We start from the raw sequence: 72,089 nt of genomic DNA, 5'->3' as shown, positions 1-72,089 counted from the left end.
CTGAGAACTGCCAACATTTCCGAACCCCCCTTTTGCGGGCTTTTCGCGGGCTTTTCGCGGGCTTTTCCTGCCTTGGAGACCCCCCTAAATAAGGAAAAATGCTCAATGTACCCCTCCTAAATTCGGAACAATTTCTCAGAAGTCAAAAGAGATGAGAGAAAAAAAGAAAAACACCCCCTTTTAAAGAAATCTCGGGGTGAAAAGTCAAATACACCCTTTTTTTACAATTCTCGGGCCGGACTTTGTCGCACGTCGGACATTTTGGTAACACGCATGCGGTCATTCCGACCCCGGAGTGGATGGGGGGGGGGGGGGGGGGGGGGGGCTACAACCTTAGGTCTCCATAGAGATGTAGAGTGTCGGTCTTTCTTTTAAAACTAATGAATAGCTATAGATGAATTCGTTTTTTTTCTTATCATTTCTCTCATACCAACCCAGCCTCCCCATCTGATGCTGGTACTACTGTCACTGTAGATTATGCAACCCAAGGAACAAGCATCGTAGTATCATGTACTGCCCTAATCCAACCTAGACCAGCCATGAGAAACTACTACATATTCTCCAATGGCACATTCATACATGAATCTATGGAAGGAGGCAACCAAGCCACTGTTTCAGATCCTGAGGAGGGTACAGAGTACACATGTATGGCTGGCAATTACCTCGGAAATACAGCACTAAGTGACGCAGTACCATATGACGCAAGCAGTAAGTATTTTTCCTTTATTATTTTTTTTATTAAATTAGAAGACGCGTCGCAATCTCGAGCTTGATTTCATCGTGAAAATTCGTGTAAATTCACAACTAGAGTGAAGTTTTGGTATTTCAGAACATCGTATAGTTGACGTAAATAACCATCTTCATACTGCTACGAAACATTTGAATGAAAGTATTATGCCAACTAGAGGAAAAACTCAGCAAAAAACTGATCGTCGGAAAAGAAAGGAACCGACTGAAAATGAACGGAGTAAAGCAATTTCGACGCCGGCAGAGTCGGGGACAGACGAGCTTAACTCCAGTGTTGATGAAGACGAAAGTCTTGCTGGTCAGTCAAGCGCAAATCAAGGAAGGGGCCCGAGTCTAGACAATACACTGAAGAATGCTATTGAAAAGCAGATTGCCCTCTCACTACGATCATCGAACCTGATCAAACGTATAGCGGACGATGTATACAACGTAATATCAGCTAAATTGGAGGAGCAACTTGTGGAGAAAGTGTATCAAGCTGTCAGTTTGGATTTGAAGAAATACACAGATGAAGTAGGAACCATGAAAAAGAAAATAGCTGAAATGAAGAAGGAAACAAAAGTGCTACAGGATGAGAAAGAAGATGCAGAACAATATAGTAGGAGAAATTGTTTGCGAATATATGGCATTCCTGAAGGACCAGAAGTGAAGACAGATGACCTCGTTCTACATCTGTTCAATACGAAGCTCGGCCTTACAGTTCAACCGGACGCGATAGATCGCAGTCACCGCATCTCTCCACGTCCGAGCCACGCTGCTGATGAGGGACGTGAGCCATCGACTTCGCCAACGTACGCGAGTACTACGAGGAGGAACAAACCGAGACCGATCATAGTGAAATTTAGCAGATATAATGTCCGTAATGATGTGTACAGAGCCAGGACGAGACTGAAGAATGCAGATGGACCGAAAATCTGGCTAAAGGAGGATCTCACTACAAAGCGAGCTAGCCTCTTTTGGGAACTTGTAAACAGCAAGAAGTCTAAGTCCTGCTGGACTCAGGATGGAAACATCTTCGCTCTAAGTACAAGGGACTCAAAAAAGACCAGGATAAGGACCACACAAGACATTGAAAACTTGTAAGAACTCCCTTCCCACTCTGTTATATTTCGATAGCTAATTATCAATCATGCCTGGACAAATTAATCTGACTCACGTTAAATTCCCATGTTTAGGTTGCCGGAAAGAAGTGAAAGAATATCATAATGCCTTATTATGTGTACATTGTAACAAATGGGCTCATCTGAGATGTTCTCGTGCATCTACTGATACGTTTAACTCTGATGCCAATTGGATGTGTAATTTTTGTATTCTTAAAGAACTCCCTCGATACGTCGATGAACCTGATATTTGTTCACGAAATTCGGGTGCATGTAACTATGAAAGTGTCGATAAATGTTTTGAAAAGCTAAATTCACTCTCTGGTATCAATATTTGCCATTTAAACGTTAGCTCTCTGATGAAGAATTTTGAAGAGATTCGTAATATTTTAACCACATGTAGCATTCATATTTTTTCTTTATGTGAAACGCGATTAGATGGTTTTATTTCTGACCCTGAAATATCCATATCAGGTTATAAAATTGTGAGATTAGATAGAAATAAAAATGGCGGTGGAATTATAACTTATATTAAAGACACCGTACCATTCAGTATAAAATATGAATTCTTTGTTGACGGTTTGGAACTAATGTGCTTGGAGATCTGCTTACCAAAGCAAAAACCCTTCTTAATAGTTTATTGGTACAGACCACCAAATTCCCATAATGCACACTTCGAGAAATTTGAAACTTTGTTACAACTCTTAGAGTCATCCTCTAAGGAATATATTATCTTTGGGGATCTCAATTGTGATTTATCAAAAAGACCTATGTCAAGTCAAACGAAAACTCTGAAGCGTCTAAGTGAGGAATATGATTTAAAACAATACATAAATAAGCCAACAAGAGTAACCTGTGTGACTGAGACACTAATTGATGTGTTTTATTCTTCTAATCATGAGAAAGTTTCTTTTAGCGATGTCATCCCTCTGAGTTTGAGCGACCATTTTATGACAGTATGTAATCTTGGTAGAGCAAGAACCATGAAAACACATCATAAGTACATGTATAATCGTAATACGAAAAGATTCGATTTAGCTCAATTTAAATTGGATCTCTGTAATGTTCATTGGGATGATGTACTTTCTGACCCTGATCCAATCAGTGCATTTGAAAAATGGAGCTCTAAGTATAATTTAGTTTTAAATAAACATGCTCCATTAAGAAGAAAAAGAATTCGTCATAAAGATTCACCATGGATGAATAATGAAATTTTAAGTAGAATGCGAGAAAGAGATCGAATGAAAAGAAAAGCTAAAGGATCAGGGTCATCGAATGATTGGGTGATGTATAAAATACTAAGAAATACTGTCACATCAATGATTAGGGAATCTAAAAAGAGATACGTTTCGGAAAGCATTTTGAATAATGAAGGTAAATTAAATGCAATGTGGAAATCATTGAGACGTATCATACCTAAAAAAGTCAATGATAGCGGATTTCAAAAGATGATTATTGACAAAAAAGAAATAACAGGATCAAAATATATTGCATCATGTTTGAATGATCATTTTGTAGATTTACCATCTAAACGGAAAGGAACCAAAATATTTGGTGGTAATATGGATCAGTATATGACCCAAGTAAACTCAACATTTAAGTTTAAAGAGATTACAGATAATGAGGTTTTGAAATGTATTCATGATATTGCAAGGAATAAGGCCACTGGCCTCGATCAAATACCAGCCAGTTTCGTAAAAGATTCTATTAAATACATTGTTAAACCGCTAACTCATATCATCAATGCGTCATTAAGAAAGGGGAAAATTCCTTGTGTCTGGAAAAAGGCCCGGGTGACGCCTATTCACAAAGGTGGTGATAGAGCTAATCCCTGCAACTATAGGCCAATATCGGTCTTACCTGTATTATCTAAAGTGCTGGAAAAACTTGTGTTTAATCAAGTGTATGATTACCTTTCGAAGAATGAACTATTATGTCATAACCAACACGGCTTCCGCCCAAAACATTCGACTTTGACTGCACTCTTATCTCTCACAGAAGATGTTTGTAAACAATTAGACAATGGGTATGTAGTAGGTATTGTAACGCTTGACTTAGAAAAAGCATTCGATTTTGTATCATTTGAGATTTTGCTTAAAAAGCTAAGATATTATGGTTTTGATCAAAATTCAATATGCTGGTTTCAGGATTATTTCCATGATAGGGAACAATGCACTTTGGTAGACGGTAGCATGTCACAGAGCAGGAAAGTAACAAGCGGAGTGCCCCAAGGAAGTATCCTTGGGCCATTGATGTTTATTATCACTCTGAATGATTTATATAAATCAATCAACAAATGTTCCCTTTCTCTGTATGCGGATGACACTTGCATGTATTTTGCATCAAAAGACCCAAAGATATTAGAGAAAGTAATCAATGATGATTTGAAATCAGCTACGAAATGGTTTTCAAATAATGAATTGTTGCTTAACGTTGACAAATGTCAGGTCATGTTAACCGGCTCAAAGTCAAATTTGAGTCGTTTCTGTAATATTGATATTCGTCTGAATAACAAAAAATTACTTAGAGTAATGGAATGCAAATATCTTGGGATTTTGCTTGATTGCAATTTCTCATGGAACCCACAAATAGACCATGTAAAGAAAAAGGTTTTAAAGACATATTTTGCTCTAAAGCGAATGAGACAATTCACAGATGAAAAAATAGCATTAATACTGTACAAAACCTTAATTCAGCCTCATTTCGCTTATTGCAGCACGATTTGGATGAACGGTAGAGAAACTCGGTTAAAACAACTTCAAACTCTACAAAATAGGTGTTTGAGATCTGTACTTGGAGTGAATAGTAGATATCACACTGAAATTCTTTATAAAACCCTTGAAATTGACATGCTAAAAGAATACTGGGTCAAACAGGCTTTAGTTACTATATTTAAGTTGTTACATAATCTTGGTCCACCTGTTTTATCGTCATTGATCCAATTTAATACTAATGTAAGCTATAGGTTCCGTTACGCAAATTCACAAATCCCTCTTCCAAGACCTCACACTAATTTTATTCAACATAGTCCATTATATCATGCATCAAAACTTTTTAATACCCTACCCAACGATATCAGAATTATAAATGTTTTTAAATCTTACAACACTGAGATTAGTAAAATTCAAGATATTTGCTCACTTCTTCCATCTCGTAGATAATTTTTTTTTTTTTTTCCTTTTTTTTTTCCCCCTCACTTTATCACTATGATTCTATTTCGTACTTAAATTTCTGTAAATATGTTCACTTTTTATAACTTGCATATTTGTTTGTAAATTGTATTTTCATTGTTTTATTTTTTGTTATATGTAATCACGGCCCTGCTGAAAAACAGCTTTTGCTGAATGCGGGCACAATTGTATTATGTTTTTAACCGTGAATAAATAAAATATACCATACCATACCATGTATGTCTGTGATATGAGAGATGTGCATTTTTTGGGAACATTTTTTTTCCGTTTATAGTTGTGTTTTGTTTAAATGCCAAGCTGTGTTTGGTGTGAACTTGTTGCTTGGAGAGGGTAAAGTACCAACCAAATCTCAATTAGATCAATGCTCATGTTTCGATAAAAAGTGTGATGTTCTGTTTAGCTCTGAATTTAATGCTGAGTTAAGGAGAGGAGGCGAAATGGTGAGGTGCAAGAGGAAGTAAAAGTGCATGTGATAAGGAACGAGATACAACCAAAATGAGATAGGATGGACAGGTTAAGAGGAGAGATGAAGATGAACCGATGAGATGGGAAGCCGAGAGAAAGACGAAACAGAAAGAATGGAAGACCCAGTAAGAGGTGGATAGAATTAAGGACGACTGTAGAGTAATTGAATTGGAAATGGTTATAGACAGGACAAGATGGAGAGCGGTAATGAGGAAGTATCCCCAATCTCCCTTTGAGTATTGAAAGGATGACGATGAAGTGTTCAAGATTTATTTATTTTATTTTATTTATTGAAATATATTTATTTAGGACAACAAGAATCAGATATACATTGTAGATACAAAATCTGTTTTACATCATGGTCCTGAACAGGATAAAAATGTAGTACACGAAAATATAAATAATTAATATCAACAAAGCTCACAGGCAAAGGTAAGAACAGTATAAACTAACATAATTATAAGCATAATACGCATTAAAAGTAGTAAAAAGCACGAAACAAAAACAAAAACAAAAACGACAATGTAATAATTGAAATTAACAGCGGAAAAAACATCAAATCACTTTAATAATAGGCATTCAAATATCGCAACAACAAAAAAAGAGAAAAGATATAAGGAAACTGGTAAAAAGTAAAGGAGGAAAGAGGGAAAGAAAGAACGAGGGGAGAGGGAAAAAGAGAGAGAGAGAGAGAAAGAGAGAGAGAGAGAGAAATAAGCCATGTCAAAGCAGTAAATGAATCGGCATTGTATCACACAGGTTTAAAAAATTTGTTCTTGTACATACGTTTAAAAGCATCGATAGATTAAGCATTTTGAAAAGCAGAAGGTAAACTATTCCAGATTTTACCTCCAGCGTATCTCAAACAATTCTTAAAACATTCAAGATTAGGCTTGGGTAAAACAACATTCAGCGTATTGGCAAGTCTAGTGTTAAAACTATGTCTATCAAAAACCACTTCCACTTCATTGCATAATCGTACTGGGGCTTTTCCATGAATACAGTTGTACATTATACATGATAAAAAATAGTCCCGTCTAGTATCAATGGATTGTCATTTTAATGAATTCATTATATTCAAGCTATTTACATCATAATCGAAATTCCCTACGACAATACGTGCAGCTCTTTTTTGTAGTCTTAAAAGAATATTTCTGTTTTGTAAAGAACAGTTTCCCCATACGGAACAAGAATAATCTAAGATTGGCTGTATGTTACATTTGTATATTTTATTCAAAATGGGAGAGCTTTCTCAAAGTAAAAATCTTATAACTTAACGATTTGGTAAGAGATTTAATTTGGATATCCCAAGATAATCTATCATCAATTTCAATCCCTAAATATCTGATACTTCTTACTTGTTTTATTGTTTGAGTATCAATATGCACCTTCAGACTTAATTCATCGTTACCTCGTGTGTAACTACTCAACAGCATAACATTTCTCTTATTAGTATTAATACGTAATCTATTTTTACAATACCATTCATTTAAAGCATACAAATCTGCTTGGAGCTTAGATGTAATGACATTAATATCCATGTCAGAAACATATAATCAGCGTATATATTACATGCACTTAACCGTAAGCAATCAGTTATATCATTTATAAAAACAAGAAAGAGGGAGGGGCCTAAAATACTCCCCTGAGGAATTCCTATAGTTATGTCCTTTGTTTCCGACAGTTTACCATGACAATAAACTACTTGTTTCCGACCAGATAAAATACTAGAAAACCATTTAAGTTCAGTATTTAAAATACCATACTTATTCCATTTGGACAACAAAAGTTGACATGGTTAATAAAATCAAAACATTTAGAAATATCAAGAAAACATGCACCAAATTTTTCCTTTTCATTAATAGATTCGTACCAATCATCAATGACTCTATGTAAACATGTATTAGTTGAATGATTTGGCAAAAAAGCATATTGGTCAACACTAATAAGATGATTAGTATGCAAGTAAGAAAAAAAATCGAGACTGAACTTCCCTTTCAAGCAGTTTAGCAATATGACATACGACTGAGATGGGTCTATAATTTGAAATATCATTTTTATCACCTTTACCTTTATAAACAGGCGTAGTTCTGGCCAGAGTCCAATCATTAGGTAAAAATCCACCATTTTCTATTTTATTAAAAAGACAATTAAGAGAAATATAAATATAAGGAGCTGAAATTTGAAGTAATTTTCTATCAAATTCTAATGTATCAAGGCTACTCTCTTTCGACAATAGAAAGAGATTGTGTTTAGTTTTCCCGGGACTGATTGATTTCAAGACGAAGGTATGTATACTTTCAAGGTGGTTCCATGATAAATCATGATTACTGAAAGTTTCTGAAATCTCTTTACCAATATTTAAAAAATAATCGTTCAATTTATTACTGTCTAAATCAGATGGTAAAACAGAGTCTTTTTTCCCCCTTCCAGTAATTTTGCTTAACTCCTTCCTTAACTTCTTACTATCATTACTGTATCTCTCAGATACTGAATCAAAATATTCTCTCTTCTCTTTTCGTATGAGCTTGGTGACTGAATTCCTGAGATTACGATGTTCAGTCAATATATATGGAATTTTTAGTATATCATATTTTTTCTTTAAGTAGTCTCTTTTATAAATGAGTTTAATAATATTAGAATTCATCCACGGGCAGTGCCTAGTGTTTTAAATCATTAATAAAAGCATTCTCATTAAAATTCTTATAGTCTCTAAATCGTACTACATTATGAAAATTCTTAGAAGTATTGTTGGCATTTATACATGTGTATACAAAGTAATGATCACTTAAGGATATCTTTGCTACGTCACTTAGTATATGCTTATATGGTACAGAAGTAAGAATATGGTCTCAACATTTAGAAGAGATGCCTGTAACCCTGGTGGGTTTATGGATTAATTGCGTTAATGAGAAGAGATTTTCAATCATATTAACAGGATTATCACTTAAACTTGCAACATCAAAATTATAATCATAATTTAAATCACCCAGTATAACTAGGTCCTTATCTACAGATGCTACTTTCTCAAAAATATCCAGCATATTATCAAAATAAGAAGAGTCAGAATTCGGTGGTCTATATAAACACACAATGATAAGTTTATCAGACTTAAATGATAATTCAATCCAAGTAGCCTCTACGTTAATACTTAACAAGTTATATCTTTCTGAAAAAAACAATGGTATTACGAACATATATACAGACACCACCTCCTCTAGTGTTGTTTTTCCTGTCTCTTCTTATTATTGTGATAACCATCAATTTTAACTACGCTATCATCTATCATGTCATGCAACCATGTCTCAGTAAGACATAATATATCAAGATATTAGAGATCAGAAAACGAATTTCATCTATCTTCCCATGTAGACCTCGAACATTCAGATAACCAATTTTTAATCCTTTTACTGTGGAGAGTTTACTAGCACACTTGTCATGCTCATTAGGAAATGAAAGTAAATCACTTTGCTTCAAAGATACTTCGCTTTCAAAGGCACACTCTTCCTGGCCTGCAACCTAGTAATGGCACATTTTTTCTTTGTGTCCGTATTGTAAGCATCGTCGGCATTGAAGCTGGATACCATGTCATAGTTTGTCAATGCTGTCAGGATTTCAATTCAATTTGCAAGTAATAGTAGGGTTAAAATAGAATATGAAGCCACACAATATGACTTGCTTTAATTTAAACTGTGCATAGATCTCCCCTACAATGAATTATACATATACATGAAACTTACAATTGATTATTGTTCATACTTTTGATATTATCTTGTTGTGGTGTTGCAATACAGTGTTAACACGAACATTTAAATCCCCCATGTACCTACCCTCGAACATACATGTATGGGGGAGATGTAGAAAGAGATAGAGAGATAGAGAGATAGAGCGAGCTAGGGAGAGAGAGAGAGAGAGGGAGAGAGGGGGTATAGAGAGTGGGAGGGCGGGGTTCGTGGTGACAGAGAGGGAGGGAGAATTGGAGAGGTGAAAGCGAGAGGAATTCCGACGAGGGCATACAAAGTAAGGAGCGGAAAATATAATTCATTATAAAGAAACTGATATCTTGACGCTGTGGGTGCATGTGGCAAAGGGTATTAGAAACCACTACAAAGCCAGATGTGGCAATTTTTTTGGTCACTGCTTTCCACTCTCTCATGTCACACAAAATGTACAGTTTGTTAATCAAAACTGAAAATCAAAATATCCCTCAAAAATACAACAATCTGCATTCTACATTTTACCTCATATGAAATATGATACATGTTCATTTGTGTTTGTCTCGAGGTACATGTAGATGCCCCCATCTCTTGTTTGTTATGCTTTTTACCTGCAAAATATATGTACGAGGGAGTGGTTGCAAAGATGTCTACAAATGTATGAGTATAAGTATGCTTAAGTTCTCATGCTGATTCTCATTCTCATATTTCTTAAGTACACAGTTTCGATTAATATTAAGCTGTGATTGATTCAGAGCAAAGGCGACTCTTTATGATACAGGGCTCAGATCATTGGTGGTTAATAACGGTAAACTAGCTTTCGATTTTCAACTGATCTTGACAGAACCTGTTTTGGCAACCATACAGCCGTATGAGCGCTTTTAGAGTAATCCTCAGTCATTCCTGTATTTTGTGCAATTGAGCTTCATTCGTGAATTGTTCTGAAAAGGACCCGTGTGTGAGAATTTCATGTGATGTATATAACTATACTGTCCCATAAAACACATATAATCGGAGAGTGAATTAACTCTCGAAATATACATCAGAGCTGTCAAAAATGTAAGGATTTGTAGCCATGAATATTTATCTTTTTACAAATAAATGTTATTCATCTTTTTATTCTGAGTATGGGTACAAAGGTAGAAAACGTAGTTATTTTCAGACAAACATGTAGAAAACATGAACATAACTTAATATTTTCTTGGGTAAGATATTTCATGTGTCATGCAAACAGCTATTTAATCTAATATCCCCTGTTTTATTTGTTTTATTTTCTTCTTTGTTCTTTTCCCATACCATAAATAGGACCAACAAATCCTCCTCCAACGGCCAGTATGTCCATATTTTTTCTTCCGTTCTATCATCATTCATTTTATAAAAGCTTTTTTAAGTGTCGCATTGAATCTGGCTAACTTATACTACCAAAGTTTGGTATTTTTATTTTTATCTCTCCAAGTTTAAACAATGATGAATAGGTGAACAATTCATTTCATTCAGAGGAGGATTATTGAATGCATGACTTTCATTTGTTGTATATTGCTTTATTTGATGTATGCGCGTGTTATGTCATAACATTGATTTCAAAAAGTAATAAACATGATATTACGGGGTAAATACTTATCATGAATAAACACAAAGAAGTAAAATTTGTATCAAACACCTATCCACTCTCCATATTACCATCTTAAATAGAACGTGAATGAAAGGAGCATACATATAGGAAAGAAACAAGCTTTAATTCACATTAAAATTTAGCAATTCGATTGGAGTGTAATTTAACTTGACATTGTGTAACTTGTTAAGAATCTCTCTCTCTCTAAGTGCCATATCGATTGACTTTGGCGATCATGCTATTCCACAACCCTCGGTTCCTAGCCTTTTGTATTAGTACCACTCCCAGTTCTTTCACTCCTCTCTCTTCCAACAATTTCTGCAGACTGTCCATCCAAAGTATCCTCCTTCTTCCCTACTCCTTCTTCCCACAATTTTCCCTGTCAAAGCAAGATTCTCTAGGCCTTCTTTACGTGTAATGTGACCCATGAACTTCAACTGTCTAATCAACATCTCACGTATCATTTTCCTGTGCACTCCAGCTCGTGTAAGAACTTCCTCATTACTAACTCTGTCAGTCCTGGGGATTTTCATCATTCTTCTTAAGAACCACATTTCGCAACTTTCTGTTAAGAATGATATAAAATATTCTGAAAGTATATAACATGTATGTAGAAAGGGCACCCTTCAGAGGTACATTTAATATGCTTTGAGATATTTGAGATGACTTTCTTCGCTTGTATTACAGCCGCCATTTGCACTTAACAACAGGTGCCCTATTAATAGCCTTTGATTTTAATCATTTTAGACGTTTACCCTTTGAATACTTCTATGTTGGTCTGGAATCTGCAAGCTTAAAAATAGGATTCTCCGTTTTTCCTTTGAAGCTGACAAAAAAAATTATCCTCCTTATACAGTATGATAATTCTAACGTTTAATTGTTCTATATTGCTTTATTTGATGTATGCGCGTGTTATGTCATAACATTGACTTCAGAAAGTAATAGACAGGATCATACGGGGTAGATATTTATCATGAATAAACACAAAGAAGTAAAATTTGATTTTGAATTTGTATCAAACACCTATCCACTCTTCATATTACCATCTTAAATAGAATGAAAGGAGCATACATATAGGGAAGAAACAAGCTTTAATTCACATTAAAATTTAGCAATTCAATTGGAGTGTAAACTGAAAGTTTCTGTACAATCTTAACAATATAAGTAATTTCATCACTTTAAGCACCTGGTGAATAAGCCATTGTATTAAATTATGCCATTGCAAATAATGATATGTTATATACAAATATCAGAGAAATCACTATCTAAGGATGTGTATTCATCCAAGCAATGTATATTGTTCCCCTGTTAGTTCAGAAAATATTAGCCTACGGTATATTTGCGAACACAGACCGGAGTTCAAAGTCCTGTTTATGCTATGATTGAAGTGAGGCATCATATATAGTAGGTGAAAACGCATTAAAAAAACTTGTTCCTCAATTTCATCAGGAGGTTCCTGTTTTGATCGCAATGAATTAAAACGGGAATTCCCTTGATGATTTATTTGATTCAGTATCTGAAAATCTGAAAATTTTAAAATCTTAAATTTCATATTTAGAATGAAACTGATATTATTTATTTTTCGGTATTTTTGTTTTGTATGGCTCAAACACGTTGGTTATTGTATTTTTTAAATTACAGTTATTGGGTATAAATTTGATTCTTAAAGTTGTTATATATCTATAGATACCTGTATGTTATATAATTGGTATTGGAATTTACATTTGCTTCGGCGAAATCTTTTCCTGGTATTTTTTCGTCAAAAGTATGAGTAAGGGTTGTAATTAGGTTTTAGGTAGGATTTAGAGTAAGGGTAAGGGTTAGGGTTGCGATTTGGTTTTAGGTAATAGGTTTAGGATACATGTTAGGATTACGTATAGTATTTAGTGTAGGGTTGAAGTAAATGATTCGGTAAGTGTATGAAATGGATCCGGAGCAATAATTGTCCCGTTAGCATTTGTAATACAACCGCTGAGTATTGTGTAGAAAACTAATCATAGGTTTGATGATTTCATCTAGAAGCTTGTGTCTTTGGTCTTGTATGAAACATTGCTCATCATTTAGAACCCATACCATGCACCTGTGTGCCAACTGGGGCTTCTGCAGGTATAGCTGTCTTAGCCACCCTGTTAGTGGCTTCTGTCATCATCAACATCATTCAATTCATCATGTTGAGGAGACATGAGACCAGACCAGGTGATTATATTCATAAACTCTACTAAAATATAGTTGATATATGGAATCAGAACGAAGAAAAGCTATGTAAATGTTTGTTTCATGATTGTTTTAACTGACTGTTAGAAAGTATGTATAAAATATGACGGCTGTAAGTCCTCTCTGAGGGTCTTTGTAATGAGGATGGAGCCTTACCAAAGCAAATCATCATATTGACTTGGTATTGCTTAAAGAGATTAAGGAAACATAATACTGGAAGTTGATAGCGAAAGTATTTTTTTCTTGCATATCGTAACATCTATCGCCTTCCTAAATGTATTTTCCCATACCATATCAATACCCAAGTATAGAGATCCATTTACTTGAGACTACATTCTACTTCCTTGTTGATAAACGTGCCATATACCTCTACTGTGCGTAGAAAATGTTTCAACATTTCGATATTTGCTTCTTTTTTACCTTCTTTTTTTACAGGTTTCGAAAAGTCGGAGAAAACTGTTTTTGGGTAAGTATTTAGCAGTTCGAAATGTTCAACATAAGAAATATGTATAATAATAATAATAATAATACATATGATTTATAAGGCGCCAAATCCACTTCATAGTCAAATGCTCAAGGCGCAGCTTGTGCAAAAGGTGAAATACATACATGATACATTTATACAAAGTGCGATAGGAAAGGTACAGACATGAAAGGTTATGGTAATCAATTATAAGCTAAATTAAACAGATATTTCTTAAGATTGTTTTTTAACACTTTAATGTTATATGTTGTTTATAAATCATTATTTGGGAAACGGAAATGATTAGCTATGTACTTAAACACAAAATGAGCAACCCTGCTCTAATACAAGTAGTTGGAAATTAGTTACTTGGGATGGCTATCAGATGGCGCTGTACAATTAACAGTTCGCTAGGGAAAAACGTTTATAAGTTTGGTATCACTTGTAAATGCCATATTGAGGAACATCAACGTTTTTGTTTTTTTACAGAGAAGGAAGAAATGTATCCAATGAGGAAAACGACAACATGGCGTATGAGATGATTCAGAGCGGAGATAGAGGTGAGAAAATGTGTAAAATCAGTCAAGAGTTTAAAACGAGGAATTTACCCACAACATAAACAGGTAGATGTATGGCTCTGTACATGGGAATAAACATCTTAATAGAAAGAAACGTCTCATAAATCACGCTATCATACTAAATGATAATCATTTTGCCCCAAACTGCAGAATACACCATAACTACCAAAGGCATTACTGTGTATTAATTTATTAAAGTAGTAGTATATATTCCAAAAGAAACATGATAAGCTTAATAATTTTCTTTCAGATTATTGCTAGGCCTACTAACTTAACAGAGGTTGGAAATTTAACCTCTAATTACGACCGATTTTAAAAATCTCCAACACACACACACACACACACACACACACAATTATAAGTTTATGGTAAATACTCATTCACTTTCGTGTTATATTTGAAAGAAATCTAGAAAAGATTATCCAAAGGTAACCTTATCCCTGTTTGAGAGGATGAAAGGTTGCTTGTATTTGATTTTTCAAGTATAAGAGTCGTTTTTAATAATAATCATATTTGTGTTGTTATAGCATACACATCTCTCAAACTCGGTACATCCCACTCTCCCATCATTGCTCCTGAAAACGTGACGTTCTTCACGAGACTCGGTTCAATCGGACGCGGTGACTTCGGCGGGGTATGGAAGGGAGAACTCCGCTCGAATCAGAGCCAAGTAGACGTTGCTATCAGGCAGATTCCAGGTGAGGTTTTGCAAACCACTCCCTAAACAAAATAATGAGTTGAAAAGACCGACAAGCAAATCGCTTAATCGCCTAAAATGAGACGTTTATTTATCATCATAAATAGAAATGCCTTTACCTTTCTATAAAGTTGAATTTCAGTGTGACCAAAACAAGCGTATAAAGTAACACATCGCTTCAAAAGTAAACCATGTATATATATATATATATATATATATAAATCAAACGATTCAATTGAGATAATCATGGCAATATAAAAATACTAATTAAAACAGTTGAAATACAAATTCTTAAGAGTTCATTTATTCACTTTTAGTTCAATTGTTTTATTTAGTATATTTATATATTGTCATGTTTGGGGATCGGTTTTTAGATGAGAAATATAATAGATGTATTTTTTGGCAGAGTTCAGCAACTCTCAATACAATTAAATTGTTTAGCATGGAGATTAAAGAAGTATGTGTTCGCCGGTTGATGGTTAAAATTCAAGTCTCCTGATTAGAAAAAAATTACTATCAGGAAAGTTTTGGAGAGTGAAACAAAGTTGGATGGGTGACTTAATCATACTTCTGATTGGTCTTTGGTCAACTGTCTATCAGGGTTACTATGGTATTCTGGGGAGTGGTTATGGAGAGTGTAAGTGACTAGGGTAGGGCCTATGAGTCTTGGTTCTTATAATGTGGTTGCTTGAAGTTATATATATATATATTTATTTATATATATGTGTGTTATTTAGTAATTCTATTGACACACTGCCCAAGAATATCATTTTTGACGATACCCCCTTGGAAGTTGTTTCATTCATTACATTTTTAGGCATAACTGTTGATAACAAACTTTCGTGGAAATACCATATAGATAATACATGTAAGATCATTTCACGGAATATTGGCATAATAAATAAACTTAAATTTCATTTTCCGACATCATCCCTACTCATGCTTTATTCATCTTTAATTTTACCATATCTGAATTATGGGATACTTACTTGGGGCAACACGCAGCAAACTCTACTAAATAGACTGTTATTATTACAAAAGAAGTCTCTCCGTATTACATTCTGCTCCACTCTCACACACAGACCCGTTATTTGTTAATGGCAGACCATTAAAAACAAATGACCTGTATCTACTTCACTTAGGACAATTTATGTATAAGTATTCAAGAAAGACCCTTCCACATATATTTGATGCCATGTTCCCCCTAAATAGGTCATTTCATGATTACCCAACTAGACGGTCAAACGAGTTTCACCTACCACTCTTTAGAACATTATTAGCGAAGAAGTCTTTTATGTATGATGGTCCTAGATTTTGGAATTCTCTAAGTGAAGGTATTAAAAATAGTCCATCCCTAAATTCTTTAAGAAAAATCTAAAAACATTTTTGCTCAAATCCTATACTAATATACAAGAATAATCTGATAACGGTTGGTAATCATCTTAATTTTTCATTTAGGTCTTCATCATCTGCTCGATTATTTTAATATTTATTTGGTCTCATGATCTTACCTTCCCAAAATTAACATTTATAACTACCCTTTTTTCGGTCATGATTTGTCCTGCTTCTTCTTCCTTCTACCCCCTTTTCCCTTTTCCTTCTTATCTGTTTTACTTCCCCTTGTTCGTTTCGTGTTTGTACATTGTATGTTGTTTTGTAATATTGTCTTGTGTTTTCTAACTCTTCGTAGGCAAAATTTGAAACATTAAATTATTATTTTTTTCTGGGGGATCCACAAACTACAAGCACTGCTTTTTAGTGGATCCCCCACATTTACTCAGAAATTAAAAATTTATTTCAATAATTTTGTTATGTGCAAATTTTATTTGTATAGTTTCCTGAAAAATGAATTATGTATGAAAAAATATGAATATGAATATGAATATGAATGTAAATATATTCATTTATATTCACTTGTCTACACAGTTTTCCCTTAATCTTATTTATTGACAACTGCATGATTTAGTTTAACGAATCACTCTCTGCGAAACTGAAAGCAAATGTGCTAGTTATATATAGGATGTATCTTCTCTTAGATCAAGTGACCAATTCAACCAACGTTCTTCAAGCTGTCAAGGTCCTTTCTGAGCTTCCGGATCTACCTAATATTGTCAAGTGCCTCGGATATTGTCAAGAACAAGGTAAGAACACTTCCTCCCGCAATTACAAAGCTTTTGATTGTCGCTAAAATCTTTACATATTCATGTATATGAGCATTTAATTCTAATAATTTGCAACGCTACCTAAGCTATCATCCCTAGAGGTGCAAAGCATTTTGAGTAGGCTTCGCGTCTGAATAACCAGAAACGATACAAATAGTAAAACAAGATTGTCTTGGAAGAACAATCAATTTTATTTGATAATTATTCAAGATGTTTTTCGTATACTATAACATGATGTCTGATAAAATACTGTTTTAAATATCAATGTGATTCAGTATTGTTTTCCATTGAATGATAGGTGGTATTCTGTATGAGTTCATCCCTGGGGGTACCCTACTCACCCATCTACAGACCACAGGGGTGCAGTCTCAACCCACATACGGCAATCTCAAACCAAAGATGGTTCGTATCGATGAAGGTAGTCTACTCAACCTGGCTTGGCAAATTGCAAAAGGGATGCAGTATCTTGCATCAAAGAAGGTAACATTATTTCATGATTTGCAATAGAAGAGAATTAACAAAGGAAAATGGGGAAGGGAAAGGGAAAGTTCAGAGGAGAAAAATAACGATAGATTAAGTAGGCCTGCATGAGAAGGAGATAAATAGATAAAGGCAGTCTACTCAACTTGGCTTGGCAAATAGTCAACGGGATGTCGTCTCGATGCCGTATGCATCAAAGAAGAGGAGATGGGTAGGGGAGGAGGAGGAGTGGTTGAGAGTGAGAACATTGAGGCCGGGGATAAGTGCGAAAAGGATAAGAATTAACAAAAGTGGAAGAAGACAGGATAAGAATAGAAGGAGAGTAAGCCAGTATGGTATGAGGATGGTTGTGATGATCAAAGGTGAATAAATAACATCCAGATTTTGTAATTGTAGTTTTTATTTATTTATTTTTTTATTTTATTTTCATCCTTATGTTTTTGTTTTATTTCTTAAAGATCATCCATGGAACTCTCTGCGCTCACAATGTGTTACTAGCTGATAGAAAGCAATGCAAGCTATCAGATTATGGACTATCTTCATCACTGTTTAGCGGCAGAGGTGTGAGTATTATCACCTTATTTAATGATAATAATTATCATCAGCATAGATATGGATGGCACATCTTTAATAATGATTTAATCGACAGAACATATTGGAAAATCTTGAAACTACTAAAACGTCAACATTGAATTATGTGTTTCATGATTTATCGCATAAGTAATTTCCCCCTTAAATTGTTAACCCATAATGGTACATGTATATTTATACACCCTGATTATCAGCAATTTTATTTACCGTGGTGTTTGTTTCATTTTTGGCATATGCAATATTGTTTCTGATGTATTTTAAAATCTGCTTGTAAATTGTAAACAATCAAGCCATTGTCTGCTAATCACTGTTCGTTTTAAGCCATGAATAAATTATTATTTACTCTAACTTAAAATGAATACAATTTTAAACCCTTTTTGTAATACTTTCCAACATCTCAGAAACCAACAAGATGGAGTTCGCCTGAAACCATGGTTACTGGTGAACAATCAACAGAAGGAGATAGCTGGTCTTTTGGTATCGTCTTGTGGGAAATTGTGACATTAGGTGAAAAAATAATGTTAATATCGCATATAATTGTGTGTACCATCTTAAAAACCTTGAAGTCATTCACGTAAGAAGCCTTTTAAACGTTACAGCTGTTCTTCATCAGGGCCCTGCAATTATTATTACCCTTGCAATATTATTGCCATGTGGAGTGGAGTGGATGGAAAGTGGTAAATATTGATTAATATCTTGCCAAAGGAAGTAAGCGCCGAGTTGGGATTCGAACCTTTAAACCTCGGATTTAGAGTCAATAGAATGAGACACTATACCACGAACTCCCCCACTTCACATGTATCATATGGTGTTATGAAGAAAAGTGAAATAAATAATTGCACTTAAATAATCAAAATATACCTCGACTTATTCTTGTTTGATGCATTTTAGAGTCGAAGAATTCAAGCCACTTTTTCCACTCTTTATGACTAACCAATAATATTAGCGTCTTTTAATCTATTGCATTATTCGTATTCAAATACATGTCCCAGATATGAATGACAGTTAGTCTAACAATTTGCACTTAATTCCGCTTGTACTATGAAGGGTTGAGGAAAATTGTATATACATTATATGATCAATATAATTTTTCTCCATAGCTTTACATGTCAATTATTTGTATATTGATAATAAATGTTTTAATGTTATATTTCTTTGATTCTTAAAGGTGCGAGGCCATACCCTAAAATGACCTTTGACACTGTCCAAAAGGAAGTTGCCAATGGTTACCAGATGCCACGCCCTCGCCATTGTGGACAAGAAGTGTAAATCACACTCTTTCTATCAGTCTTTACTTTGTCGAATACAGATTGTTTCGTTAATGTTATAATTTACATGACTTACTCGATGCTATAATAACTTGTTAAATTTCATAATTATGTTGATTATCATATGCGGATATGTTTCTCAACAATAAGTTATATGATGGAACTTGATTCTGCTCTCTTATCTTTGAATCTGAATCTTAATCTGAAAATAATACGTCTCAACACTCCCGTTGGAGTGAAACGACTTGGAGTGCATGGAGTGGGCTCGCACATGAAATAAAGAAACCATGCTAACGAAACTGCTGTTGCATACGAACTTTGAACTTGTCTTTGTATTATTCATTTAGGTAGTTCTATTAGATTTCTATTAAATAAGGATCGTCTCTTTTTTATCTTTCAGGTATGCGGTAATGACTGGTTGTTGGGAGAAGGAAGCTACAAATCGGAGTAACTTTGATCAGATCCTCAAGAATTTGGAAAGGATTCTAGAAAAGTCTCATGTAAGATATACTTAAATTACCCTCTTCTAACTTGTCTAATGCGAAATTTAGTTTCCTTATTACGTACCCGTTAGTATTATTCCAATTTTTAACCGTGGTTCTGTTCAACAGGTATCATGAACAAATTCTAGCCCTAAACCTAATAATTATCCTTGCAACTTTTTTTCTTTCTTTTCTTTTGATTTTCCCAGAATTACCTGTCTCTCAATGACTTGGATGATGGATTGTATGCGTCTACACTGGACATGTGAAATAAAGCCCTGTTCGGATGTGCAGCGATCCTACAACGCATCTACATCTTGTACACTGTACGATGATTGGATCCGAGCGAACTGCGACTGTAGGGACATTATACCCACTAACTTGTGTTAAATTTAGCCAAGAGTGATGAATCAGGCTATCGGAAATACATATATTAAATATGCATTCAGTATCTGTCTCATTGAAAATTATGCTATTTTAAACATAATTTGGTAGAAAAAAAAAACAATAAAGAAGTAATGTCTAAAGTATCTAGAGGTGCAGCTTTTGACCAAAAATATGAAATTGTGGATATCAAGAGGTCCGGTGTGAAGCAAATGATCTCATACAATCTTCAGCACAGTCTCGTGATTTACCAATGTTAGTGTAATTTCATAGCATTATTGTATGTAAATGACCACCTATTCCGTTTATTATTTTTTTCATCACCCCTTCCTATCTTTCTGTCTCTCTCCTCTCTCGCGCCCTCTCTCCTTCTCTCTCTCTTTTCCTCTGTGTCTCCTTTTCTTTCCCATCTCTCTGTCAATTCATATCTCTCTCGCTCGCTCTCTCTCTCTCTCTCTCTCTCTCCCTATCGCTCTCTCTGTGTCTCTTTCTCTTTCGCTATGTTCCCCCTTCTACCTCTCCCCCTCTCTCTGTCCATCTATCTCCCCCTCTCTCCCCCTGGCTCTCTCTGAACCGTCATCTATAAATGTAAACATATAATTCTCATTTAATACTAGACTCTCACGTGTATATAACCCCCATGAGTTATATACAATTGCTTAACGATTGTGTACTTGTATTTTTATGATTCTACTAAGTGCTTTTTTTACCAGGTAAATACTTTTGTATTTTATTGTACAATTCAGCCCCCGGGCTACGATGCATATCTTTTAAACACATAAACCATTTTTAAGGTCTCTTTCTTGAGTTTTAGCGCATTCCAATCAGACATCGAATTTTGAGATCGCGAAATTTCCAGAATCTTTGATGATACACTTTTTAGTTCAACCAATTTGTAGTCAAAATCGTTGATGGCCATTTGGTAATAATTGAACTAAATAAATTTGTGTAGAATATGAAAAATCATGGATCGAATATCATATTTCCTAATATTTTTAAAAATCTCCACGTACTTTGGTCACCCCCATCACACATGCGTGAGTGTGTGCGTGTACGTGTGTGTGTGAGCGTGATTATGTGCGTGATTGTGTACGCGCATCAATGTTTGTGTTGATTATAAATATAAAGGGAACGGCACTATAATGTGCTATTGTTATGTCAATACATTTTCGATGGTAAAATGTGACAGTATGGCTTTACGATGCTTTCTATGTTATTCGTCGATTACTTGTCAACAAGTTTCGTGTTTTTTTTTAATTTGCACGTTCTATTTATACAGAATGGATCTACATGTTACATATGCAAGGTGTTATATTATATAGCTCAGCACTTAATAAATATAGAAAGTAGTTGCCAGTTTATTATTTAATCCTGTCCATGAGATTCTGGAGTGTACACAAAGTTATTTTACAACTCAACAAAACTAGAAAAGATGAAAGAGATTCTGTGTTGAAAAATGTGTTTGAAAGAGAAATCAGAGAAAGCGTAGAAACACAATGTAGCAGAAAGGAAAGTATACCAACAAAGGGAAAATACATGTATGACTTCAAAAGGAATGGTTGAACTTCATTTGATAATTTGACCGATATGTGTAAGTTAAATTTGATGTTGTATTTAACTTTTGTGTTATTTGTGTAATATTTATCTTCTATTGATGTGTAAGATATGAATGTGAAATAAGTCCTCCAATAAGGCAAATATAATCCTTCCAATGTTTTTCAATGTTTTTTATGCAATCACTTTCATGTTAATCGCGAACCTTTATGTTTAAGCATAATATAATTAAAGGCTAAAAAGAAATCACAGTTTTTTTGTCCATCATTTACTAATTGAATAATACTGACATAAAAACACATGATTATATTGATTACGAACAAAAACAAATGAATTATACTTATGTCACAAAATTAATTATACTTTATTAAACATAATTTTTTTTCTCCAGAGATGATACTTTTCAACATTTGCCCTCCATAATATTTCCTTTAAATAAATGTCGAATATGTTTTAGTAAAATAACATTTTCTTTTTGGTGTATATAAAACATAAGAAACTGAATTTATTCATAGGTTTTCCACAGTTTTTTGTTTTATAAAACTCATTTATTCACTTTTGACAAAGAAAATTTGATACAATATTGAATTTATTTGATACTGCTTCTATCACATTTTTAATTTATTTTTTACTCTGATAATTTAAATCAAACTGACGATGATCTGTCAAAAGATCATGATATCATGACTAGGCCTATTAAAAGTCTTATTCTCTAACGAGTTCTTAAGGTAAAAAAATATTGTTATAATATATGAAATATTGCTGATGAAAAACGTATATGTATGGCACATGTAAAGTAAAATAAATGTGCACATGATTCAGTTTTAGTTTCATTTGTCGTTTCTAAAAATTAACCAAGGTTCTTTACTGTATGTAATTGTGTTTTCCATTTTTTTTAAATTAAAGAACGTAACAAATATGCTCATGTTATGTTACACTTGCATAACCGTAGCTGCAATTAGGGCATATTAAAACAAATGTGTTGGCGCCTAAATGTTAAAAACGAAAGTTGGACTTTAATGTCAATAGGCCCCGGTCTGAAAATATCTAGTTACGATTATTTTGGTTAAATGAATAACTTGATATAGCAGGAGTGAAGCGTCAACATATATTCTGTTACCGCTCCCCCGTCTCCCCTCCCCCATACCAACAAAAACAGGAATTCTGAAATACGAGAGATAGAGAGAGAGAGAGAGAGACGGAACTTGGGGAGGTAGCGCATTTTTACTATATAAAAAAAACATTTAGGATACTGTTTAAGCAGTTATATATTTTTTACCTCGTATATATATTTGTAAATTAACCAATTTAAATCAACCAATATCAATATAAATAAACATTGGCGTAGGGAGCGGGGGCATCTAAGAGATATACCCCCCACAAATAGGGGCAAATCGGCAAATCATTTATTTAAATGGTATACAATTTTGGAGCTCTCTTAAAAAAAACTCCTACTTAAAAAAAATAAGGATTTCACGCTTCAAATTCGAAATCAAACAAAATGTAAACATTGTTTTCCTGAATGAATCTCTAATCACCGTATATGGCTTCAGTTAATATTATAGTTTGCGAACATTTCTTTTTCTTTTCTCTAACGTGTAGACAGAGTTGTTCACAGTGTTATAAAACACTGCGTCTATTGATAATCGATGGAGCGTAGTGACCGAGCGAGAAAGTTTTGATTTTGAAATGATACAAGTTTATATTTGGAGCATTAAACAAATTATTATATATCCGTGTAATGCTAAATTGGGACATGTAACTTCTTTTTCTATGGCGACTCCCCCCCCCCCCCCCCCCCAAAAAAAAAAAAAAAAAAAAAATCAAATAATAATAATCTTGAATTAGAAGGGGGGTGAGGAGGTAGGAACTCCGAATCGGCCCCTCTACCTCTCTTTTTCGAAGCCTTATGACCATGATGACAGGTCTTGAGTTAGATCTACTCCAACTGTTAACAAAACAAATATTTGCGTTATTGAAATATAGTAATTGAATTAAATATGATAATTTCATGATGATAATTATGGATTGCCAAAGCGAGTCGTGATAATTTACAAACATTAAACCCATTAATATGATTCTGTATAATGTCATAATGCCATATATGTTGATGTATAGCCTATCCCGTGCAATATTATACGTTGACGAAACAACAACGGATTAGAACTTGTCTGCGATACGCCCTCACACAGCATGCGGGGTTCAATTTTGGTAATCGTTCATATCAATTGTGACCGTACATGGATTTGCTGTTTTGATTATTACCAAAAATAAGCTCCCCTTTTACATTAGTACCATGCAGGGCTCAAATTAATTTTTGTCCACGGGGGCTCTTCCCCCCCCCCCCCCCCAAAAAAAAAGAGAACCCCGTGAGCCTTCTCACGGGGGCTCTTTTAGTACTGACGGGGGCTCTTTTTTATACAAATATCCATTGAATTGGTACCTATGATACTCCTCAATTATTTGCTATTTCATCATTATCATTCCAATCAGCATTTTCCCTCTTACAAATTTACAAGCTACATAGCTGTTACTGGCCTGTGTATATAATATATACGCATACAACACTGATCTTTATGATGTCTTTAACGTGACATATCTTCTTCTCCCCTTGCAAACGAGAAAGAAAACAAGGTCATTAAAAGGGATTAAGCGACAAATAATGATTGTGATTCAAATTGATGCGAATATTTGTTTGAATAAGCACTGCTATTCACCCGAATCTTCTTTGTAAAAACAACTTTTACAAATCTCAGTCATGCTTACTGAGTTGAGACGTTCCATTCAATGTAAAATACTCATTAAAGAATACACTTCTCCTAATCTGAAAGTGATCTTACAACACAGTGGCAGATTTGCATGGCTGAGATTTGTAAAAGTCGTTTTTACAAAGAAGATTCTGGTGAAAAGCATTGCTTATTCAAAAAAAATCCTTGCATCAATTTGAATCACAATGATTATTTGTCGCATGATCCTTTTATTAAATAACCTTGTTTTCTTTTTTGTTTGCAGGGGGAAAAGAAGCTATGTCACGTTAAGAAATCATAAAGATCAGTTGTATTATGCGTATATACATTATGATACCAGAACAAATGTTGATTATCAGAATGTCATTTTGGAATACCTCTAAACAAATACCACATTGTCTTTAGCCCGTATCAGTATTAGTATCATGCAATATAAAGCTATTATTCTTTATTTAATTCAGTATAATGCTTTTCCTCAAAAATAGTTTTGCCATTTTGTTAGGGTTGAGACGCTAGGAAATGGTTTCAAATGTACATTACACGAACCCTGAACCATTGCAAAATGATGGTGGTTCTCTCTCTCTCTCTTTACTTTAATCATGCATTATCAACTACATATAAAGCAGCAACCAAAAACTTAGGGTTATCTGAGATAGGTGAAAGTAAGAGTTAAAAAGAAAGTCATGCTAAAACGGCGCTTCACTCCCCCCCCCCCCATGAAAAAAATAAAATAGATTAGTAGTCCTCCTCTCCAGCACCCCCCCCCCCGCTTTAATATCACATTTTCACTTGGCAGCCCAAGGGGGCCGGGGGTGGGAGGAGGGGGGTTAAACCCCTAACCCCCCCCCCCCCCCGTAGATCTGCCCATGTTACCATATCATTCCACGACATCTTGGTCTTCCTCTTCTTCTCAATAGGGACTTTTAGATTTGCGTGGACGTGGACGTGTTACGTCCTTTTAAGGCACTGGCAGTCACATGTCACGTCCTTTTAAGCACTGGCACTGCCTTAAACGGAGGTCACACGTTTCAGTCCACGTTCCCATCGTGCAAATCTAAAGGTCCCTAATATTGATTTACTGGTCGAGGTTCATTATTTGCTATTCATTTGAAATCACCAGATTTCAGCGGGTTAACGCTTTCACAACGAAAAACTTCTCCATGACCATGTTTCTGCCCTTGCGCGATCGCCTCCAGCTCCAGCAGACATAGCGCGGCAGCGTGCACACGTACCGCTACTAAGGGCGCAGTAGGCCTATAACCACTGCTGACGGCGGCACTGCACTGTGAGCTGAATCGGTAATAATAGGCCTACTCATAGAACGAGAAATCTTGCACGCTAATCTAAATTCCATTTCATTTGAAAATTGAAACTCAATATCGTGTTAAAGTTATACCAGAAAAGAAAATCTTTATATTATAATTCCACGGGGGCGATTTTTTATTTTGCAATCGCCCCCGTGAGCAACCTGACGGGGGCGATTATGTAGCTCACGGGGGCGAATCGCCCACCGCCCCCGTGTATTTTGAGCGCTGGTACCATGTGCATGGAATCTTGAAGGTAGCTGTAAAGGTGAGTGTGATCGCTTTTCTCATTACCTTGTATTTATGTTTCCATTAATATGTTAGTGAAATTGCACTCTAGATGGCAAATATAAGATTGTAGAAATGTATTAATTGCAGTTTAAATATAAGATGCATATAACATTTCTTTTGGTAACTTCTTAACTTCTGCATGCACTTCGTCATTCTGATTGCACTTTAGTCTATAATTTGACTAATACATGTACAAACATATTAAGAATAAAGAAACACGCGCCATACATTCACTTGTCTAACAAAATTAAGCATGAACTCCCAAAGAACAGGGACAATACAACTGAGTGCCTTTGTGAGTGGTAAATAAACATACTCTTCTAGTTAGGGCAAGTAAACGCTCGACCTTGGCAATCCTTTCCGTTTCTTTTCATTTGTGACACAAAAGTCTCTCTGTACACGGTAAAACTTTGGCAGTTTTCTGCCATAACTTTTTTGACTCATTATTCAAACGCGTCTCGGAAGTGAATTCGACTTTCATAAAATAGGCGTTTTTTTCACGAGCCGCCGACTGACTGAAGCCCCACGACGTGCTGAATGTGCCGGCCATATCAGAAGGGGGGGGGATAATAGATTGCCACCACCACCACCACAACCAAGAATAATGATTAATACATTACAACGGATAAGGGGTTGAATATAAAATAATGACATTACAGACCTATGAATGAATTACTGAATTCTCCAGTGATTGTCATAGCTTTCCGCTCAGTTGTCAAAATTGCATAATTTTCTCAGTAGTTTTCCTGTACTCCTCCTTTTTTGTCTTAAAAACCCCTGGATAATATTTGATTCCCCTGCTATACATAATTTCATATCTTTAGGTGGAATCAACTTTTCATACATTAATTGTTTTTATGTCTGACAAGCCTCTGCCAATTTCTTGAATTGTCTTCAAACAGTAAGCTTGAATTTAGTGAATCGGTCTATAGATTTTGAATGACGTTCATCTATTTTATTTACATTCTTACTTTTCAACCCAGATCTATACTACAAACAAAAAAAGGAAATTATATGAAGCCAGACAATTTCAACTGAAGCTCTCCTTAAGAATGAGCAAGGAGATACCGGCAATCGAACTGTTTAGAATGGATGGTTTGACTGCTTTACAGGCTTTTACAGTCCTTCTGCTTGTTCATGGTAAGTAGTTTTTAATTTATCTATTTTGTAATACTAATTTGATATTACGTACACATTTATATAGAAATAACGGTACATTTCTGCTACAATAGCAGCACCATATGCCAAATACGCGTAGATGGATGCAAATCTGTACCCCAATAGCACCCTTATTTATTAGTGTGTACCGAGGGTATGATAAAGAGGTTGGTAATATGAACCGAACGCTGTTGCTACGAAACCTAAATACTCCGGAGTTCTCTATTGTAATCATATATTATGGACAAAATGCATAAAATATATGTCTATTTAGCCCGCATTAAAAGGTCGAAAATGTAATTGTAATTAACGTTTTCGAAGTTTCATTGGTGACGTTAAAGCAGTAGATTGAACATAAACTGCAATGTCTATAAGACAGTGCTAATCAATATTGCTATAATGCAATCAGAATATTCCATGCATATTCAAACATTTCAGCGCTTTCACATAAAGTACTGGAGCATTAAATCTATACTTGCTAATTGATTGATAACTATAATGAAATTATGTTTTCGATTACATTTTTTTCTTAACCTCTCATTAAAATATGACGCTTCGCTTTGATACATGACATTAAAACTTTCCAAATAAATATATCTTTTATTCAAATTTAAATTGCGAGAGTAGATTGATTCAACAATATTCCAGATGCAGATACAAACTTCACTAGGAGTGCTCTATATACGAATTTCCCTGACATCATCCAGATATAAATGACAAGGTCTACTCGTCGGCTCGTGGCCTTGCTAGCAGTATGATTGTTAAATGCTTAGCATTTTATATTACAATATATGTTTTTAGTCTTCAACAGTTATTTTCCCTCTATATTGTTAAAACCTCGTAATTTTTTTAAACAGGAGTTATTTTCAAAATAAATAGATCTTTGTTTATTATTTTGGTAAGAAAATTTAGATCAGATTTTATGTCTGTTATGCATTATTTTCACGTGAGAAATAGTTAAATTTAAATTGACTACCATTTTTACACATCCTCAAAGCTCACCTTTACATTATTTAAGCTAAATAATAGTTTTAAAAAAAATCGCACTCAGGCACACACCAAATAATGAACAAAGATTTGTTTATTTTGACAAGATTTTGTTGACATCTTTAAAAAAAAAAAAAAAAAAAAAAATCAAATTTAAGGGAATTTAAAGATAAGAGTGACATTTAGAAAAATACTGGCATTAGGTGCTATTTTCTTGATTGTTTTAGAGTTTTGTTTCTTTTTCCAAAAACCAGTATAGTACAAGGTCAAACTGGTCAACAATTAGTTTCCTTTATTTTCACCGTCTTGTTACATCTGCATGTTCATGTGCACATTTTGTGTTACAACAATTTTGGAAACCTCAATACGGAGACATTTGCACCTTATTTTTTCCCTTCACCCCAGCAACCAGCGGTCAAACGGTAACTGTGTCAGGTCCTTCCAGAGCGGTAGCTGGTACTAATGTACTTCTCATATGTACTGTGAATGGTGGAACAGCGAGCGTGATTCAGTGGATTGAGGATAGTACAAGTCCTACTCAAACTATCTATTTAGGATCAGACCGTTTCAGTACTGATGATAAGTACCTTAACTTTAAGGTGACATCATTATCAGCAACTCAATCTGTGATGACCATTGAGAACGCAGAGGTAGAGGATGATGGGGGGTATAGATGCCTCATTCCAACAGACTCCAATGGCAATACTCTAGACCTGGTGATAGAAGGTTAGTAAATGCATGAATTTGATGAATTGTGTGTAGAGTGGCAAGGTATAATGGGTTTTCATACATGAAACGAAATTAAATGGCATATCTTAAGAGATAGTAAAGACCATGGTAACATGATTCTGATAGCAATACTTTTCATCCATGGCTTGACCCATTCTACACCGCTGTGTACATGTAGGTGATAGACTTACATTGATGTTCCACATATTAGGTATTCTGAATCAGGACTCGTTCTTTGGCATTTTATACAACTTGAGATACCTTTTATAATGTGTCTGATGAAAATAAAGGCTAATATAAAGCTTATTAAGACTTCTGCCATTGTTTTTCCTAGCTGCATCAACTGTGACATTGACTCTGACTAGTACCGTGACATACAATGAGGATATGTATGTAGCAGCATGTGTTGCTGTTGGAGGCAAGCCACAAGAGACTATTACATGGACCCTCAATGGAGTTACACAGACTAATGGCAATGGGAACACGATAGTAGATACAAACCCACCAGCTACAGCACCTTTATCTAACACAAAGAGCGTGTTCACATTTCCTGCAACTCTAGAGAACTATGGACAGACCTTGGTTTGTCAAGTCTCTGGACATCAGATTACAGAGCTGAATGGACAGGAATCTGAAGATTTAAACACTCATAGTAAGTTTGATTTGAACTTTGGATTCAAGAAGGCAGATATTATCGTAGTTCACATTTGTTTACATGTTTGAGACAACATTTGTTTACCTTCAGTACGGTAAGTAGACCAGAAGTTACCTTCTTGGTTCTATATTGGAAAATAAACCGTTTGGATGAAAATGATATTTCCTGGTACCTATTATTTTTAGAAATACATATACTTAATATTTAGATTTGAATGAGTATAGCAACTATATTTTTAAAATTGGATAAAATACCGTGTGGATAAAAGACATTCCGTTAAAAACTTTATGCAAAACAACTTGGTCCGTAGTTTTGAATGATCATAGCACCCGAAAACCCGTTTTTGATTTATTTATCCTGTCTTTTTGTTGGTAGCAGGCTTATGATGTACGGTCATATATTTAATCCAACCTGTTCGTCTTGGCCATTATAGTTATTTTAAACCATTGTACAAGGCAACATTTAATGTATTAACAGAGCTTGGACGGTGTATACATGTAGTTGTAAATGTGACACTGGAAGATCAGATTGTAAATACATATTCAATTCTACCTACAATTTTTCAGCTAAAACTTTACGCCTCCATTCTTTTAAAACTACTTAATAGTATTAGATGAATCTGATTTTTCTTTTTTCATCCTACCAACGCAGCCTCATCATCTGTTGAAGGTACCACTGTCACTGTAGATTATGTAACCCAGGGAACAGGCATCAGAGTGTCATGTACTGCCTCAAATCAACCTAGCCCAGCCATGAGAAACTACTACATATTCTCCAATGGCACACTCATACATGAATCTATGGACGGAGGCAACGAAGTCTCTGTTTCAGATCCTAAGGAGGGTACACAGTACACGTGTATGGCTGGTAATTACCTTGGAAATACAACACTAAGTACAGCAGTTACATATGACCCAAGCAGTAAGTACATGTAATTTTGCTTTATTATTTGTACATGTGATGTGATGTGAGAGATGAGCGTTTTTTGCACATATTTTCCCTTATTATTGTTGTGTTTGCTTAAATGCCAAGTTGTGGTTGGTGTGAACCTGGGGGAGGGGCAGGGGTGAAGAACCTTCAAAATCTCAATTAGATCAATGTTCATGTCCTGATAAAAAGTGTGATTTTCTGTTAAAATTTGGATGAAGTCTTAGTTCTCTTCCTAATCAAGCATTGTGAACAAAATGTGTACATGTTTGGGTATTTATTGGTGAAGTTCTTAGAAGTGTGTTTGACCTATTGATGCTTCGTGTGTAAAGGAGTCGTTAACATTGGTGTTAAATTGGTTTCTAGGACAAGTACCCCCTAGGACAACTACCCCCTAGGGCAACAACCCTCTAGGACGACTACCCCCGGGACAACTACCCCCGGACAAGTACCCCCTAGGACAACTACCCCTAGGACATCTACCCCCGGACAACTATCCTGGGGGGGGGGTAGTTATCCGTGGGGTAGGGTCCCATGATGAAGGTGGAGGTGTTATAGTATATTGGTTTATTCACACGGCGCTCAATTCAAGGGTTAAGGTTTCGAATCCCAGCCTGGTACATGTACTAAAATCCCTTGGCAAGACCTTAATCCACATTTGCCACTCTCCACTCAGGTGTAAATGGGTACCCTAGCAACGACTGGGGTAGTACAAATTACAGGCCCTCCGGAATAACAGCATTAATGCTGATGAGAGTTCCGTGGGTAAGAACAAAAATCATTAATTATCCTATCCCACATAGAAATTAGAGCTAACAATTGTAATGTCCTATTGTCCTTAAGTAGGACTTTCTGAAAAACAGCCGTCTAGGCTGAGAGAGTTACCGTGTTTAAATAAATAAATGAAATGAAAAAGGACGTACAAACATATAACACCAATTAACGCACAGTACATGTGCGGTACATGCCCATTTTGAGTGGTATTTTTGTTGAAAGGAAATTTGAATATTGAAATGATGTGAATTCGTTGTATCACATTGATGCATTCCATCTCTATTTCCGAATAATTAGTACATGTAGAAACGAACAAGTGATCACAACAAATTTGATGAGATAATGGTGGTTTTTAAAATTTGATGGGATGTAATCATTACTAAAAGACCAATTGTCACAGACCTTTGCAGTGTACAAAAGTGCTTCAAAACGACTTCTATTTTGTAAAATCTGACAATCATACATATTATAATGCAGACGACTTTGAAAACTGACAACTTACATACTGAAATGTATTAATGTTTAGATGAAATACAAGTGTGTGTGTAGATCTATTGTCAGGAGGTGTATACTCTATGTGTTGTACAATAATTCCAATGCAGTCCAACATTTATCTTGGGGGATTTGCTGAATTGAATCGACTTAACACAACACAGATGTATTTCCTACTTACTACTTCAAAGGTGGTGCATCCATGTACATGTAGTATGATAGCCATAGCGTGCCCATTTATCGTTTCAAGCAGTTGTATGACACCCTACCATGACTAGAGTCACCTTTCATTGTTTTTTATAATATTGATTTTTGCTCAAAAATCTCAATATTCTAAAGTTATATACTGTTACAAATTTAGTTTTAGAAGTATTTCCCAGTAATTCCACGTAATTTCCCGTTGATGCCAGAATTTGCTAAGCGGTATATGCCGATAAATACCGGCATTTCCCGCACGGATATTTACCACCAACCCTGACTTTTACTGTCATGAAATAAAACCAATGTACCAGACACAATCTCCGGCAATTCATGTGAGACTGTTGCATCATATTAACATGTATTTATATTAGCTTATTAATCTGTATAGATTTATACCATACATTTATCTCTCTTGTTAATGTTGTTGGTGTTTCAAATTTAGCACCGATTTAAAAAGATTTTCTCTAGGTCTTCATAGCCTCCCTAGTTATCTTTGCTCAAGTTGTTCATAGTGTAAATCTGGAAAAGAAGTTTGTGTTATGTAATGTTCAGTTAAGGAGAGGAGGCAAAATTATGAGGTCCGAAAGGAAGTTAAAGTGACTGTGATAAGGGAGGAGATAAGAGAGAGAGAGCAGACTGAGATGGTGTGGATACGTGCAAGAGAAAGATGAAGATGAACTGATTAGATGGGCAGCAGAGAGAAAGGAGAAAGAGATAGAATGGAAGATCCAGGAAGAGGTGGATAGAACTAAGGAAGAGTTCAGTAGAGAAATTGACACGGAAATGGCTACAGACAGGTCGTGATACCATGATCTTTCTTGAGTACGCTTCAACTCTCAGGCTAAAAATATGGCATGTTTAACACCTGCAACATAGCTGCTGTGGTTTTATTAGGTGTAAGTGACTGGCAACTGCACGCAAAAAGGACTTGCTCCCATGGCTGACCTAAGAAAGGTGACCTTACCCCCCCCCCCCCCCCACGGAGTAAAATGTCAATTTTTCAAATTTCGAGACGTTGCGGAAAAAAAAAAGTGTCCGCTTACCCCCCCCCCCCCCCCCCCCCCACCTAGCGACTTTTTGGCCGGCGCGATTTTCAAATTTTCCTGAGTCGTTGCGAAATTTTGGACCCGAATAGAACCCCCCCCCCCCTTGAAAAAATCCTGCGTACGCCACTGTGTACATGTATCTACTATCACAAATTGTACGGAATAAAAAAATATGACACTGTTGAGTTTGCTTTCCTGCTAATTTGTCTGGTGTTGACATGTCTCACAGGTTGGTTCGGTCTTTTGTGGTTTGCCAAATGCATGGCTTTTTGGTTTACACCATATTAAACAATTTTCCATTCCTCATTTCAAACAAGAAAACTCAGTTGCGATTAATTTAAAGTTGCGATTGATTTGAATTAATTGCAAGTCTTCATAATGCAGGGCCCAGATCATTGGCGGTCAATAACAGTAAATTCGCGTTCGAGTTTCGACTGATCTTGACAGAATTTGTTTTGGCAACCATACATCCGAATGAGCGCTTTCAAAGAGATCCTCAGCCATTTCTGTAATTTGTTTATTTGAGCTTCAGACGTGAAATGTTCTGGAACGTGTGTGAGAAGTGTTGGTTGTTGTACACAACTGTACTGCTCAATTGATATGTAAATAAAACACAAAGGAGTGGAGAGTGAATAAGCTCTCGAAATATACATCACAGTTGTCAAAAATGTATGGATTAGAAGCCCTGAATATTTATCCTTTGTTTAAAATTTTATTCTTTTTATTCTACTTCTTTCTATTTTTTCTGAGTGTGGATACAAAGGTAAAAAACGTAATGCACACAAATGTAGCACAACTCATTTCAATAGTTTCCGACATACACCAATGTATATGAACATAACTTCATATTTTCTCGGGTATGATTTTGCATGTGTCATGCAAACAGCTAATCTAACATTCCCTTTTTTATTTGTTTTATTTTCTTTTTGCTCTTTTCCCATACCATAAACAGGAACAACCACCCCTCCTACAACGACCGGTATGTCCATATTTTTGTTCTTTCGTTCTATCATCATTCATTTAATTCATTTTTATCATTATAAAACAAATACTTGTGAGCGTTACGATCCACACAAATGCTTATTGCCAGTTACCAACAAATAATTATAAATTTATAACTAATATAGATTCAAATAGGCAGTGAATTTGTTTAATCACACATTGCGTTTGTATTTAAATTCTTAGCTTTAATATAACATTAATTTTCCAAGTGTTCCATACTTTTTCCCTCCACAAGTGTTGGGTGGTGTACACAACTGTACTGCTCAATTGACATGTAAATAAAACACAAAGGAGTGGAGAGTGAATAAGCTCTCGAAATATACATCACAGTTGTCAAAAATGTATGGATTAGAAGCCCTGAATATTTATCCTTTGTTTCAAATTTTATTCTTTTTATTCTACTTCTTTCTATTTTTTCTGAGTCATATGGAAACGTTTGCTTGTATTTGTCTCATAAAAGAAGTTAACCCAAACTGACTCCCACACGGTGTTGAGTGCTCAGGGGTCACAGGCCACTGGCTTCATCGGGCAGGTAGTTCCATTATGTTCATGCGTAAATTAACCTTTAGAAAATGAGGGGACACATTACATTGTACAATAGGGACACACATTGTTTTTATTGTGCAGAACATACTCTTTTATTGACTTACTTATTGCATGATACTATAAAACCAAAATGCATTTTGTATTCTAACAATTGGAGTACAAAGAATAAAAACAGGTGAATGAAATGCCTAAACACCACAAACACCTGGTGAGGAAGCATTCATAAATTTGAATACATAATTATAGTTGATAAACGACTCCGATGAAACTATAAAACCAAAATGAAATTTGCGTTCTGGCAATTGGAGTACAAAGAATGATAGGAGGTGAATGAAATACTTCAACAACACAAACACCTGGGAAGCTAGGAAGCATCCATACATTTGAATAATTTAGTAGATAAACAACTCCGCATGTGGACGTTTGTTGGAGCAGAAAGCAGTGGATTATTAACAACACCAACCCATTTAACAGAATGTCGGAACGTAAATTAAATTTGGCGCGGTTGGAAAATGCATCTGTCTATACCCTACGGCTTTAATGGTACGATCCAGTAAATTAAAACAGTAAAAGGGCTCTTATTTTAAAATTACTCATTATATAAAACCCAAAACTTCAGTGATATCAGAAAAAATATGTTATATCTTACTAATAATTAAAAAAGATGTATAAACATTGTGAAAGTGTCGCAATTTACGATAAAAGACACCGATTTAGCGAAGATAACGTCATTAGTGCGCTTTCATCAGGGAATTCAAGGTCAAAAGGTCAATTCAAACGCTGATAAGTTATTGGTCGAGCCTTTTTGTTTCCTTTATTCCGACAAAATTATACAATCAATCAAAACAAGTTTAATACCAGAAGAAAGCTAACGATTAGTATTTCCATTAACCGCTTGCCCCAAAGTCGCTTGACCACAGTGAAACGAGTGGGAGCTTGCGAGAGCGGCCAAAGTGTGATTGAAACTCGCTATTTGCTCTTCTCCAACGCAAAAAGAGACGACATTGTGCTTCATAAATGTATTTTTTCCGACAAAAGAACAGAAAATTTGCATATGGTCTTTTTGTATTATACTTTATGAAATGTGACCCGAGTGACTCCCGGGCGCCCCAATGCTGGACAGAAACGCACATTTTATAAAACTTCACTTTTTCATGGAAAAATGCTTATTTGTTCTATGCACGCAAGTTAGATTGAGCGGATGATACAACGTTTCCATATGGTGGATACAAAGGTAAAAGACGTAATGCACACAAATGTAGCACAGCTCATTTCAATAGTTTCCGACATACACCAATGTATATGAACATAACTTCATATTTTCTCGGGTAAGGTTTTGCATGTGTCATGCAAACAGCTAATCTAACATTCCCTTTTTTATTTGTTTTATTTTCTTTTTGCTCTTTTCCCATACCATAAACAGGAACAACCACCCCTCCTACAACGACCGGTATGTCCATCTTTTTGTTCTTCCGTTCTATCATCATTCATTTAATTCATGTATTATCATTATAAAACAAATACTTGTGAGCGTTACGATCCACACAAATGCTTATTGCCAGTTACCAACAAATTATACTAAATTTATAACTAATATAGATTCAAATAGGCAGTGAATTTGTTTAATCAAACATTGCGTTTGTATTTAAATTCTTAGCTTTAATATAATATTGATTTTTAAAGTGTTCCATACTTTTTTCCTCCACAGGAATTTTATTGATTTTCATTTGCAATAAATTAACAAGCATAATATATTTATGGTAATTTACATTTATAATATAAATAAAATTGAATACTCAAGATACAAATATTTGTTGAACTGTCGTTTTAACAGAAGACATACATATTTTAAATAATGTATTTCTGATATTCATGGAAAAAGTAAGAGAAAACAATACAAAATACACATATTATCTTTTGATTATTGGGCTATACAATCACTTTGTTGTGACCACTGCTAATGATTTGGAAACAAATACATACAAATATCCTTTTATTTGAACAAATTCCTGAATTGAAACCATTTTCTTGTGAATTTATATATTATTTCTATAATTCGAATTTGAATAATATTAGTCGATGTATTTTCGTCTTGCGATTTGGGTTTTAAGTTAGGTTTACAGTAAGGGTAAGGGTTGCGGTAGGGTTTAAGGTTAGGTTTAGAGTAAGGGTTAGGGTTGCGATTTTTTTTTAAGGTTAGGTTAGGGTTTCATTTGGGTTTTATGTTAGGTTTAGAGTAAAGGTTAGGGTTAGGGTTGCAATTGGGTTTTATGTTAGGTTTAGAGTAAGGGTTAGGGTTAGGGCTGCGATTGGGTTTTAGGTTAGGTTCAGGGTAAGAGTTACGATTGCGATTGGTTTTAGTTTAGGTTTAGGGTAAGGGTTACGGTTGCGATTAGATTTTGTGGTTAGGTTGAGGGTAAGGGTTAAGATTAAGCATCATTGGTTAGCGTATGAAATGGATCCGGAGCATTCGTCCCGTTAGAATGTGTCATATACAACCGCTGAGTAGTTGTAGAAAACTAATCACAGATTTGATGATTTCATCTAGAACTTGTGTATTTAGATCTTGTATGAAACATTGCTCATCATCCAGAGCCCACACCATGTACATGTGTGCCAACTGGTCTGAGTTCTGGGGCTTCTGCAGGTATAGCTGTCTTAGCCATCCTGTTAGTGGCTTCTGTCATCATCAACATCATTCAATTCATCATGTTGAGGAGACATGAGACCAGACCAGGTAATGATATTCATCAACTTTGAAAGATGGGATTAGAACGAAGATAAGCTATGTACATGTTTGTTTCATGATTGTTTTACCTCACTGCATGCTTAGAAGGCATGTGTTTGCTTGTAAATACCCAATCACAGAAATGACGGCTTTGAGTCCTCTGCAAGGGACCTGACTTGGTACTGCTTAAAGAGATTAAGGAAACATAATACTGGAAGTCGATAGCGAAAGTATTTTCTTGCATATCATAACATCTATCGCTTTCTTAAACGAATTTATCCTCCCATATCAATACCTTAGGATAGAAATCCATACTTTAGACTAAATTTGACTTCCTTGTTGATAAATTTGCCATATACCTCTTTTGTGCACAAACAAATTATGTAAACATTCATATTTGCTTCTTTTTCTTTTTCTTTTTACAAGATTTGAAGAGTCACTGAAAGCTGCTTCTAGGTTAGTATTTAGCAGTTCGAAATATTTATACAAACACCATTTCCCCACACACAACTCTCTCACACACACACACACACACACACCAATATTCGGATGTAGTGAAATATGAGAAACCCAATAAAATTAAGGATGATATCATTATTCATGCGTTAACGTGTCACATATGTAAAAAGTATAGTGAAACTCGAGTTTGTATTTATATGAATCAACATTTAAGGGCATTGAAAAGTAGTTCATTTGAATGCACAATGAAGACATTTTTCATAATCTGGGAAACGAAATTGATTACCTATGTACTGTAACACATAACACGAACAAAACTGCTCTAAAACGAGTAATTGGAAATTAGTCCGGTGAGATGGCCATGAGGTGGCGCTGTACAATAAATAGTAGCAGAGAGTTTGGCCAACTTGGTTTCACTGGGTCACAACATGGCGGATATTTTTTTGTTTTGTGCCTGCTCAACAAAGCAGTAGTCGCCATATTGTGTCCAACTCGAATCGGGTTGACCAAACTCTGTGTATAGATGGCTCTGAATAGTAGGATGGGGCAGAAAGGTCATTTGTTCAGTATCGATTTTTTTCATTATTTTTCACAGAGAAGAAGGACATGTATCCCACGAGGCAAACGACAACATGGCGTATGAGATGATTCAGAACGGAGATAGAGGTGAGAAAATGTGTAAATTAGTCAAGAGTTTACAACGAGGTCAGCGTTAGTACCACGAAGATTCATCACGAAGTAAACATTTACCCACAAAATAAAGAGGGTTGTGAATTGCCATAAAACGTAGACATAACGTCTCACAACCACACAAATACTACCATACTAAATGATAATATTTTTCTCCCAAACTGCACAATACATCGTAACTATCAAGGGTATTACTTGATTAATTAAAGTAATTAAGACATTCCACAGAAAACATTATAAGCTTAATCATTCTCTCTTATCAGATTTTTGCTAGGCCTACTAATTTAACAGGGGTTTTAAAACTTACCTCTAATATCGCAAATTCACCTCGCCCTCCCACACACACACACAAGCACACACACAAACACACACACGCATACATACGCACACAATTATTAGTTTATGGTGAATACTCTTTCACTTTCGTTTTATATTCGAAAGAAATCTAGAAAAGATTATCCAAGGGTAGGCGTGTAGCCTTATCCCTGTTTTAGAGTGTGAAAGAATGCTTGAATTTGATCTTTGAAGTATTACAATCGTTTTAATAATAATTTAATTTTTGTGTTATAGCATACACAGCCCTCAAACTCGGTCCAGCCCACTCTTCCATCATTGCTTCTGAAAACGTGACGTTCTTCACCAGACTCGGGTCAATTGGACGGGGTGACTTCGGCGGGGTATGGAAGGGAGAACTCCGCTCGAATCAAATCCAAGTAGACGTTGCTATCAGGCAGATTCCAGGTGAGGTTTTGCCAACCACTCCCTATACAAAATAATAATGAGTAAAAAGACCGAAAGGCAAATCGCTTTGATGTATATCAATGTAGCCTAAAGTAACATGGAACTTTACGAAATGTTGTGTTATCATTGATGAACAGAGATGCCATCAGCTTTCTAGAAAGTTGTATTTCAGTATGACCAGAACAAACGTATAAAGTAAAACCCCGCTTGAACAGTTAACTATATGTATATAAATACTTGTCTAAACCGTTTTACCTCGATCTTGTATTTACAACTGTATGATTGACTTCTGAAAATAACTTTACCGCACCACTCTCTTCGAATTTGAAAACCCAAATAGTCACAATAGTTATAAATAAAATGTATCTTCTCTTAGATCAAGTGACCAAATCAAAGAATGTTCTTCGAGCTGTCAAGGTCCTTTCTGAGCTACCGGATCAACCTAATGTTGTCAAGTTCCTGGGATATTGTCAAGAACAAGGTAAAACATCTCTTCGACCAATTAATAATCTTTCGAGTGTCTGTTTAATTATATACATATTATTTTGAATATGAGCGTTTTTTTTAATAATGTGGAGCGCAACCTTTGTATTCAAGTCAGTATAGCTATTCTATCCTGCCTGAAGGTACGTATCAATTTAAGTAGACTCGCGTCTGAAGAACCCAAAACGATTCAATCAGTAAAACAAGAGGGTATTGGAAGAACAGTCATTTGTATTTAGTAATAAACCCAAACGTTTCCAATACTATATCGTGATGTCTAATGAAAGATTATGTTATAAATCAGTTTCATACATTTATTTCTTCAATTGAACGAATTGCCGATGATGCAGGTAGCATTCTGTATGAGTTCATCTCTGGGGGAACCCTACTCACCCATCTACAGACCACAGGGGTGCAATCCCAACCAACATACGGCAAACTCAAACCAAACGGAGTTCGTGTCGATGAAGGTAGTCTACTCAACCTGGCTTGGCAAATTGCAAAAGGGATGCACTATCTTGCATCAAAGAAGGTAACCTTATTTCATGACTTGCAATAGAAGAGAATTAACAAAGGGAAAGGGGGAAGGGAGGGGGAGAGGGCAGTTGGGATACGAGAAGGATGAGAATTACACAAATGGAAGAAGAAAGTGGAAGAATGGGAGAGGAGTAAGACAGTATGGTGTGAGGATGGTTATGATGATCAAAGGTGAATACAAAACATCCAGATTATATAATTGTGGATTTTATTTATTTATTTATTTATTGTTATCATTTTGTTTATCTATTTCTATTTTCCTTTACAAAGATCATCCACGGAACACTCTGCGCTCACAATGTGTTACTAGCTGATAGAAAGCAATGCAAGCTATCAGATTATGGACTCAGATTATTATCTTCATCACTGTTTAGCGGCAGAGGTGTGAGTATTATCACCTTATTTAATGATTATAATTATCATCAGCATAGAGATGGATGGCACATCTTTAATGAGGACCACAATATATTTAACTGACAGAACATATCGGAAAATCTTGAAACTACCGACACGTCACCATGGAATTATGTGTTTCATGATTTATCACGTTAGTAATTTCCCCATAATGGTTTATTTATACACCCTGATTATCAGCGATTTTATTAACCGTGGTGTTTGTTTCATTTTTGCCATATGCAATATTGTTTTTGATGTATTTTCAAATCTGCTAGTAAATTGAAAACAATTAAGCCATTGTCTGCTAATCACGATTCATTTAAAGCCACGAATAAATGATTATCACCTCTAACTTAAAAGTTAACACGATTTTAAACCTTCTGTATATTTTCTAACATGTCAGAAACCAACTAGATGGAGTTCGCCTGAAACCATGGTAACTGGTGACCAATCAACATAAGGAGATAGCTGGTCTTTTGGTATCGTCTTGTGGGAAATTGTGACATTAGGTGAACAAATAATGTTTATATCGCATATAATTTTGTGTACCATCTTAAAGACCATGAAGTTCTTCACGTAGGAAGCCTTTTAAGCGTTACAGCTGTTCTTCATCAGGGCCTTGCCATTATTATTACCCTTGCAATATTATTGCCAGGTGGAGTGGAGTGGGTTGAGAGTTTCAAATAAGGGTTAATTTTTTGCAAAAGGAAGTATGTGCCGGATTCGAACCCTCAAACCTTGGGTTTAGATTCAAGAGAATGAGACACTATACCACGAACCCCTCCACTTCACGTGTATCATATGGTGTTATGAAGAAAAGTTGAATAAATAATTGCACTTAAAACAAATCAAAATAGATCATGACTAATATACTTGTTTGATGCATTTTAGAGATGAAGAATTCAAAAACTGCTTATTCTACTCTTTAAGACCCACCAATAACGATTTTTGATTTATTGCATTGTTCCTATTAAAATACATGTCACAGATATGAATAACATTTAGTCTTAAATGTCCACTAATTCCGCCTGTTCTATGAAAATAATGTTGATAGAAACAAAATATATATATATGAAGAAGACAGTACTATCCAAACCGTTATGTCTTATATTCATACAATGGATTAAATGTTTGACATGTTTTATTACTTTGATTCTTAAAGGTGCGAGGCCATACCCTAAAATGACCTTTGACACTGTCCAAAAGGAGGTTGCCAATGGATACCAGATGCCACGCCCTCGTCATTGTGGACAGGAAGTGTAAATAATCCTTATTTAAGCAGTTTTTCCTTTGTCTAGTTCTTATCGTTCCGTAAATGTCATAATTTTCTTGACTCACTCGATGCTATAATTGGTTGTTAGATTCAAATGCGGATATATTTCCCGAAGTACAAGATACAAGTTCATTCTGCTCTAGATCTTAATCTAAATACGTCTCAACACTCCTAGTTAAAATGAAGCGACTCGGAATGGGTGTGCGCATGAAATGATGAAATAAAAATATTAAAAATGTTGTTGCACACAAGCCTTGAATCTGTCTTAATTGTGTATTTCTTTTTATTAGATTCATTTCAGTTTTTCTATTCGATTTCTATTATATGAGGATCGTCTTTTTCGTATCTTTCAGGTATACGGTCATGTCTGGTTGTTGGGAGAAGGAAGCTACAAGTCGGAGTAACTTTCATCAGATCCTCAAGAGTTTGGAAAGGATTCTAGAAAAGACTCATGTAAGATGGACTCGAATTACCTTCTTCTTATATGTCTAATGCAGAATTGAGTTTCCTAATTACATATCCGTTTGTATTATTCCGAAATTTTAACTTATCCTTGCAACTTCCTCTCCAGCTTTTCTTTTTTCTTTTCACAGAATTACCTGTCTCTCAATGACTTGGATGAAGGATTGTATGCGTCTACACTGGACATGTGAAATAAAGCCTTGTTCGGATATGCAGCGATATTACAATGAGTCTACATCTTGTACGCTGTACGATGGTCGGATCAGAGCCAACTGAACTAACTTGTGTTATTGTATGATTGATTGATTGATTGATTGATTTTATTCGTCAAGTATAGAACATTGAATGCTTACATAAAGCAAAAAGAAACGAGAAGATACATTGACAGGATAACCCATGAAAGCCGGAAAAGGCTTATTTCCAACGGGGTCCTATAAAGTACGTGTACAGTACGGCATGAGAATAAAATATCACAACTAATAACTACTACGAATATTACGAATAAATAATATAACATAAACAACAACAAAAATTTCTAGAACTTATAGCAAACAATGATCTACGGTATATTATGCAAGATTAATCTTAAAAACATGCGCTACACATAATGAACTGTGATTTAAGATAACTGATATTACTGTTCTTGAAGGGATTCACGCTTTAGGTATTGTTTTAATACACTTTTAAAGTGTGAAAAATTCTTAACTATTTTGACATGTTTTGGGAGAGAATTCCAAATAGACAAGAGTGCTGAATCAGGCTATCGGAAAAACATGTAATATTAAATTCAGTATGTAAAAATGTATTCAGTATATGTCTTTTTGAAAATTATTCTTTTTTCATGATCATTTGGTAGAAATTAAGAAAAAAAAATAAAAAAGTAATATTTAAGATATCTAGAGGTGCAGGTATTAACACAAAATATGAAATTGTGGATATCAAGAGGTCCGGTGTGTAGCAATACATTCATCAGTACAATCTCATGATTGACCAATGTTAGTGTCATTACATAGCATTAATATGGACTTTTAGATTTGCGTGGACTGATACGTGTGACGTCCATTCAAGGCAGTGCATTAAAAGGACGTCGATCGTAGCAATCCACCTTTGTCTTCGTGCAAATCTAAAAGTCCCTAATGTTTGTAGATGACCACCTATTCCCTTTCTTCTTTTTTTTCATTGCCCCTTCCTTTATCTCTGTCTCTCTCCTATCTTGCACTCTCTCCCTTTCTCTCTCTTTTCCTCTCTCTCTCTCTCTCTCTCTCTCTCTCTTTTCCTCTGTGTCTTCTTTTCTGATTGACCAATGTTAGTGTTATTTCATAGCATTAATATGGACTTTTAGATTTGCGTGGACTGATACGTGTGACGTCCATTCAAGGCAGTGCATTAAAAGGACGTCGATCGTAGCAATCCACCTTTGTCTTCGTGCAAATCTAAAAGTCCCTAATGTTTGTAGATGATCACCTATCCCCTTTTTTTCTTCTTCATCACTCCTTCCTCTCTCCCTGTCTCTCTCCTCTCTCGCGCCCTCTCTCTTTTTCTCTCTCTCTTTTCCTCTGTGTCTCCTTTTCTTCCCCCTCTCTCTGTCGATTCATATCTCTCTCGCTCTCTCTCTCTCTCTCTATCTCACTTTATATCGCTCTCTCTGTCTCTTTCTCTTTCGTTCTGTTTCCCCCTCCTAGCTTTCTCTCCACTCCCTCTCTCTCTCTGTCAATCTATCTCCCTCTCTCGCTCTGGCTCTCTCTGAACCGTCATCTGTACATGTTAAACATATACTTCTCATTTAATACTAGTCTCTCACGTGTGTATAACCCCCATGAGTTATATACAATTACATAAAGATTGTGTACTTGTATTTGTATGATTCTTAGTGCTTTTTTACCATGTAAATACTTTGTAAGAATATTGTACAATTCAGTCCCCCCCCCCCCCGGGCTGCGATGCATAGCTTTTTAAAAACTAAACCATTATTAAGGTTTTGTTTTTGTTAATGACTCTTTCTTGAGTTTCAGCGCATTCCAATAAGACATCGAATTCTTAGATCGCGAAATTTCCAGATTCTTTGATGATAAACTTTTTAGTTAAAGTGACTCGGTAACATCGTTGATGGTTGATGAAAAAATTGCTAATTTTTGTATAAAATGTTACTTATTATATTCCTTCTACTGTACTAACCCTCTGTCATGCAAAACAAAAATCCAGAAAAAATTCTCAAACCACAAAAATATCTATGATTTTCTTTGAAGGCGTCACTGTGCAACACCCTCTAACAGTGAATTCTCCCAACCGTTTTTCCATGAAAAAAAGACATAAAACAGGCTATTAAGAATCTTTCAACACTTAAATGTCTGGAATGGTATGTAGAGCCAATTTATTGCCTTGTGACGATTTACATTCACCTAAAATGTAATTTAATTGTAATAATATAGTTGGGAGAATTAAGGAATCGATCAGATCAGCTTTTCCCGATTTGTATCATTAATAATGGTTCGTTTTCACTCAAATTTTCAAATTATCTTTAATTGTACATCTAGCATTGAATTCACTACCTCAGCACCACTTTCTCTCATCTGAGCAATGTTACCAAGTCCCTTTAATGAACCAATTTGTAGTAAAAAACGTTGATGGCCATTCGGTACTAGTTTAACTAAATAAATTTGTGTAGAATATGAGAAATTATGGATCGAATATCACACTTCCTAATGTTTTTAAAAATCTCCAAGAACTTTGGTCACCCCCATCACACATGTGTAAGTGTACATGCGTGTACGTGTGTGTGTGCGTGTGATTGTGTGCTCTCGATTTTATGCGCGTTTATGTTTGTGTAGATTATAAATATGAAGGGTACTATAATGTGCTAAGGTTATGTCAATACATTTTCGATGGTAAAATGTGACAGTATGGCTTTACGATGCTTTCTATGTTATACGTCGATTACTTGTCAAAAAGTTTCATGTGAAGGAATCAGTTTTGTTTTTGTTTTTTGCGCATTCTATTTATACAGAATGGACACACATGTTACATATGCAAGGTATTAAAGTATAGGCCCATAGCTCAGCAATGACAATCATATAGAAAGTAATTGCCAGTATAATTTATTCCTGGCCATAACGTTCTGAAGTGTACATAAAGTTATTTTACAACTCAACACAACTGAAAAAGGTCTAAGAGATTCTGTATTGAAACATGTGTTTGAAAGCGAAATCAGAGAAAGCATAGCAATATAATGTAGCAGAAAAGAAAGTATACAAACAAATTTAAAATACATGTATGACTTATCAAAAGAATTGGTTGAACTTCGTTTGATAATTTGACTGATATGTGTAAGTTAAATTTGATGTTGTAGTTACCTTTTGTGTTATTTGTGTAAGATTTATGTTCTATTGATGTGCAAAGATTTGAATGTGAAATAAGTCCTCTAATGAGGCAATTATTTATCTTCCGATTTAAAAAAAAATGTTTTGATATAAGCACTTTAATGTTTATAGCGAAACTTTATGTTTAAGTGTATTATAGCAAAGGCTAAAAAGAAATCGCAATTTTTTATATTTTATAAACCTATTCAGATTTGATAAAGAAATGTTGATATAATTTTGAATGTATTTGATACTGCTTCTTTTTCATAATGTACTATTAATGTGAAGTACTACTATTAACTTTTAATTTACTTTTGACACGGATGATTGAAATCAAACAGACGATGATTTGTCAAAAGATCACTATATTATATCCAAGACTAGGCCTATTACAAGTCTAAATTCACACAATTTCTTAAGGCCTTAACATATTGATACAATATATGAAATATTACTGAAGCCAAACGTAGATATGGCAAATATAGAGTAAAATAAACGTGCAGATGATTCAGTTTTAGTTCAATCTGTCTCTTAAAAAAAGATTAAACAAGGTTCAAACTTTGCATTCTGTACTTGTGTTTTCTTGTTGTTAAAGAACGTAAAATATATGCTTATTTCATGTTACTAATATGTTATTACGAAATAAAAGATAGTAAAGAATTAAGACAACGTTTTGTAGCGTACACTTGCGTAACCGTAATTGCAATAGGGACATATAGGAAATATGTGTGGGAGCCTATATGATTACAAGGAAAGTTGGACTTTTGGGTCAAAAGTTCCCTGTCTGAAAAGGTTTATACCAATAAATAACTTATCATTGCACGAGTGAATTGTCAACATATACCATATAGGCTCAACTGTCTCCCCTCCCCATAACACTAAAAACTTACATACCGGGAGCACTAAAAACTTATGATACATAGGTGTTATGAAAAATAATTACATGTAACTTCTTTTTTTATGCGAGTCCCCCCCCCCCCCCCCCCCACAAAAAAAAAAATCTTGAATTATGGAGGGGGGGGGGGCGGGTACTCCGAATATGCCCCCTCTGCCACTCCCCCCCCCCTTTTCACAGTCTAATTATAGATCGTTAGCAATATGACAGGTTTTGAGTCTTATCCCCCAAACAAACAATTTCACGATCAAATTTCATGACAATTTCATGGTTTGCCAAAACGAGTCCTGATAGTTAACATTTGCATTGATATGATTCCTTGTAATGTCGTTATATAATTTATTATGATGTATGGCCTATGGTCTCCAACATTATATGTTGACGAAACAACAACGGAGTAGAACTTGTTTGCAATACGCCCTCACACGGCATGCGGAATTCAATTTATGTAATCGCTCATATTAATTGTGACCGTGGATTTACTTGATTATTACCAAATATAAGAGTTTCTGTAGCATTATTAACATGTGTATGGAATCTTGAGGGTAGCTGTAATGGTAAGTGTGATCTTCTCATTACTTTGTATTCATGATTTCACTACTATGTTACTGATATTGAACTCTAGAGGGCAAATATATGACTATTATACTTAATTGCAGTTTAAATATACATTTTATAGAGCTTTCCTGTTGGTAACTTCCGCATGCAGTTGGTCATTCTGATTGCACTCCAATCTAGAATTCGACTTATACATGTACCAGCTAGACTTTTACGATTCTAAAAGAACGCATTATGCATTCACTTGTCGAGCGAATTTCCAAAGAACAGGGACAATACAATTATGTGCCTTTGTGTATGGTAAACAGACTAGTCACGTAAGGGTGACTAGACGCTCGACCTTGTAAATCGTTTTCGTTTCCTTTCATTTGTGACGAAATTTCCGTCTATAAACGGTAAAGCATTTGGCAGGTTTTTTTTTCCATAACTCTCCGACTCATCATTCAAACGCGTATCGGACGTGAATTCAACTTTCATAAAATAGGCGCGTGAGGAGTGAATTACTAAATTTTCCAGTGATGGTCATGGTCTTCCGCTAAGTTTTTCAAAATTGCGTAACTTTCTAATTAGTTATCCTATATTCCTTATGTTAAAAAAAAAAAAATCCAAAATCCCTGGTTACTTACTATTTGATTCCCCTGCTTTACATAATTATATATTTATAGGTGGAGTCCACTTTGCCTACATTAAGTGTTGCCATGTGCGGCAAGTTTTTGAGTTGTGTAGGGAATCCTATCTTCAAAAAGTATGGTGCAATTAGTAAACCGCTCTATATAATTTGAAACACGTTTATTCATTTTGAGATATTTTTACTTTTAAACCCAGATCTGTCTTGCAAAATAGATTTGGTAATGATATGAAGCCAAAAGGATTCAACTGACGTTCTCCTCAAGCAGAACAAAAAAAAATGACAAGAAATCTCTTCAAGGAGACATCGGCAATCGACCCGTTTAGAATGGATGGTTTGAATGCATTGCAGGTTTTTGCAGTCCTTGCGCTTGTTCATGGTAAATAGTTATTAATTCATCTCTTTATTAAATACACATCTGATATTACGTAAGGAGAGTATGATGAATAGGTTGGTAATATGAACCGACCTCTGTTGCTACGAAACATGAATAGTAAATAGTTCTCTATTATAGTCATATATTATGAACACATTTTCAAAAAATTCATGTCTATTTTCCCCTGCAATGAAAGGTCGATATTCGAACTAAAATGACAAAAACACATCAATACTGCCAAATGCACTCAGAATATTACATGCATATTCAAATGATCAGCACTTTCATATAAATCCTTAACACAATGGACATTTACTTGGTAATTCATTGATAATCATAATGACTTTTTTTCTTTTCGAATACCATCATTTGATTTTCAAAGTTTTCTAATAACGTAGTCACTTCAACAAAACCGGCATCAGACTTACTACACATACCAACATTTGTTTACATTAAGCTTGAGTGGTCAGGAACAGGTCGGTTTGGAGCCGGGTGTGAAGTCGGTTTGGCTGAAATAAATCTTTAACTAAAAGTTCAACTGTTAGAATAGATTGATTCAAGAATATTCAGATGGAGGTAAAAGCTCCAATAGGGGTCCTCTATACACAAATTCCCATGACGTTGCCCAGGGATAGAAGATTAGGCCTACTTTTCGGTTCGTGGTTTTGCGATCAATATGATTGTTATTATTGCCGTTTAATGCTTATAGCCCAAGTCAACTCCAAAAATAAATTACTTTCAATACAAGCAGAAAAATCAGACTAACCAATCAAAACAAGTTTGAGCGAAATCGGATAACTAATAAGAGAGTTATGAATTTTTAATGACATGGAAAACTTTGAAAATCACTAGACATATTGGCAACTCACTCATGAGTCTGTGACGTCATGTCCCCACTATCCACTAATTATTTTCTTTATATTGATGATATAAATTTCCTGTTTCCTCCTTAAGAATCTTATTTCTTCACCCCAGCATCCAAGTTAGATTGATAGTAATATGTTTTTGTGTGGATGCACTAATATAGAGTATTTTTTCCAGTTAAATCATGAAAAATGTGAAATTTGATAAAATATTTATATGAAAATCAATAATTATGAATATAAAATATTCAGAAAATAGTATAAATTCTTCAAAGTTCATAAAGATTTTGTGAAATGTCATGCACGCAATATGATACAAATCATATAACCTGGGCAAAGGTATGGGGAATAAAAAGGGAAATTAATGGGATTAAAGTATATAAAGCAATTGATAAATAGTGAGGACATGACGTCACAAACTGATTCCCATCTTGGCAATTTGTGTTGTGATTCTCATTGTTCCATAGTTTTACAAACTTTTTCAAAAATTCATAACTTTCTTTAATATTAGTTATCCGATTTTGCTCAAACTTGTTTTTGATTGGTTTGTCTGATTGTTTTGCTTTTATTGAAAGTAAGTTATTTTTCGAGTGGACTTGTCCTTTAACATGCTTTATTACAATGTACCTATTTTTTCTACACAACAACTCTTTTTCTTTATATTGTTTAAACCTATATATACATTTCACTGTATATTGTTTGTAATATCTAAATGTTTCTTAAACTCAATTCAAGTGAATTCAGTGTGATGAGAGTGACCGTAAAAAAGCCATTTATACACAGGTATTAATTTCTTCATTGTTCAAGAGTTATTTTCCTTTTCTAGCAACCAGTGGTCAAACGGCAACTGTGTCAGGTTTTCCCGAAGTAGCAGCTGACAGTACTACTGCACTCACATGCACTGTGAATGGTGGATCAACAGACAGGATTCAATGGATTGATGTTACTGGAGGTGGAACTCAAATTATCTATTTAGGAACCACCTCTCTCACTGATATATCTAAATACAATAATTTTGATGTGACGTCATTATCACCAACTGAATCTGTGATGACGATTGCGAATGCAGAAGTCGAGGATGATGGGGACTATAGATGTGTTCTCCCAACAGACCCCACTGGCGATGATATTAATCTGGTGGTAGAAGGTGAGCACAATAAATGCAATTTAGGCATGCAAGGTATCTTAGTCTTTATTTGAGAAAAGAAATCGGCTAGGTGAAGATATAGTAACAACACGATCAAACTATCAATTTGAGATTCGCAAAGACTTAGTGATCTCTTATTTCAAACATTCATAACTTCCTTACTATTAGTCTGATTCATTTCAAACTTTTGCCATTCTGTTTCTGTTATTCTACTGCTTTCATTCAAATCAACTTATTACAAGGGTTGATTTGCCCTTTAAGCAGGACTCACACTATAGAATTTTTAGGCGCGGATCCAGGATTTCTTAGTGGGGGGGGGGGCAAATTTGAAATTATGCGAGCCAAAAATTGGTACGTAATGGTGACCAGCAGTGACGTAATTCGGGGGGGGGGGGTGGGTGCAGGGAGGGGCGAGTTTCCCCCTCTCTCCTCCGCGAAACGCGGAAGCTTTTACGGTTCATTAAATCATTAGAGAAACAAGACGATTCGTTGTACCGTTCTCGAAAATAATCCTCGTCTGAATTCATTTTCCCCGCCCCCTCCTGCGCGAAGCGCGGACTTAAAGGTAATACAAAGTTTTGGTATGAGGTCATCAATTTGGTTCAAATGAACATATTTGAAGCATATGCGATCCTACAATATTCATTGATCGTTTTCGCGGTTGAAATCGAGTCTAAAGTTATGAAATTGTAAATAATACACTCTTTATGTTGTATAGCTCCCTCTCAAGGTCAAGATATTAATTAAGCTGTAAAACAATGTTTCTTGACTAAAATCGACCGATTAGCTTTTCCCGTTTGGAAATTATATCAGAACTACATATTCTGAAATTTTCAGGGTCGCAGCTACCATGGTTCGGCCTTAGGCGCTATTTGAAATTTATCAAAATTTACCGGGAGCACCGGTAAATTGTTATATTCAAATTTTCTCGAAAGCAGAAGTGTTTTAGGGGCTAAATTTTGCAGTGCTTGTAATACATCCACATGGGCATCCAAATATATCAAAATTGTAAAGAATCGCTATCCACCCAATTTTTAAAATTTCCCAAAACTTTGTATTACCTTTAAGATTTGACGTTTTCAATTACTAGAGAAAGAAGACGATTCGTTGTACCGCGTTCGGCCCTAATCCTTGTCTAAATTCATTTTCTCAGCCCCCTTCCGCGCAAAGCGCGGAATTTTTCACTTATTAGAGAATGAAGATAATTCGTTGTTCCGTTCTTGAAAATAGTCCTCATCTGAATTCAGTTCCCCCCCCCCCCCCGGCCCCTCCCGCGCGAAGCGCGGAAGCTTTTACAATTCATTAAATCATTAGATTTCGAAGACGATTCGTTGTACAGTTCTCGACTCTTAATTCCTCGTCTGAATTCAGGTTCCCTCTTCCCGCGCGAAGCGCTGAAGCTTTTACGTTTCATTAAATAATTAGAGAAACAAGACGATTCGTTGAACAGTTCTCGACTCTTAATTCCTCGTCTGAATTCAGGTTCCCTCTTCCCGCGCGAAGCGCTGAAGCTTTTACGTTTCATTAAATAATTAGAGAAACAAGACGATTCGTTCTACAGTTCTCGACTCTTAATCCTCGTCTGAATTCAGGTTCCCCGCCCCCTCCTGCGCGAAGCGCGGAATTAAGATTTGACTTTTTTTAATTATTAGAGAAAGAAGACGATTCGTTGTACCGCGTTCGGCCCTATTCCTTGTCTAAATTTATTGTCTCAGCCCCCTTCCGCGCAAAGCGCGGAATTTTTCACTTATTAGAGAATGAAGATGATTCGTTGTGCCGTTCTTGAAAATAGTCCTCATCTGAATTCAGTTCCCCCCCCCCCCCCGGCCCCTCCCGCGCGAAGCGCGGAAGCTTTTACGATTCATTAAATCATTAGATTTCGAAGACGATTCGTTGTACAGTTCTCGACTCTTAATTCCTCGTCTGAATTCAGGTTCCCCCTTCCCGCGCAAAGCGCGGAAGCTTTTACGTTTCATTAAATAATTAGAGAAACAAGACGATTCGTTGAACAGTTCTCGACTCTTAATTCCTTGTCTGAATTCAGGTTCCCTCTTCCCGCGCGAAGCGCGGAAGCTTTTACGTTTCATTAAATAATTAGAGAAACAAGACGATTCGTTGTACAGTTCTCGACTCTTAATCCTCGTCTGAATTCAGGTTCCCCCCCTTTTTTAAGGGGGGGGGGGGGGCGGTGCTTGTTTGGGGACCGCCCCCACCGCCCCGCTTGCTACGCGCCTGCGGTCAGATTAACACATTTTGAAACCTTGTCCGACCCCGGAAGCTCAGACGTTTAAGGCAATAAATTACGGTCAGATAAGCATTCAGGGGCCGCCTTAGGGCCCCTAGTGGGGTCGAGGCGGTGGAGCCCCCGGAAGCTCAGGGGTTTTAGGCATTAAATTACCGTCAGCTGAGCATCTAAGGGCCCGCCTTAGGGCCCAAGGTGGATCCAGGAGGCAGAGTCCCGGAAGCTCAGGGGTTTTAGGCGTTTAATTTCGGTCAGATGAGCATTTTCTTATAATCCTTATTATTTTGTCACACTGGCAGGACACTTAGGCGTGGGGTCAAGGGGGCGAAGCTCCCCAAAATCTGGGGTTTTAGGCATTACATTACCGTCAGCTGAGCATCTAAGGGCCCGCCTTAGGGCCCAAGATGGAATCCAGGGGGCAGAGCCCTGGAAGCTCAGGGGTTTTAGGCTTTTATTTACGGTGAGATGAGCATTTTTTTATAATCCTTATTATTTTGTGACACTGGCAGGACACTATTTGCCGTGGGGTCCAGGGGGCGGAGCCCCCCAAAATCAGGGGTTTTAGGCATTAAATAACCGTCAGATGAGCATCGAAGGGCCCAACTTAGGGCCCTAGGTGGAATTCATGGGGCAGAGCCCCGGAAGCTTAGGGGTTTTAGGCATTTAATCACGGACAGATGATCATATTTTGATGCCTCATTATTTGTTGACACCGGCAGTTAACTATTTTTTCTTTCTTGCTCTCTTTCTTTTTTTATTTCTCTTTAATATACTTTTTTGTTAAAGTGTGGGGGGGGGGCTCGAGGCTCCCAATTCCCGCCGTTCCTCGGGCCCTGACATGTAGGAATCTCAAGAATCACATTTCTTGTCTAGCTCTAAATTTAGGAATTTGTCATTTTCCAACAAACGCATAAAAAAGTATAATTTACTAAAAAGTGAGGAAAAATCTCGGAAATTATGTAATTTCAGCATTATTTGTAATCCACAATTATGGAATTAGAAATAAAACACGTTTGAATTTGATTTCCCCTAAGCCCCCCCCCCCCCCCCTTACCAGTACGCCAGTATCTCCTCTTTTCCTTTTGTCTTTCCCTTTCCTTCCTTCCAATTTTTTGTTTGATGGGGGGGGGGGGGCAACAGCCTGGGAGGCAAGACCCTTTCGGCCCCCCTATCTCCTTCTTCCCTCTTTTCTTTTCTTCTTCCTCTTCTTTCTTTCCCTTTCTCTCCTCGCTCGGCCCCCCTGGATCCGCGCCTGGGCATTTTATACTACTTGAGATAATGGTTCTTTTTATTTGCTACATCATTATATTACCTTTTATAATGATAACAAGAAAAGTATATCTACAGCTGATTAACCCCTTGTCTATATGAACCAGGTGACTCCTGTATACAAGCATATGGGAATGAGAGAATTCAGTAGTCAATGGGTTAAGACATCCGCCATTGTTTCTTCCTACTTCTAGTTGCATCTACTAAGACATTGACTCTGACTAGTATCGTGACAGACAATGTGGATATGTACGTAGCAACATGTGATGCTGTTGGAGGCAAGCCACAAGAGACTATTACATGGATTCTCAATGGAGTTACACAGACTGATGGCAATGGGAACACGATAGTTGATACAAACCCAACAGCTACAGCACCTTTATCTAACTCAAAGAGCGTGTTCACATTTCCTGCAACTCTAGAGAATTATAGACAGACCTTGGTTTGTCAAGTCTCTGGACATGATGTGCTTACAGAGCTGAATGGAGATAAATCTATAGATTTAGATATTCATGGTAAGTATCATTTAAATTTTGGATAGAAGAAGGCAAATGTTTTCATTGTTTATATCTGTTACATGTTTGGGATAATACAAGCATTTTCATGTACAGACAGTACAGTCAGTAAACCTATGTTTTTATTTAGGGAAATAAACCGCATGGAAAAAACGTTGTCCTCATACCTATTATATACAGGAGTAATTAATATTCAGATTTGAATGAGTATCCCAATAAACAGAACACCAAAAAGTAACCTCTTTTGGGAGTGTATTTTAAGTGATTTTAAAGTATAGTGCCTTTTGAACTAGATTTAAACGTTATCAACACGTGCCTTAATTTAAACAAAAAAGGTACTTCTGTTCACGTTTTCATCTAACCTAAAAATCACCAGTTTATCAGGCGACTGGAGTAACGTGATTCCATTTACCTCTGTAAATCAAGTGTTTATGACCAAATAACCACTTGACCAAGCAACGAGTTTTTTGTCAGTTAACCGATGGTGGCGATAAATACGTAATTATTTGGTCTTGTAAGCACCTTTATTGATTGGTTTCACAGGTTATCCAAGGTTGATGGTAATAATCACGTTACTTACACCGGCTAATCGTCTTATTGTTCTGTCCGTGAATCTCTGGTTATATTCGACTAGTAATTCTGAGGTGTCTTACACACCTCTTTAAAAGGTTTCAAAGTTACCATAAATTTCTTGGTTATGATCACGTGGCTCAAGCTGATTACTAATCTAAGCTGTGAAAACGTGATATGTAGGTGTGAAAATGAGTAATTATTAAGTGTTTTAAAACACCTATTTAAATGGTAGTCAAAGTTGCCAGCAGTTCCGCGGTAATGATCTCGTGACTCAAACGGAATATTAATCTAAGCAGGGCATACGTGACTTTTAGGTGTGAAAAATTAGTCATTATTAGGTGTCTTAAAACACCTATTTAAATGGTTTCAAAGTTACCATAACTTTCTTGGTGATGATCACGTAGTTAAAACTGATTTCTAATCTAAGCTGTGAATCCGTGATATTTAGGTGTGAAAAATTAGTAATTATTTGGTGTCTTAAAACACCTATTTAAATGGAAGTCAAAACTGCCATAAGTTCCGCGGTGATGATCTCGTGACTCAAACGGATTATTAATCTAAGCTGGGCATACGTGACTTTTAGGTGTGAAAAATTAGTCATGATTAGGTGTCTTAAAACACCTATTTAAATCGTAGTCGAAGTTGCCAGCAGTTCCGCGGTGATGATCGCGTGACTCAAACGGATTATTAATATAAGCTGGGTATTCCGTGTTTTCCATGTGTGAAAATGAGTTATTCTTGGGTGTCTTGATGGTTTCACAGTTACCATTTAAGTTCCGTGGTGATAATCCCGTGACTGTTGGCATATTTCTATTTTCACCAGTTGATAACTGACTGTTGGCATATTTTCATTGCACCAGTTGATAACTGGAGTGTGCATATTTCCAGTTGCACCAGTTGATGACTGAGCGTTGGCATATTTCGAGTTGACCCAGCTGACACCAATTCATTTGCATATTGAATATGGGGTGCGTGCAGATCTATGTTTTTTAAACAATTTATATGAATTTACAGCATATTTCTTAATTACTGATGATTTAGTTATATGCAAGTCATTTCGAAAATATTACAAATATAAATTACCAGTTATTATGACATTTCGCTACTTCGTATAAATAGTTAAACATGAATAAGGGAAACATTAACTGTGAACTAAAATAATTTCAATAAAGTACAAGTATACGAAATTTGTTCGATTAATTCAATTATGTAAGTCTACTTATTACCAATGCCCTTACATTGGAAATACAGACGTACCAGTATTGAAGTATTGTTGCTGTTCAACTGGTTGGAAGTTTTACCAAATGGTTCTAATGGCTCAGCTAGACCAGTTGAATTATAACTGGCCTGGATCAACTGGATCATTTAGCCCATTTCAATTTCCAGGGTTACCAGTTGGCATTAAATGGTTCATCAACTGGACCAGTTGCAACTAGCTTTCTCTTCTGGGATGTTTGCACCCCCCCCCCCCCCACACCCAACCCCCTCTAATCCCAAACTGCTTCCGGCGCGCCTGGACGTAATTATGGAAGATCCAAGACACGATGTTCAGAAACGGGATGAGAACGTCATTATTTTGGTTCATTTTTTGTGTAACATTTGCGTAATTATTGGGTTGAACGCGGGTTACAGCAACATACTTCCTCTTCGACGTAAATTTCACGTGAATGAAGAACATGATTCATCTCAAGTCAGCCTCGTAATATTCACGTGAATTTCACGCAGATATTTTGACTAAAACTATCACTAACGCTTCACGTGTTTCTGTGACGCGATAATTTCGTGTATGAAGATGTAATTTTATAACCAAACAAACACGGGAGTATTAGGTTTACAAACCATGGTCTCCAAGGTAGGGATAATCACGTTATTATAATGGTGATATTGCAGTGACAATTGCGTGATTTAGTGTACGTGTGTTTCAAGTTACCTAATGCAATAAACGTATTAACACATTTACGTAAATGTCCGGTGTTTGAAGAACGTAACTCTCCTCAAGTCGATACCTTGATATTGACGTGATTTTCACGTGATTTTGTTTATTGGGATAGCAACTATATTTTTATTTGGATAATAAATCGTGAAGATAAAAGATGCTCAGTTAAGATTTTATGCAAAATTTACTTAGTCTGGAGTTTTGAATGGTCATAGCCAAAATAAAAAAACTTTTTAGTAGCAGGCTTTGAAAGGTCCGAATTCAACCTGTTCGTCTTGGCCATATTAAGTTATTTGAAACCGCAGTATAAGGCGATATTCATATAGAAACAAACATTGAACAGTATGTACATGTACATGCACATGTATATATGGCACTGAGAGATCAGATTGGATTAAATTTAATCTACAATTTTTTTTAAAGCAGAAACCTTAGGTCTCCATTGAGGTGAAGTATCATACATTCTTTTAAAACTACTTAATAGCTTTAGATGAATTTAATTTTTCTCATTTCTCTCTTACCAACCCAGAATCTGCTGCTGATTTCACTGTCACTGTAGATTATGTAACCCAAGGAGCAGGCATCACAGTGTCATGTACTGCCCTAATCCAACCTAGCCCAGCCATGAGAATCTACTCCATATTCTCCAATGGCGAATCGATACATGAATCTATGGAAGGAGTCAACACTGTCTCTGTTTCAGATCCTATAGAGGGTACACAGTACACTTGTATGGCTGGCAATTACCTTGGAAATACAGCACTAAGTGCAGCAGTACCATATGACCCAAGAAGTAAGTCATTTTTCTTTATTTTGTGTACATGTACATGTATGTCACTGATGTCAGAGATGAGCATTTTTTGTCCACATCTTTTTCCTTTTTATTGTTGTGTTGGTAAGATGTGTTTGGTGTGACCTTGGGAGTGGAGAGAGGGGTGAAGAACCATCCAAATCTCGATTAGATCATTTCGATAAAAAGTGTGATGTTCTGTTCAACTTTAAATTGAAGTCTAAATCCACTTCCTAATGAAGGAATGTTGAGAAAGTGTGTACATGTTTGCGCATTTATTGATGAAGTTCAATTTAGTATGTGTGTCTTATTGATGCTTCATGTGTTGAGGTATAGTGAACTTTATTGTGCTTAATTGATGTGTTTATTATGATGTCATGATTAGTGTGGAATGATTTGATCTTGTTGATGTATCAAACCATTATTCAAACTCAATCAAACCATCTTGTTGCTTGGGTACACTTTTTCAATCTACAAGTCATATTTGCATTCATTAATCTTTTCTGAGTAAATCCTTTTTCTTTATGTCTTGGAGGGTTTAATTGTTTAACAGATGTGACATGTTTTTGTGATCATCTGCTGTTGTAATACCAGAAACTCTCATGGCATGAGACTTTTTTTGAAATTGTTGGTCATAGCAATTTTTACAGCAATATAGTTTTCAAGTTGCAAAAATGCACCTTGTTCACTATAGATAAAAATGTAGTCACGTGGCATGAAAGTTTTGCAAATATAGACCACTTGCGATATTCATGAAAGAGTCATGCTCATGCGCACAAGGTCTTTAGGGAAGTCTGGTGTACCGGTATGTTGAAATGACCTAAACCAACAGTTCAGTATTACACTATGATTGTCATGAAATACTGTATAACCCATGTACCAGACACAATCCCTGATAATAACCCTGTAAACGATCATCGGATCGGACGCCGATACCGATCCGATCAGGGGTGATTGGATAATAATTTCCGATCGCCGATCAATAAAAATGATCGGAAAAAAATCAGCAATTTTATTTTATTTTTTTTTAATTTTTTAATGCCATCTTGGATTATAATGCATGCCTACATTATAATCCAAGATGGCGGCCTGCATGTTTTGCCTCTTCTCTTAGACCAATATTATTAATTTTAAAGTCATGAAAAGGCACTAAATATCAACAAACATGGTCTACAACAACTCCAAATGACAAAATAATCCCAGCCATGAATTTTTGTTGAACATTTGATAGCCCAAAACTTATTTTTGTCATAAAAAATCAGCCAATTTTTTTTTTATCGATCTTATAAGCCTGAATCCGATGACCGGGGTAATAATATGTTCCGCGCCTAGAAACAAAGTATTAGGCGCATTATAAATGTAAGCTATTATTATTATTATCATTATTTATTTACTGGCTTATTAATCTGTATAGATTTCCCTCTTATATGAATGCAGTCATTGTTCCAAAATAAGCTTTTATTTAAACAGATTTTTTTAGGTTTCAATAGCCCTCCTTGTTTTCTATGTTCAAGTTGTGTTTAAAGTGTAAATCTGGAAGAGAAGTTTGTGTTGTAATGTAAAGTTAATGAGAGGAGGCAAAATGATGGGGTGCAAAAGGAAGTTAAAGTGACTGTGATAAGGGAGAAGATAAGAGAGAGAGAGAGAGAGAGAGAGAGTGCGAAGATGAACTGATTAGATGGGCAGCAGAGAGAAAGGAGAAAGAAAGAAAGACATAGGAAGAGGTGGATAGAATTAAGGAAGACGTTGACACGAAAATGGCTATAGACTGGGCAAGATGGAGAGCGGTAACGAGAACCCCCCCCCCCCTCATCTACCCATTGAGCACTCACTGAATAATGATGAAGTTGAGCTCAAGATATTCAAATTTGCTGTCAGAATTTGAATTCAAACCAGATCACAGATCTCCATTAAAATGAATTTACATGTACATGACACATGCCACTTACAAATATAATTGTTCATATTTGTGAAGTATATTATGGTGGTGTTGCAATACAAATCACATTATTATATACATGTGTATGTACATCCCTCATATACCCACCCTCACACATACATGTATGGGGGAGATGGAGAAAGAGAGGAATAGAGAGAGAGAGGTATAGATAGATAAAGAGGAAGGGAGAGAGGGAGAACCTAGAGAGGGGGAGAAAGAGAGACAGAGGGAAACAAAGAGGAAGAGAGAATGAGAGAGAGAGAGAGAGCTGGTGGAGGGAGAAAGAGGCAGACAGAAGGAGGGAGAGAGAGGATGAGAGGGAGTGAAATGGGGGGGGGGGAGACAAAGGGGAGGGAGGGGTGCGTGGTGACAGAGAGAGAGGGAGACGTACTGGGAGTGGTGAAAGCGAAAGGACTGCAGAGGAGGGCATCCAAGGAGCGGAAAATATAATTCATTTGAAAGAAATTGATTTCTTGACGTTGTGGGTGCATGTTGCAGGTGGTATTAAAGACCACTGTAAAGCCACATTAACATGTGGGAAAGGTTTCGTTCGCTACTTTGCATTCTCTACTGTCACACAAAATGTACAGTTTGTTCATCAAACCAGAGGATCAAACTATCCCACAAAAGTACAACAATCTGCATTTTACATTTTAACCTCAAATGAAATATGAAGCATGTTCATTTCTTGTTTGTCTCGAGGTACCTCTATATGCCCCCATTTCTTGTTTGTTATGCTTTTTACCTGCAAAACATATGTATGACGGAGCTGTTGCAAAGATATCTACAAAATGTACAATGATTTTTTTTGTTATCGAGTACGAGTATGCTTAAGTTCTCATGCTAATTCTCATTCTCATATTTCTTAGTAACAGTTTCGATTAATATTAAGCTGTGATTGATTCAGAGTAATCGCGACTCTTTATGATACAGGGCTCAGATCATTGATGTTTGATAACGGTAAATTCGCTTTCGTGTTCTGAATGATCTTGACAGAACCTGTTTTAGCAACCATACAGCCGTATGAGTGCTTTTAGAGTAATCCTCAGCCATCCATGTATTATGTGTAATTGAGCTTCGGTCGTGAATCGTTCTGAAAAGGACCCGTGTGTGAGAATTTTCATGTGATATACATAACTGCACTGTCCCATTGTAAATATAAAAAAAACATATAATCGGAGAGTGAATTAACTCTCGAAAGATACATCAGAGTTGTCAAAAATGTAAGGATTTGTAGCCATGAATATTTATCTTTTTAACTATAAATATTATTCATCCTTTTATTCTGAGTATGAGTACAAAGGTAAAAAAAGGAATGCACAAAACTGTAGCACAACTTAGTTAGTTATTTCCAAACATAGGCCTAGATGGAGTGAACATGAACTTAACTTAATATTTTCTTGGGTAAGATATTTCATGTGTCATGCAAACAGCTATTTAATCTAACATCTCCTGTTTTATTTGTTTTATTTTCTTTTTGCTCTTTTCCATACCATAAACAGGACCAACCACCCCTCCTTCAATGACCGGTATGTCCATATTTTTCTTTCGTTCTATCATCATTCATTTTATTGGATAAAGCTTTTTCATGTGTCGTATTGAATCTGGCAAGTAATGTTTTTTTGTACACACCAGGCTCTTCATACATTAACATTAACACCCTATATTTCTCTTTAAAACATACATGAAAGGTTCGCTTTTAAACATAACTTTGATACTAAATTGACTGTGGTAATTTAACTTGCTATTGTGTAACTTGTTAAGTATAAAATAAAATATTCTGATAGTATATGAAATGGATTTAGAAAGGACACCCTTCAGAGGTACATTTAATATGTTTTAATATATGTAAGTTGGCTTTCTTCGCTTGTATTACAGCAGCCATATGCACTTAACAGCAGGTGCCTTATAAATACTGCCTTCGATTTTAATCGTTTTAGACATATAATACTCTTTGAATATTTTTCTGTTGTTCTGTACTCTGTAAGCTTTAAAAATAGGATGCTCCGTGTTCTCTTTGAAACTGACAAAAAATACATTTAAAAATAAGTATCCTCCATATACAGTATGATAATTCTAACGTTTATGTATATGCTCTCACAACACTAGAAACAATTGAAACGGAAAGAACAACTACAAGTTCGTCAGGTGAGAGGAATTATTTTTGTGTTATTCTCATTTGTTTGTTTTTTTGTTGTTGAAATAAATTGAACATTGACATCTGTGTTGAAAACAAATCTTTGTTTGACTTACAAGAATCTAGCTTACTTTGTGTAATGATTTATTGTAACAAATGACTAACTTAATCTACCAAAGTTTGTTATTTTGAATATTATCTCTCCAAATTTAAACAATGATGAATAGGTGAACAATTCATTTCAATCAGATGAGGAAATTGAATGTATGACTTTCATTTGTTGTATATTGCTTTATTCGATGTATGCGCGTATTATGTCATAACGTTGACTTCAGAAAGTAATAGACAACATCATGCGGGGTAAATAGTTATCATGAATAAACACAAAGAAGTGACATTTAATGTTGAGTTTGTATACAACACCTATCCACTCTTCATATTACCATCTTAAATAGAACGTGAATGAACGGAGCTTACATATAGGGAAGGAACAAGCTTTAATTCACATAACAATTTAGCAATTCGATTGGAGTGTAAACTGAGACTTTCTGTTCAATCTTAACAATATAAGTAATTTCATCACTTTAAGCACCAGATGAATAAGCCATTGTATTAAACTATGCCATTGCAAATTATGATATGTGATAAACAAATATCAGAGAGATCAATGTCAAAGGATGTGTATTCATCCAAGCAATGTATATTGTTCCCCTGTTACTTCAGCAAATATTAGCCTACAGTATATTTGTGAACACAGACCAGAGTTCAAAGTCCTGTTTAAGCTATGATTGTAGTGAGGCATCATATACAGAGTGAGTCAGAAAAAAATCACCCACTTTTTAAAAGTTGTATTGTTTGAAGTATGAATATTTAATCATGGGTTTCATGATAGGTCTTGATAGAATTATCCTCCCAGTACATTTAGGTACCATTTTCATTTGAATCTCTGCATGCATGACTGAACATTAGACAATCTTTACAAGATTGCCAGATCTCACTTGTGCCAAGTTGCTAGGTGAGGAATAAAATAGTGTTTTGAACAAAGACAGCCAGACAGACAAAACACAACACACGCACGAACACACACACACACACACGCACACAAATGAGCGTTCCATTCCCGACAAGGCCCACCAAAACTATATAAGAAAGAGCTATTATTATTATTATTAAAACTGTTACTTTTTGTCGGGAAATTTTCTTCTCGTACGAAAAATTGAGTTGCCGCTGTCCATGATAATGATGATGATGATTATGATAATGATGATGAAGATGACAATGATGATGATGATGACATGATGGTGGTAGTGAATGTGTACTAAAGGGAAAGATTGTCAGGGTTATGCCACTTAAACATTCAGCGATCGATCTTGATAGAAATCAATGCTTAATCAGAAAAAGGGAAGTTATAAAACGATTGTCAGCGTGTGTGTTGTGTGTGTGTGTGTGCGTTTGTGTGTGCGTGTGTGTGCGGGTGTGTGTCTGTTTGACTGTCTTTGTTCAATACACTGTTTTATTCCTCACCCAGTAACTTGGCGCAAGTGAGATCTGGCAGTCTTGTAAAGATCGTCTGATGTTCAGTCATGCATGCAGAGATTCAAATGAAAATGGTATCTAGATGTACTGGGAGGACAACTCTATCAAGACATATCATGAAACCTATGATTTGATATTCATACTTCAAACAATACAACTTTTAAAAAGTGGGACATTTTTTCTGACTCACTCTGTATAGTAGGTGAAAACGCATTTAACAAAAACTGTTCCTCAATTTCATCAGGAGGTTCCTGTTTGATCGCAATGAATTAAATCGGGAATTCCCCTGATTATTTATTTGATTCAGTATCTGAATAATATACTACTATAGAACGAATCAGGGTTGCTGTTGGTAGAATGTGAACTGATTTTTAAATCTTAAATTATTTCATATTTAGAATGAAACTGATTATTATTTTATTTGTCACTATTTTTTTTTTTTTATGGCTTAAGCACGTTCGTTATTGTATATTTTAAATTACAGTTATTGGGTATAAATTTTATTCTTAAAGTTGTTATATATCTATAGATACCTGTTTGTTATATTATTGGTATGTGAATTTACATTTGCTTTGACGAATTTTTTTACTGGTATTTTTCCTCAGTAATATAGGGTAAGAGTTGCAATTGGGTTTTAGGTAGGGTTTAGAGTAAGGGTTAGGGTTGCGATTTGGTTTACGGCTAGGTTTAGAGTAAGTGTTAGTGTTAGGGTTGCGATTGGGTTTACGGTTAGGTTTAGATTTAGGGTTAGTTTTAGGATTGCAATTAGGTTTTAGGTTAGGTTTAGGGTTAGGGTTAGGGTTTTCGATTGGGTCTTAGATTAGGTTTAAAGTAAGGGTTAGGGTTGCGATTTGGGTTTTAAGTTAGGTTTAGAGTGAGGGTAAGGGTAAAGGTTGCGATAGGGTTAAAGGTTAGGTTTAGAGTAAGGGTTAGGGTTGCGATTCGGTTTCAGGTTAAGATGAGAGTAAGGGTTAGGGTTGCAATTGGGTTTTAGGTTAGGTTTAAAGTAACGGTTAGGGTTAGGGCTGCGATTGGGTTTTAGGTTAGGTGCAGGGTAAGAGTTGCGGTTTCGATAAGGTTTTAGGTTAGGTTTAGGATAAATCTTGTATGAAACATTGCTCATCATTTAGAAACCACACCAGGTACATGTGTGCCAACTGGTCTGAGTTCTGGGGCTTCTGCAGGTATTGCTGTCTTAGTCATCCTGTTAGTGGCTTCTGTTATCATCAACATCATTCAATTCATCATGTTGAGGAGACAGGAGACCAGACCAGGTGACTATATTCATCAATTCTAATAGAATAGTTGAAAGATGGAGTCAGAACAAATAAAAGCTATGTAAATGTTTGTTTCATGATTGTTTTACCTGATTGCTTAGAAAGTAGGTGTACGCTTGTAAATACATTGTAATCAACCACAGCAATGACGACTTTAAAGGAATAGTTGAGTTCTGTTGCAGAGGGCGCTACACAAAATAATTTTTTGTGAGATAATGAAAAAATGAGTGTCTAATTTGAAAGAACATAATATTTAAATGACAAAATCATCTTTATTTGATCAAAATCGGTTCAGAGACGGCTGAAATATAACAATTTATAATACTTGTGTACCTCCACAAATATTAGACATTTTGAAAAATTTGAAAAAAACCGTTGAAAAAAACACGAAATAACGCCTTTTACGTCGTATTTCAGCCAATGCCGATTTTGGCTTTTTTATTGGCATTTTCGTGTTGCTTTTATTACTCACAATTAGCCGGCTCATGTATTGTTATTTTTAATTAGATAATTAATTAACGGTCACCATGTTTTTTTAAAAGTGGAGCTGACTTGGTATGATCCTATTGGCTAAATTTCACACATTTTGGGGTCTAAAATTACCTTCATAGCAATTTTTTGTTCTAAAAGGGCACTATAAATGTCATAGATAAGAAAAAGAGCAATAACCATGCACTTGAAGGCATTTGCGGTCTGAAAACAGAACTCAACTATCCCTTTAAGTCTTCTCCAATGGACTTTGTAATGAGGATACATGCCTTATCAAAGCACACACACACACTCGTCAGTCTGCAAGAATCTTCAACTGTGAAGGAGGTAGACTTAACCCAAAGAAGAAGAAGAAGAAGAAAGCGCATGAGCATATTGACTTGGTATTGCTTAAAGAGATAAAGGAAACATAATACCGGAAGTCGATAGCGAAAGTATTTTTTCTTGCACATAATAACATCTATCGCCTTCCTGAATGTATTTACCCATACCATATCAACACCTCAGGATAGAGATCCATTTACTTTAGACTAAAGTTTACTTCCTTGTTGATAAATTTGTCATATACCTATTTTATGCATCAAAGTTTCTATATTTGCTTCTTCCTCTTCTTTTTCTTTCTGCAGGTTTCGAAGAGTCATCGAAAACCGTTTCTAGGTTAGTATTTAGCAGTTCGAAATATTGAACAGAAAATGAATTTATAATTGATCACACAAACACATGCGCCCACTCGCACGCACGTTCATACACACCCAACAATATTCGGATGTAATATAATGTGAGAAACCACCAAATGAAAGACGATATAATTTATCATGGTATTTGTGGTTACATGTTAAATATGTTAAAAAGAGAGGTGAAACTTAAGTTTGTATCTATATGAAGCTCTTCAAATTCAAGGGTATTGAATACTAGTCAATTCGAACGCAGAATGAAGATATATTTCGCAAAGTAAAAAGGATTGGCTATTCACTATAACACATAAAACGAGCAAAACTGCTCCAATACGAGTATTTAGAAATTAGTTAGAGATGGCTATGAGATGGCGCTGTACAATATACAGTACACTATCAATATAAACGCCTTATTAAGAAACATCCCACTGTTTTTTTTCGCAGAGAAGGAAGAAACGTATCCCATGAGGCAAACGACAACATGGCGTATGAGATGATTCAGAACGGAGATAGAGGTGAGAAAATCTGTAAATTCGTCCCAATGTTTATAATGAGGAATACTACAAAGAAAAAACATGCAATAAAATTCATCCAATAAACAAAAAAAGTGGAGATACTTATTGCTTTGTATGTTGCCAAACAAACATTAACAACTCTCATAATTTTACAAAATTAATACAAGGTGAGTTCTGGTTAAAAAAGAAGAAAATGAATTCTCACAGAATCCAACGAAAATTACACTGAATGTTCAAGATTACAAATGTCATTTGCCAAACAATTTTGGTAGAAAATGTGTACTGGCTGAGTAATGAGCATAGAAACATGAGGAAATCAAGGTTGGTAGCCCCGACACCATTTGTGTAGTCCCATAAACATATTTCTGTGTACAGTGCTCGGTACTTTTATACCAAAACTGGACCAAATTTATTATTATTTTGATGACTCCAGAACTTTGCAGTACACACCAATACTTACATGCTACATGATCAACCTTTTCTGATCCATTCCAAACCTTTTCTTTCACAATGCTATCAGATGACCCAAGCTCACCATTATCTGTAATAATGTATACTAAATGATGATCATTTTGCCCTAAACTGTACAATAAATCGTAAATATCAATGAAATTATTGTATTTAAATTATTCCCAGTATAGTATATTTTCCAAAGGAAAGGTTATGAGCTTCGTTATTCTCTCTGATCAGATTCTTGCTAGGCCTACTAAATTGACTGAGGTTTTAAATTTTACCTTTACGCTATTTTTAATTGCAAATTCACCTCCCCTCCCACAACCACACACACAATTATAAATACTTTTATGGTGAATACTCTTTCACTTTCGTTTTATATTTTGAAAGAAATGTAGAATAGATTATCCAAGGGTAGCCTTATCCCTGTTTTAGAGTGTGAAAGATTGCTTGTATTTGATTTTTCAAGTATTAGAGTATTTTTAATAATAACCAAATTTTTGTTTTGATAGCATACACATCTCTCAAACTCGGTCCATCCCATTCCCCCATCATTGCTCCTGAAAACGTGACGTTTTTCACCAGACTCGGTTCAATCGGACGCGGTGACTTTGGCGGGGTATGGAAGGGAGAACTCCGCTCGAATCGATGTCTAGTAGACGTTGCTATCAGGCAGATTCCAGGTGAGGTTTTGCCAATGAGTAAAAAAAATACCGAAAAGCAAATCGCTTTGATGAATATCAATGTAGCCTAAAATCGAACTTTACGAGATGTTGTGTTATCATTGATGAACAGAGATACCATCAGCTTCTAGAAAGTTATATTTTAGTAGGACCCCAACAAACGTACAAAGTAACACCACACACAAACACACGCACACACATATATATATATATATATATATATTTATACTGTATTCACTTGTTTACACTGTTTTCACTCGATCTTATTAACGTTGAATGATTGACTTGTTCTGCAATGACTTTAGCCCACCACTTCCTTCGAAATTGAAAGCAAATATGGTAGTTATATATATAGGATGTATCTTTTCTTAGATCAAGTGACCAAATCAAAGAACGTTCTTCAAGCTGTCAAGGTCCTCTCTGAGGTACCGGATCAACCGAATGTTGTCAAGTGCCTAGGATATTGTCAAGAACAAGGTAAAAACACCTCCGCCCGCAGTTACAAAGTTTCTTTTTAATCTGCTTAATTCAATACATATTAATGTCAACATTAACAATTTTACCCTAATTTTTTGGAACGACCTTTGCAAAAGTCACTATAGCTAACTTAGAAGGGCGTGACATTTAGAGCAATTATCGCAATCAGTTGAATAAGAGTTATACAACAGTCCAGTAAAATTAATGATTAATGTAGAGGATTTTCCCGAACAGTAAATGGAGATTGTGCGCACAATGTGTGCGGGCAAGTATTGAATCTCATAACCGGGGTAGTGGTATAATAATAATAATAATAATGTATAAAGCGCTTAGAGACATTTGTATTATGAAAGCTGAATATTATATAACATGATGTCTAATGAAACATAATGTTACATATCAGTTTCATACGTAATAGTTTCAATTAACGAATTGCCCATGATGCAGGTGGCATTCTGTATGAGTTCATCTCTGGGGGTACCCTACTTACCCATCTACAGACCACAGGGGTGCAATCCCAACCCACATACGGCAATCTCAAACCAAAGAGGGTTCGTATCGATGAAGGTAGTCTACTCAACCTGGCTTGGCAAATTGCAAAAGGGATGCAGTATCTTGCATCAAAGAAGGTAACCTGATTTCATCACTTGCAATAGAAGAGAATTAACAACAGATTAGGGGGAAGAGAGGGGGAGCTAGAGGACAAGGGGATGAGAATTAAAAAAGTGGAAGAGGAAAGTGGAAGAATAAGAGAGGAGGAAGCCAGTATAGTACGAGGATGGTTATAATGATCAAAGGTGAATGAAAAAACACCCAGATTTTGTAATTGTTGTTTTCATTTATTTATTTATTTTATCATTATGTTTTTTGTTTTGTTAAAGATCATCCACGGAACTCTCTGCGCTCACAATGTGTTACTACCTGATAAAAAGCAATGCAAGCTATCAGATTATGGACTATCTTTATCACTGTTTAGCGACAGAGGTGTGAGTATTATCACCTTATTTAATGATTATATCATCAGCATATATATAGATGGCACATCTTTAATGATGACCACAATATATTTAATCGACAAAACATATCGGAAAATCTTAAAACTACCAAAACGTAACCATAAAATTATGAGTTTCATGATTTATCACGTTAGAAATGTCCTCCCTTAAAGTGTTTAACCCATAATCATGGTATATTTATTCACCCCGATTATCAGCAATTTTATTGCCGTGGTGTTTGTATAATTTTGGCCATATGCAATATTGTTTTCGTAGGTATTTTTATATCTGCTTGTTTAATTGTGAACAATTAAGCCATTGTCTGGTAATCAGGATTTATTTTAAACCATGAATATATGATTATAAACTCTAACTTTAAAGTTAACACGATTTTTAGCATTCTTTATATTTTCCAACATCTCAGAAACCAACAAGATGGAGTTCGCCTGAAACCATGGTTACTGGGGACCAATCAACAGAAGGAGATATCTGGTCTTTTGGTATCGTCTTGTGGGAAATTGTGACATTAGGTGAAAAAATAATGTTTATATCTCATATAATTTTGTGTACCATCTTAAAGACCATGAAGTTCTTTACGTAGGAAGCCTTGAGAGCTTTACTGCTGTTCTTCCTCAGGTCCCTCCCATTATTATTACCCTTGCAATACCATTGCCAGGTGGGTGGAGTGGAAGGAGAGTGGCAAATATGGATTAATGTTTTGCCAAATGAAGTAAGTGCCGAGTTGGGATTCGAACCCTTAAACCTTAAACCTTATGAAGAAAAGTGAAATAAATCATTGCACTTAAATAATAAAAATAGATTATGACTAATACTTATTTGATGCATTTTTTAGGTAAAGAATTCAAGCGACTTATTCCCCTCTTTAAGACTCACCAATAATATTTGCGATTTTTTATTTTATTTATTGCATTATTCGTATTCAAATACACAGATATGAATAACATTTAGTCTAAATTTGTCCACCTAATTCCGCTTGTACTATCAAGGGTTGATGAAAAATTGTATATACATGTAAATGCTAGATACATATAATTTCTCTCCATAGCTTCAGATGTCACATATTCGTATATTGAAAAAAATGTTTTATTTTTAAAATTATTTTCTTCTATTCTTTCAGGGGCGAGGCCATACCCTAACATGACATTTGACACTGTCCAAAAGGAGGTTGCCAATGGTTACCAGATGCCACGCCCTCGCCATTGTGGACAAGAAGTGTACATATTACTATTTCAAGCGAATTGTTCTCTAAATGTCATAATTTGACTCACTAGATGCAATATTTATATTTTCTAGATTTCATGATGGTGTTTTGTATTAAATGCAGATATGTTTCCAAACAATAAGAAAGACGATTACACTTGATTCTGCTATCTTTCCTTTGAATCAGAATCTGAAGCTGAAAAAAATACGTCTCAACACTCAACAGAGAAAATGATAGAATGATAAAAACTCATAATTTGTTAATTTTGTAGAAGGGGCACCAGTCCACAAGATCTTGATCTGTTTTGGTTGCCCCTAACGATATGTTAACTTTATGCATGTATATGATTATGTCAATATGTTTTATTGTATTGTACTATTTTCTTGTTATATCGTTGAATAAAGATGAATGAATGAATGAATAACATAAGACAAGGTGATAGTGATAGAAGGAAAAACAAAGAATAACATAAAACAAGGTGATATAAGAAAGAAACAGAGAATAACATATTAAGGAAAGACAGAAAAAGAAAGTGATAGAAGGATATAAACAAAGAATATCATAAAAGAAGGTGATAGAAGGAAGAAACAAAGAATAATATAAGAAAAGACATAAAGAGAAAGTGATAGAATCATGATTAAAAAAATAGGTGTAGTAAAACGCCTCGGACTGGGTGCGCACATAAAATAATGAAACAATAGTGATGAAATTGCTGTTGCACATAAACTTTGAATTTGTCGGAATTTTGTATTTGTCTTTGTATTAGATTCAATTCGGTAGTTCTATTAGATTTTTATTAAATAAGGATCGACTCTTTTTCGTATCTTTCAGGTATTCGGTCATGTCAGGTTGTTGGGAGAAGGAAGCTACAAATCGGAGTAACTTTGATCAGATCCTCAAGAGTTTGGAAAGGATTCTAGAAAAGACTCATGTAAGATGGACTCAAATTGCCTTATTCTAACATGTCTAATGGAGAATTTAGTTTCCTTATTACATATCCATTAGTATTATTCCGATTTTTAACCGCAGTTCAACAGGTACCATGAACAGAATTCTAGCCCAAAACCCAATAATTATCCTTGCAACATTTTTTCTTTTGATTTTCACAGAATTACCTGTCTCTCAATGACTTGGATGAAGGATTGTATGCGTCTACACTGGACGTGTGAAATTAAGCCTTGTTCGGATATGCAGCGATGCGTCTAAATCTTGTACTCTGTACGATGGTCGGATCAGAGCCAACTGAACTACAATAGCATTATAGGGACTAACTTGTGTTAAATTTGGCCAAGAGTGCTGAATCAGGCTATCGGAATACATGTATCACATATGCATTAAGTATATGTCTTTTTTGAAAATTATTCCTTTTTTTTCAAGATCATTTTGTAGAAATTAGAAGAGAAGAAAAAAAAAGAAGTAATATTTAAAATAGCTAGAGGTGCAGCTTTTAACAAAAAATATGAAATTGTGGATATCAAGAGGTCCGGTGTGTAGCAAATGATCTCGTACATTCATCAGTACAATCTCATGATTTATGAATGTTAGTGTTATTTCATAGCATTATTGTATGTAGATGATCACCTATTCCCTTTCTTCTTTTTTTCATCACCCCTTCCTCCCTCTCTGTCTCTCTCCTCTCTCGCGCTCTCTCTCTCCTTCTCTTTCTCTCTCTTTTCCTCTGTGTCTCCTTTTCTTTCCCTCTCTCTGTCATTTCATATCTCTCTCGCTCTCTCTCTCTCTCTCTCTCTCATTCCCTCTCGCTCTCTCTGCCTCTTTCTCTTTCGCTCTGTTTCCCCCTTCTAGCTTTCTCTCCACTCTCTCTCTCGCTCTCTCTCTGTCAATATATCTCTCTCGCTCTGGCTCTCTCTGAACCGTCATCTATACATGTAAAACATATACGTCTCATTTAATACTAGTCTCTCACGTGTGTATAACCCCCATGAGTTATATAGAATTGCATAAAGATTGTGTACTTGTAGTTGTATGATTCTTAGTGCTTTTTTACCATGTAAATACTTTATAAGAACATTGTACAATTCAGCCCCCCCCCCCCCCCCCGGGCTGTGATGCATAGCTTTTTAAAAACTAAACCATTATTAAGTTCTTGTTTTTGTTAATGACTCTTTCTTGAGTTTCAGCGCATTCCAATAAGACATCGAATTCTTAGATCGCGAAATTTCCAGATGCTTTGATGATAAACTTTTTAGTTAAA

The 72,089-nt window shown here is 35.5% G+C and overlaps 3 protein-coding genes and 2 long non-coding RNA genes across 5 annotated transcripts; all 5 read left to right on the top strand.

The window, feature by feature from the left end:
* Nucleotides 1-12,896: 12,896 nt before the first annotated feature.
* On the top strand, nucleotides 12,897-42,551 carry LOC105445932 (tyrosine kinase receptor Cad96Ca-like). The gene is made up of 11 exons (XM_030978300.1): nucleotides 12,897-13,027; nucleotides 13,481-13,511; nucleotides 13,998-14,068; nucleotides 14,614-14,784; nucleotides 16,820-16,924; nucleotides 17,244-17,425; nucleotides 17,884-17,988; nucleotides 18,418-18,523; nucleotides 19,185-19,281; nucleotides 42,224-42,323; nucleotides 42,464-42,551. Exons 1-11 carry the CDS (start codon nucleotides 13,000-13,002, stop codon nucleotides 42,521-42,523), a joined length of 1,056 nt encoding a protein of 351 aa, XP_030834160.1. The 5' UTR covers nucleotides 12,897-12,999; the 3' UTR covers nucleotides 42,524-42,551.
* LOC105444016 lies at nucleotides 39,026-40,092 on the top strand. The gene is made up of 3 exons (XR_004062777.1): nucleotides 39,026-39,181; nucleotides 39,558-39,662; nucleotides 40,015-40,092. It is a non-coding gene; the product is annotated as an uncharacterized LOC105444016 (long non-coding RNA).
* On the top strand, nucleotides 40,557-41,849 carry LOC105444005. Its single transcript, XR_972931.2, has 3 exons — nucleotides 40,557-40,585; nucleotides 41,001-41,106; nucleotides 41,760-41,849. It is a non-coding gene; the product is annotated as an uncharacterized LOC105444005 (long non-coding RNA).
* A 7,507-nt stretch (nucleotides 42,552-50,058) lies between the features above and the next one.
* LOC115921385 lies at nucleotides 50,059-62,159 on the top strand. Its single transcript, XM_030978823.1, has 6 exons — nucleotides 50,059-50,155; nucleotides 53,861-54,181; nucleotides 57,220-57,483; nucleotides 60,922-60,948; nucleotides 61,529-61,567; nucleotides 62,152-62,159. The coding sequence occupies exons 1-6, from the start codon at nucleotides 50,059-50,061 to the stop codon at nucleotides 62,157-62,159; spliced, it is 756 nt and encodes a 251-aa protein (XP_030834683.1).
* Nucleotides 62,160-64,255: 2,096 nt separating this feature from the next.
* LOC105444281 (tyrosine kinase receptor Cad96Ca-like) lies at nucleotides 64,256-71,248 on the top strand. The gene is made up of 11 exons (XM_030978299.1): nucleotides 64,256-64,366; nucleotides 65,485-65,515; nucleotides 65,977-66,047; nucleotides 67,013-67,183; nucleotides 67,556-67,660; nucleotides 68,108-68,289; nucleotides 68,542-68,646; nucleotides 69,080-69,185; nucleotides 69,794-69,890; nucleotides 70,709-70,808; nucleotides 70,987-71,248. Exons 1-11 carry the CDS (start codon nucleotides 64,339-64,341, stop codon nucleotides 71,044-71,046), a joined length of 1,056 nt encoding a protein of 351 aa, XP_030834159.1. The 5' UTR covers nucleotides 64,256-64,338; the 3' UTR covers nucleotides 71,047-71,248.
* The last annotated feature ends 841 nt before the right edge of the window (nucleotides 71,249-72,089 follow it).

This window comes from Strongylocentrotus purpuratus, unplaced genomic scaffold, assembly GCF_000002235.5.
Source record: "Strongylocentrotus purpuratus isolate Spur 01 unplaced genomic scaffold, Spur_5.0 spur5_scaffold_1, whole genome shotgun sequence".
Classification (NCBI taxonomy): domain Eukaryota; kingdom Metazoa; phylum Echinodermata; class Echinoidea; order Camarodonta; family Strongylocentrotidae; genus Strongylocentrotus; species Strongylocentrotus purpuratus.
The sequence above is the reverse complement of the archived record's forward strand: the minus strand, read 5'-3'. Positions and strand labels throughout refer to the sequence as shown.

Coding starts and splice junctions, on each gene's coding strand:
- LOC105445932 (XM_030978300.1), top strand. CDS start 13,000: ATGTTGAGGAGACATGAGACCAGACCAG. Junction 17,989..18,417: donor CACTGTTTAGCGGCAGAGGT/GTGAGTATTATC, acceptor CCAACATCTCAG/AAACCAACAAGATGGAGTTC. Junction 19,282..42,223: donor CGCCATTGTGGACAAGAAGT/GTAAATCACACT, acceptor CGTATCTTTCAG/GTATACGGTCATGTCTGGTT.
- LOC115921385 (XM_030978823.1), top strand. CDS start 50,059: ATGACGATTGCGAATGCAGAAGTCGAGGATGATGGGGACTATAGATGT. Junction 54,182..57,219: donor TATAGATTTAGATATTCATG/GTAAGTATCATT, acceptor TTACCAACCCAG/AATCTGCTGCTGATTTCACT. Junction 57,484..60,921: donor AGTACCATATGACCCAAGAA/GTAAGTCATTTT, acceptor TACCATAAACAG/GACCAACCACCCCTCCTTCA.
- LOC105444281 (XM_030978299.1), top strand. CDS start 64,339: ATGTTGAGGAGACAGGAGACCAGACCAG. Junction 64,367..65,484: donor GAGACAGGAGACCAGACCAG/GTGACTATATTC, acceptor TTCTTTCTGCAG/GTTTCGAAGAGTCATCGAAA. Junction 69,186..69,793: donor GTGGGAAATTGTGACATTAG/GTGAAAAAATAA, acceptor CTATTCTTTCAG/GGGCGAGGCCATACCCTAAC.